Source organism: Bubalus bubalis, chromosome 5, assembly GCF_019923935.1.
Source record: "Bubalus bubalis isolate 160015118507 breed Murrah chromosome 5, NDDB_SH_1, whole genome shotgun sequence".
NCBI classification, from domain to species: domain Eukaryota; kingdom Metazoa; phylum Chordata; class Mammalia; order Artiodactyla; family Bovidae; genus Bubalus; species Bubalus bubalis.
Window position 1 is genome coordinate 40,646,426 of NC_059161.1, and position 72,089 is coordinate 40,718,514.

Sequence of the window (72,089 nt, forward strand, 5' to 3'; positions counted from 1 at the left end):
CTTAAAGAAATAAGTTCCCATTAAATGGAAAATTCACTGAAAAGGGAATACTTCATTTCCAATAACACCAAAAGACTGAAACATAAAGCATAAAGACTAAAACATAAAGGATAAATGACTCCCTTTATCTAGATATTTATAGAAGTAAAATAGGTAGGCCAGGTTTCTCCTTCTGCCTGGGGATCTCCTTGAGAGAGACACAAGGAGTTTTTCTTTCACTATATACTCAGGGCTTTGCAGGATGTTGTTTGATCTTGTTTGTGACTTCAAAAAGTGGCTGACAATGTGCGAGTGGCTCTAAGAATTTCCCACAAGAAATGCAATGTTTTCTCTTACCTAAAAATAAAGGAAGCCTTGGTTTTCTTGTAGATAGACTTCAGTTTCTTAGAGAAGAGATGAAAATTGTCAGGTTTATTTTCTTTTTCTCACAATGCTAGGTAACTCTCCCTTGGCCTTACAGCTTTGGTAGTTGGAGACCTAATCAACACAGACAAGAGAGATTAAAGGAGAACAGTAAAAGAATTTTCATCATTTTACACAATTGCTTCATGAGTCATGCTTTTCTATGATTTGATGCTGAATACTCCCTTAGGATATTAGAGCCTAGTTAAATACTTGAAGTATTCCACTCAATCAGGGATGAAAGGGACAAGCATGACCTCAAGACCTTTTCACATTAAGTACTGTAGGTCCAGCCCCAGAAGAGTATTTGGAGAGAACTATCAGTGGAAAAAAAAAATTGTTAATAATTCCTTCTAGCTCAAAAAAATATTATTTTTTCTGGAAGACTGTATTGGCTTATAATATTATCACTGAAAAGGCTGAATATGAGAAGAAGGAGAAATGTGGAAGGTGAAAACTAAAATTTAGTGTTGATAAAGACTTGTTATTTTTTGAAAAACATCATTCTGAATCCTGGAAGTCACTGATCTTTTAATCAGTTTTCTATTCCTTGCTAGCACAGAAATAGTGTCTCCTGTGTTTCCTCCATTACAGGTAGATTCTTCACCTGCTGAGCCATCAGGGAGGCCCAAAATCTCAATATAAGACACTTTTTTTCTGCCATGGTGATTTGGGCCTATGCATATTTCTTATTACACTTTGCCCTGAAAAAAAAAAAATGAAAAATGTAACAAACAGCTTTTTGTCAATATTAACAAAACATAACATTTTTCAATAATCAACATGATTCAGTCTTTTTGTCATTAATATATTTAATGTTGGACAGGGAGCAATTCATTTGGCATTATGTGAGGTGGGAAGAGTACCTAAAATAAACTGTAGATCTTAAAAAGACTATATTATTTAGTTACTGGGTGGGGGATAACCTCTACCTATAACACAAGACATGACTCTACATATGGGCATCACCAAATGGTCAATACAAAATCAGACTGATTATATTCTTTGCAGCCAAAGATGGAGAAACTCTATACAGTAAGCAAAAACAGGACCAGGAGCTGACTGGCTCAGATCATGAACTCCTTATTGCCAAATTCAGATTTAAGTTGAAGAAAGTAGGGAAAATTAGTAGGCCATACAGGTATGACCTAAACCAAACCCTTATGATTATAAAGTGAAAATGACAGATAGATTGAAGGGATTAGATTTGATAGACAGTGCCTGAAGAGCTATGGACACAGGTTTGTAATATTGTACAGGAGGTAGTGATCAAGACCACTCCAAGAAAAGAAATGCCAGAAGGTAAAAGTTGTCTGAGGAGGCCTTACAAATAGCTGAGAAAAGGAGAGAAACAAGAGGCAAAGGAGAAAGGGAAAGATATACCCAATTGAATACAGAGTTCCAAAGAATAGCAAGGAGAAAGAAGAAAGTCTTCAATGAAGGACAGAAATGTTAAGAACCTAACAGAAGCAGAAGAGATTAGGAGGAGGTGGCAAGAATACACAGAACTGTACAAAAAAAGGTTTAATGACCTGGATAACCATGATGGTGTGATCACTCATCTAGAGCCAGACATTCTGGAGTGTGAAGTCAAGTAGGTCTTGAAGTGAAGTTGCTCAGTTGTGTCCAACTCTTTGCAACCCCATAGACTGTAATCTACCACGCTCCTATATCCATGGGATTTTCCAGCCAAGAGTACTGGAGTGGGCTGCCATTTCCTTCTCCAGAGGATCTTCCCAACCCAGAGATTGAACCCAGGTCTCCCGCATTGTAGGCAGATGCTTTACCATCTGAGCCACCAGGGAAGTTCAAGTAGGTCTTAGGAAGCATTATTACCAACAAAGCTAGTGGAGATGATGGAATTCCAGCTAAGCTACTCAAAATCCTTAAAGGTGATATTTTAAAGTGTTCCACTCAACATGCCAGCAAATTTGGAAAATTCAGCTGTGGCCACAGGACTGGAAAAATGTCAGTTTTCATTCCAATCCCAAAGAAAGGCAATGCCAAAGAATGTTCAACATACAATTGCTTTCGTTTCATATGCTAGCAAGAGTATGCTCAAAATCCTTCAAGGTAGGCTTCAGCAGTACATGAACTGAGAACTTCCAGATGTACAAGCTGGATTTAGAAAAGGCAGAGGAACCAGAGATCAAATTGCCAATATCCCTTGGATCATAGAAAAAAACAAGGGAATTCCAGAAAAATATCTACTTTTGTGTTATTGACTATGCTAAAATCTGTGACTGTATGGATGACAAAAAACTGTGGAAAATTCTGAAAGAGATGGGAATACCAGACCACCTGACCTGCCTTCTGAGAAACCTGTATGTAGGTCAAGAAGAAATAGTTAGAACTGGACATGGAACAACGGACTGGTTCCAAATTGGGAAAGGAGTATGTCAAGGCTGTATACTGTTATCCTGCTTATCTAACTTACATGCACAGTATATCATGCAAAATGCCAGGCTGGATGAATCACAAGCTGGAATCAAGATTGCCAGGAGAAACATCAATAATTTCAGATATACAGATGACACCACCCTTATGGCAGTAAGCAAAGAGGACCTAAAGTGCCTCTTGAGGAAGGTGAAAGAAGCGAGTGAGTAAACTGGCTTAAAACTCAACACTCAAAAACTAAGATTGTGGCATCTGGTCCCATAACTTCATGGCAAATAAATGGGGGAAAAATGGAAACAGTGACAGGTCTTCTTTTCTTGGGCTCCAAAAACAGAACAGCCATGAAATTAAAAGATGCTTGCTTCATGGAAGAAAGCTATTACAAACCTAGACATCATATTAAAAAGCATAGACATCACTTTGCTGACAAAGGTACCTGTAGTCAAAGCTATGGCTTTTCCAGTGGTCACGTACAGATATGAGAATTGGGCCATAAAAAGGCTGAACACTGAAGAACTGATGCTTTCAAACCATGGTACTGGACAAGCTTTTGAGAGTCCCTTGGACTGCAAGGAAATCAAACCAATCAATCCTAAAGGAAATCAACGCTGAATATTCATTGGAAGGACTGATGATGAAGTTGAAGCTCCAATACTTTGGCCACCTGATGGGAAGAGCTGACTATTGGAAAAGACCCTAATGCTGGGAAAGGTTGAAGGCAGGAAGAGAAGGGGTGACAGAGGACGAGATGGTTGGATAGCATCTTTAACTCAATGACCGTGAGTTTGAGCAAACTCTGGGATATAGTGAAGGGCAAGGAAGCCCGGCAGGCTGCAGTCCTTGGGGTTGCAAAGAGTCAGACTGAGCTAATGAACAACAGCAATAATACCCGATAGATGCTATTTAAACAGTTACTCTAATATATCACAATCATAAAAAGCCTATGACATTTGTTTTGGTTTGTTTGTTACAGTCATGTCTCTACCCCTACACAGCCATTACTTTATTCTATGATCATTGCAGGTAGAACTAGTGTCTCTGCCTTTCTTTTTTTTCTTGTAGCCATGGAGTTCTGTTCCTAAAATACATCTTTTATTATGTCATGTGCTGCAAGGGCACAGGAGGGCCGAGAGGAGCTACTCCCCGATCAAGGTCAGGAGGGGCATCGGTGAGGAGATACGCATATCAATAACCTCAGATATGTAGATGACACCACCCTTACGGCAGAAAGTGAAGAGGAACTAAAGAGCCTCTTGATGAAAGTGAAAGAGGAGAGTGAAAAAGTTGGCTTAAAGCTCAACATTCAGAAAACTAAGATTATGTCATCTGGTCCCATCATTTCATGGGAAGATGGGGAAACAGTGGAAACAGTGTCAGACTTTATTTTTTTGGGCTCCAAAATCACTGCAGATGGTGACTGCAGCCATGAAATTAAAAGACGCTTACTCCTTGGAAGGAAAATTATGACCAACCTAGATAGCATATTCAAAAGCAGAGAGATTACTTTGCCAACAAAGCTCCGTCTAATCAAGGCTATGGTTTTTCCTGTGGTCATGTATGGATGTGAGAGTTGGACTGTGAATAAAGATGAGCACCAAAGAAATGATGCTTTTGAACTGTGGTGTTGGAGAAGACTCTTGAGAGTCCCTTGGACTGCAAGGAGATCCAACCAATCCATTCTAAAGGAGATCAGCCCTGGGTGTTCTTTGGAAGGAATGATGCTAAAGCTGAAACTCCAGTACTTTGGCCACCTCATGCAAAGAGTTGACTCATTGGAAAAGACTCTGATGCTGGGAGGGATTGGGGGCAGGAGGAGAAGGGGACGACAGAGGATGAGATGGCTGGATGGCATCACTGACTCGATGGACGTGAGTCTGAGTGAACTCCGAGAGTTGGTGATGGACAGGGAGGCCTGGCGTGCTGTGATTCATGGGGTCGCAAAGAGTTGGACACGACTGAGCGAATGAACTGAACTGATGTCATGTGCTAAGTTACTTCAGTCATGTCCAACTCTGTGATCCCATGGACTATAGCCCACCAAGCTTGTCTCTCCATGGGATTCTCCAGGCAAGAATACTGGAATGGGTTGCCATGCCCTCCTCTTATTATGTCATAGATCTGCTCAAAAACACATAGTGGGTCAAGGAAGAGGAATTATTTAAGATGAGTCTCAAAGAATAATCCAGAGAATAGCAGCCTGGAAGGTCAGGAAATAGGCATTCCAAGCAGAAAAAGCACCCTACATTACGATACCAAATGGCTAGCTACTTTCAGGAGCTTCTAAGTAACTGGCTGTGTCTGAGGCACATGTGTTAGGAGGGATGGAAAGGAGGCTGTGCAGTTAACCAAGGATCAAATCACAATGAGTCTGGTGAATCATGGCAGGAATTTTTGACTTTATCATGTGGTATAGGGGTCGCAAAGAGTCGGACACGACTGAGTGACTGAACTGATATGGTAGTTTAAGCAGGAAATTAATATGATGTGGCTTTCCTTCTAGAATATATATTTAGAACTTTCTGTTCCATATAATCATTTAAAGGGTAGCCATTCCCTTCTCCAGGGGATCTTCCTGACCTGTGGATCAAACCTGGGTCTCCTGCATTGCAGGAAGATTCTTTACTGTCTGAGCCATCAGAGAAGCCCCTAAAGGCTTCCAGGTGACCTATATTACTTATTATGGAAAACCACATAAACAAAGCACCTGTGCTCCACCTTGCAACTCATCCATTATACCCACCACACACTTCAAAATTCTCCAAAGATTTCCAGGATTCTTTGCCCCATTTGGTTCCATGGTCCATCCTCTGAGTCTCACCATTCATTTCTGCCTTACATTAATGACATTGATTTAGACCTTCTACCCTCTGGACATAATATTGATATTCATGAGTTATCATGATATATTGCAATTTGGGGTAAGACGCTCTTCCTTACACACTACCACTCTGCTCCACCTTGGCTTCTTGAACATAGCTTTTCCCTTTGATTTACCTGACTGGAATAGGAACCAAATAACAGTAGTAGAAAGCTCAAGGTTAAAAGCAGGTTAGAAAGCAGACAAGAAAGACAATGGTGGAACTATTGCAATGACTATGGATAAGATGAACCAAGAGAAGGAATGTATGAAAGAGTGTGAAGAAAGTCAAATAAGAACAACTTTATGGGGATAAGGAGCAGAAGAATGACTTCCAGATGACTAAGTCTCACATGCATGCAGATAAAACAGGAAGCAGATTTGATGAGAAAGACTATGATTCTGGTTATGGATCTGTTGAGTCTATAGTGCCTAACAGAAATTTTGATGAAGAAATCCATGGGCAGCAGGACATTTAGATTTGGAACTCAGGAGCATCTACACTGGAGACAGTGATTTGCATGCAGTGAAGGAAATAGGCAGGAATGAGGTCACCCAGAGAAAGTGTTCACCGTGAGAAGAGGATGAAAGATGAAACCCTGTGGAACAAACACAAATAATGAACAAGTAAAAACAACAATATCTGGGGAAAAAACAAGTAGGAGTGTCCAGAGAGATAGAAATTAGACCCAGAGAGAGTTCCTTAGCTGTCTTCCAGTTAAATAGATTTGGTGTTTAGAAGTGTTTTGGTGACCTTGGAGACAGCAGTTTCAGGGAAGTGATTGTAATACATTATTTTTACTGGAAAAGAAAGAGCTGAGGAATTGTTTACAGAAAATATGGTAACTTTAAAAAACTTGATAACCAATGAAAAGAATGAAATAAAACGTTAGCTAGTTTCAGAGACTTTGTTCCTTTGTTTTGCCTTTTTTTTAAAGCTGGATTTAGAAAAGGCAGAGGAACCAGTGGTCAAATTGCCACATCTGTTGGGTTATAGAAAAAGCAAGAGAATTCCAGAAAAAACATCTACTTCTGCTTCACTGACTTCACTAAAGCATTTGACTGTGTGGATAACACACTCTGTGGAAAATTCTTCAAGAGATGAGACTACCAAACCACCTTACTTGCCTCCTGAGATACCTGTATGCAGGTCAAGAAGCAACAGTTAGAACCAGACATGAAACAACAGAGTGGTTCTAAACTGAGAAAGGAGTATGCCAAGGCTATATATTGTCACCTTGGTTATTTAACTTATATGGAGAAATGCCAGGCTGGATGAATCACAGCTGGAATCAAGATTGTCAGGAGAAATATCAATAACCTCAGATATGCAGATGACACCACCCTTATGACAGAAAGTGAGAGGAACTAAAGATCCTCTTGATGAAGGTGAAAGAAGAGAGTGGAAAAAGCTGGCTTAAAATTCAACATTCAAAAAAACAAAGATAACGGCATCCAGTCCCATCACTTCATGGCAAATAGATGGAGAAACAATGAAAACAGTGACAGACTTCATTTTCTTGGGCTACAAAATCACTGCAGATAGTGACTTCAGCCATGAAATTAAAAGATGCTTGCTCCTTGGAAGAAAAGTTATTACCAACCTGCTGCTGCTAAGTCACTTCAGTAGTGTCCGACTCTGTGTGACACCATAGACGGCAGCCCACCAGGCTCTCCCGTCCCTGGGATTCCCCAGGCAAGAACACTGTAGTGGGTTGCCATTTCCTTCTCCAATGCATGAAAGTGAAAAGTGAAAGTGAAGTCACTCAGTAGTGTCCGACTCTTCGCGACCCCATGGACTGCAGCCTACCAGGCTCCCCCGTCCATGGGATTTTCCAGGCAAGATACTGGAGTGGGGTGCCATTGCCTTCTCCGTTTACCAACCTAGACAGCCTATTAAAAAGCAGAGACATTACTTAGCCAACAAAGGTCCGTATAGTCAAAACTATGATTTTCCCAATAGTCATGTATAGATATGAGTTGGACCATAATAAAACTGAGCAATGAAGAACCGATGCTTTGAATTGTGGAGTTGGAGAAGACTCTTGAGAGTCCCTTGGACAGGAAGGAGAACAACCAGTCAATCCTAAAGGAAATCAGTCCTGAATATTCACTAGAAGGACTGATGCTAAAGCTGAAATTCCAATACTTTGGCCACCTGAAATGAAGAACTGACTCATTTGAAAAGACCCTGATGCTTGGAGAGATTGAAGGCAGGAGGAAAAGGGGATGACAGGATGAGATGGTTGGATGGCATCACCAACTCGACGGACAGGAGTTTGAGCAAGCTCCAGGAGTTGGTGATGGACAGGGAAGCTGGGCATGCTGCAGTCCATGGGGTCAACAAAGAGTCAGACATGACTGAATGACTGAACCAAACTGAACCTATGCATTAGCAGACGGATTCTCCACCAATGAGCCACCAGGGTAGACCAAGACTCCAAATGAGGCTAGAGAATATTGTATATGGATGGTACCACCATATCCTATGAAATAGAATGGAAATAGGGAAAGAATGCTACTGATAGTAAGCTTCTAGATATAGAAGTGAGAAACTGAGGAGATTAATATTTGTGCACTTTGATTTTGCCTTTGACTTAGGGGACCTGTTCAGCTATGGAGAGTGAGAATAAATGTTTTAAGTGTGGTGAACAACTGGGATTGTGCTTAAAAATCATCTGGAGGGTTTATTCAAAAGCACATTGCTGAACCCTATTCCCAAAGTTTCTGTTTCAATAGACCTAGAGTAAAGCCAAGAAATTTGCTTTTCTAGTCAATTTCCAGGTTTGGGGACCATTCTTTCAGAACCATTACTCTGGAAGCTCTGTAATGAGAATTTGATAGAGATGAATTTGTTGAATAGAGAGGAATATGCAGCCTCCATAAGACAGGATGGACAAGACAGAAACAGAGGTTAAATTGAGAATTGCATTTTTCTGTTTGTTTGTTTCAATAAAGGGAATAAGGAATAAGGGAATTCATTAAAGTAAATGAGGGCTAGAAGAAACTAGTCTCATCACTTGGAGTTCCAGACATTCTAGGAATCAGAGAACTAAACTGGACTGGAATGGGTGAACTTAACTCAGATGACCATTATATCTACTACTGTGGGCAGGAATCCCTTAGAAGAAATGGAGTAGCCATCACGGTCAACAAGAGAGTCTGAAATGCAGTACTTGGATGCAATCTCAAAAACGACAAAATGATCTCTGTTCATTTCCAAGGCAAACCATTCAATATCACAGTAATCCAAGCCTATGCCCCAACCAGTAATGCTGAAGTTGAATGGTTCTGTGAAGACCTACAAGAGCTTTTAGAACTAACACCCAAAAAAGATGTCCTTTTCATTATAGGGGACTAGAATGCAAAAGTAGGAAGTCAAGAAACACCTGGGGTAACAGGCAAATTTTGCCTTTCAATATGGAATGAAGCAGGGCAAAGGCTAATAGAGTTTTGTCAAGAGAATGCACTGGTCATAGCAAACACCCTCTTCCAACAACACAAGAGAAGACTCTACACATGGACATCACCAGATGGTCAATACCGAAATCAGATTAATTATATTCTTTGCAACCAAAGATGGAGAAGCTCTATACAGTTAGCAAAAACAAGACCAGGAGCTGACTGTGGCTCAGATCATGAACTGCTTATTGCCAAATTCAGACTGAAATTGAAGAAAGTAGGGAAAACCACTAGACCATTCAGGTATGACCTAAATCAAATTCCTTATGATTACACAGTAGAAGTGAGAAATAGATTTAAGGGACTAGATCTGATAGATAGAGTGCCTGATGAACTATGGATGGAGGTTCATGACATTGTACAAGGAGACAGGGATCAAGGCCATCCCCATGGAAAAGAAATGCAAAAAAAGCAAAAGGGCTGTCTGGAGAGGGCTTACAAATAGCTGTGAAAAGAAGAGAAGCAAAAAGCAAAGGAGAAAAGAAAAGATATAAGCATCTGAATGCAGAGCTCCAAAGAATAGCAAGGAGAGATAAGAAAGCCTTCCTCAGTGATCAATCCAAAGAAATAGAGGAAAACAACAGAATAGGAAAGACTAGAGATCTCTTCAAGAAAATTAGAGATACCAAGGGAACATTTCATGCAAAGATGGGCTCGATAAAGGAGAGAAATGGTATGGACCTAACAGAAGCAGAAGATATTAAGTAGAGGTGGCAAGAATACACAGAAGAACTGTACAAAAAAGATCTTCATGACCCAGATAATCACGATGGTGTGATCACTGACCTAGAGCCAGACATCCTGGAATGTGAAGTCAACTGGGCCTTAGAAAGCATAACTATGAACAAAGCTAGTGGAGGTGATGGAATTCCAGTTGAACTATATCAAGTCCTGGAAGATGATGCTGTGAAAGTGCTGCACTCAATATGCTAGCAAATTTGGAAAACTCAGCAGTGGCCACAGGACTGGAAAAGGTCAGTTTTCATTCCAATCCCAAAGAAAGGCAATGCCAAAGAATGCTCAAACTACCGCACAGTTGCACTCATCTCACACACTAACAAAATAATGATCAAAATTCTCCAAGCCATGCTTCAACAAAACATGAATCGTGAACTTCCATATGTTCAAGCTGGTTTTAGAAAAGGCAGAGGAACCAGAGATCAAATATCCAACATCTGCTGGATCATCAAAAAAGGAAGAGAGTTCCAGAAAAACATCTATTTCTGCTTTATTGACTATGCCAAAGCCTTTGACTGTATGGATCACAATAAACTGTGGAAAATTCTGAAAGAGATGGGCATACCAGACTACCTGACCTGCCTCTTGAGAAACCTGTATGCAGGTCAGGAAGCAACAGTTAGAATTGGACATGCAACAACAGACTGGCTCCAAATAGGAAGAGGAGTACATCAAGGCTGTATATTGTCACCCTGCTTATTTAACTTACATGCAGAGTACATCATGAGAAATGCTGGGCTGGAAGAAGCACAAGCTGGAATCAAGATCGGCAGGAGAAATATCAATAAACTCAGATATGAAGCTGACACTACCCTTATGGCAGAAAGTGAAGAGGAACTAAAAAGCCTCTTGATAAAAGTGAAAGAGGAGAATGAACAAGTTGGCTTAAAGCTCAACATTCAGAAAACTCATATCATGGTATCTGGTCCCCTCTCTTCATGGGAAATAGATGTGGAAACAGTGGAAACAGTGTCAGACTTTATTTTGGGGGGCTCCAAAATCACTGCAGATGGTAATTGCAGCCATGAAATTAAAAGACACTTACTCCTTGGCAGGAAAGTTATGACCAACCTAGATAGCATATTCAAAAGCAGAGACATTACTTTGCCAACAAAGGTCTGTCTAGTCAAGGCTATGGTTTTTCCAGTTGTCATGTATAGATGTGAGAGTTGGACTGTGAAGAAAGCTGAGCGCTGAAGAATTGATGCTTTTGAACTGTGGTGTTGGAGAAGACTCTTGAGAGTCCCTTGGACAGCAAGGAGATCCAACCAGTCCATTCTAAAGGAGATCAGCCCTGGAATTTCTTTGGAAAGACTGATGCTAAAGCTGAAACTCCAATCCTTTGGACACCTCATGGGAAGAGTTGACTCATTGGGAAAGACTCTGATGTTAGGAGGGACTGGGGGCAGGAGGAGAAGGGGACGACAGAGGATGAGATGGCTGGATGGCATCACCGACTCTATGGACATGAGTTTGGGTGAACTCCGGGAGTTGGTGATGGATAGGGAGGCCTGGTGTGTTGCAATTCATGGAGTCACAAAGAGTCCGGACACTACTGAGTGACTGAACTGAAAACTGAAAGGAAGTGGTGAAATAGTTTGGAGGAAAGTCAGGTAAGAGTTGGTTGAGGCTCTAGGGAAAATGCATAGGCCTTTAGAAAAATAAAGAAATCTGAGAGGCTTTAAGTTACGGAAATAAATGAAGGAATTGTATAGGTTGTGAAGCCCTGTGTTAGCAAAGGCTCAGATGCAAATAGTGCAAAGTAAACCTGCAGCTGGGCCACCACCTGTCAACTTTGTTGCTGTTGAAAGTCTAATGAAGTCTTTCCATAGTGAAACCACTGAGATATGGGGAGTGTCCTGAACTTCTCTGTCTATGTGGTTGATCAGCTCATAATCTCTTTATTGGAACATTAGGAAAGCAGAAGATGGAAACTCCTAGGGGAATTTTCTCCTGATTCAGCAATGGCCAAGGGTGTTGGCCTTTAGTGACATAGTCCCATGTGTAATATGAAGATTTGGGCAGATATCTAGAGATGGCCAGCTTGTCTGGAGAGTACCTGGGTTTTAGATATTAACTAACCTGCAGCCATGAAATTAAAAGACGCTTACTCCTTGGAAGGAAAGTTATGACCAACCTAGATAGCATATTCAAAAGCAGAGACATTACTTTGCCAACAAAGGTCCGTCTAGTCAAGGCTATGGTTTTTCCTGTGGTCATGTATGGATGTGAGAGTTGGACTGTGAAGAAGGCTAAGCGCTGAAGAATTGATGCTTTTGAACTGTGGTGTTGGAGAAGACTCTTGAGAGTCCCTTGGACTGCAAGGAGAGCCAACCAGTCCATTCTGAAGGAGATCAACCCTGGGATTTCTTTGGAAGGAATGATGCTAAAGCTGAAACTCCAGTACTTTGGCCACCTCATGCGAAGAGTTGACTTATTGGAAAAGACTCTGATGCTGGGAGGGATTGGGGGCAGGAGGAGAAGGGGACGACAGAGAATGAGATGGCTGGATGGCATCACTGACTCGATGGACGTGAGTCTGAGTGAACTCCAGAAGTTGGTGATGGACAGGGAGGCCTGGCGTGCTGCGATTCATGGGGTCGCGAAGAGTTGGACACGACTGAGCGACTGAACTGAACTGAACTGAACCTGTACAAAAATACAAGTTCTTTAAAAATGTAAAATTCTGTTGAATATTGATAGTTTCTAAATGCTGCCTGTGAAGTATATGAACATTTCAAGTGTTATCACTGATAACATTGGAGATCTTATTTTTTAAATTTTTTCAGGCAGACCAAAAAATTTATTCAAAGTCACACAATAACTATATTAGGTAGGGATTAGTGTATCTTCATTTTATAGATATGGAAGTTGAGGGTTAGTCACACAGCTAGTAAATATTAGAATCAAAATTTGGAAACAGACATTCTAGCTTCAGCTAGAATGGTGGGTCACGCTTAGTCGCTCAGTTGTGTCCGACTCTTTGCGACCCCATGGACTGTAGCTCGCCAGGCTCCTCTGTCCATGGGAATTCTCCAGGCAAGAATACTGGAGTGGGTAACCATGTCCTCCTCCAGGGGAATCTTCCCAACCCAGGGATAGAACCCAGGTCTCCTGCATTTCAGGCAGATTCTTTATCGTCTGAACCACCAGGGAAGCCCCAAAATTATCCCTCCTTCAGGGAATCTTCCCAACCCCGGAATCAAACCCGGGTCCTGCATCGCAGGCAATTTCTTTATCAGCTGAACTACCAGGGAAGCCCTCTAGCTTCAGAGCCCATGCTTTTAACCACTATTCCATGTATTGCCTCCACAGATGGATCATAATTTACTGAACCATCTCTCCTTTTACTGAATAATAAGTTTTTTCAACTTTCAGTGTCAGAATGAACATCATGTACACATATCCTTGACACAGACAACTATATCCATAGGATACATTCCTAAAAGTGAAAGGTCTGTTTAATATCCAATGCCATGCAAAATCAGAGAAACAACAAATCAGAAATTAATAAACCTATTTAACATGACCTAGAATAAGGCATCCGGAGAAGGCAATGGCACCCCACTCCAGTACTCTTGCCTGGAAAATCCCATGGATGGAGGAACCCGGTAGGCTGCAGTCCATGGGGTTGCAAAGAGTCGGACACGACTGAGCGACTTCACTTTCACTTTTCACTTTCATGCACTGGAGGAGGAAATGGCAACCCACTCCAGTGTTCTTGCCTGGAGAATCCCAGGGACGGGAGAGCCTGGCGGGCTGCCGTCTCTGGGGTCGCACAGAGTCGGACACGACTGAAGTGACTTAGCAGCAGCAGCAGAGCAAGGCATCAGGGCCAGAGAGGAGAGAGCTCCATATGTATTTTTTTTAAATGAACTTGGATATGCAAATTAGCAGTAGGTCTGTGTTCCCAGCTCCTACTTCTACCTCACAAATTTAGACTCTGTTTTTCTGGTATTACCTTGAGGTTAGAACAAGAGTATGAAAAAAAAATTGGAGGAAACATGATAGACCCTCCCAGACCTCTGGTTGCTTGCCTGGGTTCTCCTCCAGCTCCTCTCACCCTAAGCAGCTTCTTCGTTCTTACAGAAGACAGAGCAGCTTCCTCCTCTAGTACCCCAAGAGAAGTGAGAAGGGAGGTCCCAAGAAAACCCCCAGTTGGTTTGGAAGACTGTATTTAGGAAAGGGAAACAGGTGTATAAATCCTTGACTGGATGCTCACAGAATGGCAGAATTAATGATGCTGCCATCAAATTTTGAGGCAAGCTTGTCATAATCTCATGTTCCTAAAGATATGTGCCTTCATTTTGCCTTGAAATACCTGATTGTGAGAGGCTTGCCATGGTAACCTGAGCTAGTGAGGTAATAGGGAGCAATGGAAATGTGATGGTTAATTTTATGCCAATTTGCCTACTCACAAGATGCCCAGATAACTGATGAAATGTTATTTCTAGGTGTGTGAGGGAGGGTGCTTCCAGAAGAGATTAGCATTAGAATAACTAGGCTGAGTAAAGTCCATTGTGTTTTCCAGTGTGAGTGGGCATCATTAGATCTGATGAGGGCCTGAAAAGAATAAAAAGGCAGAAAAAGGAGACTTCATGCTGTCTGACTACTTGAGTTTTGGCATTGGTCATCTCCTGCCCTTATACTGGGACTTACATCATTGGAACTCCTGTTCTCAAGCCTTCAGACTTTCACTAGAACTATACACCAGCTTTCCTGGTGTATAGTTCAGCTTGCAAATTGCAGATTGTGGGATTTCTCAGTCTTTATAACTATATGAGTCAGTTACTCACAATAAACCTCTTGAGATAGATAAGATGTATACTGTTAACTTTTTCCCCAGCCTTCCGCAAAGGGATATATGGCCTTTTACCAGAGTTACTGTGCACTGGAGAAAAGGAAATAATCAGACCTTTCATGGAATATTGGACACTGACTCTGAACTAACACAAATTCCAGGAGACCCAAAACATCACTGTGGTCCACCAGGCAGAGCAGAGGCTTATAAAGTTTAGGTAAAGAGGTGGAGTTTTAGCTCAGATCCATCTCAGAGAGGGAGTGGTGGGACACCAAACCTATTCTGTGGCTATTTCTTCTTTTTTTTTTCCATGTGGCATGTAGGATCTTAGTTCCCTGATCAAGGATTGAACCTGTACCCCCTACATGGAAGCATGGAGTCTTAACCACTGGACTGCCAGGGAAGTCCCTTCTGTGGCTGTCTCTCTATTTCAAGAATACATGCTCAGCAATTGGTAGAATCTCCTTAGTGCCCTGACTTGTAGAGTGAGGGCTATAATCATAGGAAAGGCAAAGTGGAAGCCACTAGAACTGCCTCTTCCTAGGAAAATAGGAAACCAAAGTTACTACCACACTGTTGGAGGGATTGCAAAGATTATGTCACCACGAAGGACTTGAGGGATGCAGGAGCAGTGCGTCAGTACATCCCCACTCGATTCTCCTGTGTGGCCTGTGCCCACTAGGCTCCTCTGTCCGTGGGATTTCCCAGGCAAGAATACTGGAGTGGGTTGCCATTTCCTTCTTCAGGGGATCTTCCCAGCCCAGGGACTGAACCTGTGTATCCTGCATTGGCAGGAGGTTTCTTTATCACTGAGCCATCAGGGAAGACTTCCTTTTTAGTATTGTCATTTAATTTGAAAAGGATTATAATTTCTGTTTCCCCCATTATTACTTAAGATGTGGCTGAGTTTTATTTATTAAGATGGGCAAACAATACTGGGTTTCTGGCCTAAAAGTAATCCTTAGTGGTTCATGGCTCCAACCACTGAGTTTGAGGCTTTTCCCTCTGACCTTGAGGTTCTGCCTTTGGGGTTTCCTTCCTTTTTCATGAAGTATATGTGTTTGAAGATAAATACTTTCATCAACCTACTTCTCGCCTGTAGAATTTTGGAAGGTCAACTATCATTTTATTCTCTATCTATTCATTTCAGTCCAAGCGGACAGTGTTTCTGTTGGTAGAAAACCTTCTAGAAACTTGTGGGTCTCCTTTGTATGTAAGGGGATTTACTCCATGAAACAAGAGACCGCTCCATAGATCTTCCCTAGATAATGTTATTTTTAGTTTTGGCTTCTGCTGAGATGGCTGAGGGGCTTCATGAGTCACGCATCTAATTTCTTCAGTGACCCCTGTATGACTGAATACAGTGGTATTTGATTCCTTTCAAGGCAATAACAAAAGATTGTCTAGCCACACCCTTGGCTTTCTCATCAGAGTGTTTTCCTGGCAGTGACTCTTCTAACTTTGGCATATTTGTAAGTTTGGACAGACTGAGGATTTCCCAAATCATCAAGCCTTATTCTCTTGTTAACAGTTCTTTCCTTAATTTATCTCTATCCTCACCCATTTTACTGTAAAGAAGAAGAAGGAGAAAACATGCTGTACCTTCAACACTGCTTGGAAATCTCCTCAGCTAAATTTCCAAGTTCATCACTTACAAGTTCTGCTTCCCACATAACCAGAAGGACACAATTCAGCTAAGTTTTCTGTTAGTATATAACAAGCAGCCTTTTTTTTCACACTTTCAATAGCCTGTTCCTCATTTTCACCTGAGCCCTCACCAGTAGCTTTTGTAATATGCATATTTCTAAAAAGTCTGCTCTTGATGATTAAGGTATTCTCCAAGACAATATGTTTTGTTTTGTTTTACCACATTCCTCACTTCTGAGTTCTCGCTAGCAGTCATTAACATGAAATGGCAACCCACTCTAGTATTCTTGGCTGGGAAATTCTATGGACAGAGGAGCCTGGAAGGCTACAGCACATTGGGTCCCAAAAGAGTTGGATACAACTTAGCAACTAAACAACAACAAGTTTCTAGGAAGCCATCTGTTATGTTTCTCAAAATTCTTCCAGCCTCTGCAATTGCCCAATATCAAGGCCACTTCCAGTTATAAAGGTTTACTACAACAGGATTTTGGTTTTGGCACCAAAATCTGTATTAGTTTATTACTGCTATAACAAATTATCACAAATTTAATGACTTAAATTGATTTTCTTACTCTTGTGTAGGTCAGAGGTTTCATGGGTAAAGTCAAAGTGTCAGTAGGTCTGCTTTCTTTCTGAAGGCTCTAGAGGAGACTATATTTCCTTGCCTTTTGCAGCTTCTAGAGGCTGCCTGTATTCTTTGCTCATGATTCCTTCTTCCATCTTCAAAGTCAATAGCAGTACCTTAAAGTCTCTCTCACTCTGACACTTCTGACTCTGTCTTTTAAGGAGCCTTGTGATTACATTCGGAGAAGGCACTGGCACCCCACTCCAGTACTCTTGCCTGGAGAATCCCATGGATGGAAGAGCCTGGTGGGCTGCAGTCCATGGGGTCGCTAAGAGTCGGACACGACTGAGCAACTTCACTTTCACTTTTCACTTTCCTGCATTGGAGAAGGAAATGGTAACCCACTCCAGTGTTCTTGCCTGGAGAATCCCAGGGACGGGGGAGCCTGGTGGGCTGACGTCTATGGGGTCACACAGAGTCAGACACGACTTAAGTGACTTTGCAGCAGTAGCAGCAGCAGTGATTACATTGGTACTATCAGGATAATTTCCCATCTCAATATCCTTAACTTAATCACATTTACAAAGTTACAGTTGCCATCTAAGATAACATGTTCACAGGTTCTCAGATCAGATCAGATCAGTCGCTCAGTCATGTCTGACTCTGCGACCCCATGAATCGCAGCACGCCAGGCCTCCCTGTCCATCACAAACTCTCGGAGTTCACTCAGACTCACGTCCATAGAGTCAGTGATGCCATCCAGCCATCTCATTCTCTGTTGTCCCCTTCTCCTCCTGCCCCCAATCCCTCCCAGCATCAGAGTCTTTTCCAATGAGTCAACTCTTCGCATGAGGTGCCCAAAGTACTGGAGTTTCAGCTTTAGCATCATTCCTTCCAAAGAAATCCCAGGGCTGATCTCCTTTAAAATGGACTGGTTAGATCTCCCTACAGTCCAAGGGACTCTCAAGAGTCTTCTCCAACACCACAGTTTAAAAGCATCAATTCTTCAGCGCTCAGCTTTCTTCACAGTCCAACTCTCACAGGTTCTAGGGAGCCATTATTTTCCTCAACACAAGATGAAAGCTTAGATTATTTATTTGAGATTTTTTTATCTTTTTGGTGTATTCATTTAGTACTATAAATTTTTTCTCTCAGAACTATTTTAATTGTGTCCTAAAAATGTTAATATGGTGCTATTTATGTTTCAATCACATTAGTGTACTTTTTGTAAGTTTCTTTTGAGATTTGCTTTTGACCCATGGGTTATCTAGAAACGTGATGTTTACTTGGCAAGTGTTTGAAGACTTTCCTTTTATCTCTCTGTAAGTGATTTCTTGTGATCAGAGAACATATTTTGTATGATTTAAATTTTTAAAAATTTATTGAGATTTGTTTTCTGGCTCATGATATGGTCTATCTTGGTATATATTTCTTGGGTATTTGTACTGAATGTATGTTGAGTAAATTGTTCTACACGTGCCAATTATAACTGCTTGTTGATGGTATTGAATTCTATACCTTTGCTGATTTTCTGCTTAGTTGTCATACAAATTTTTGAGAAAAGAATGTTAAAGTTTCCAACATGTTAGTCTGGATTTGTTATTTCTTCTTCCAGTTCTGTCAGTATTTGCTACACATATTTTGCAACTCTGTTATTTGGCACATATATATTTAGTGCCAATATTTTGGCAAGACACAAGATTTTATGTCTTACTGATGGATTGACTCTTTAATTACATACATTTTCTCTGGTAATTTTCTCTTCTTAGAGTCTAATGTATCCGATATTAACATAGCCACTCCTGCTTTCTTTTAATATGTGCAAGAAGTTTTTACTTTTAACTTGCTTATATCAATATATCTAAATTTCCTATATTTGAGTTTCTAATAGACAATATATAGTCAGATTATAATTTTTAATACACTCTGGGAATCACTTACTTTTAATTAATGCATGTAGATCATTTACATTTAAAATAATTGTGTATATTTAGGGCTTCACATCTGCCAGTTTGATTTTTCTGCTTTCCTCTCTGTTTTTCATTTCTCTGGTCTCCTTTTCTTATCTCCATGCAGTTTGCTTCAGAATTTTTTACATTTCCATTTTGATTGTCTATACAGTATTTTATTGTATCTTTTTGTATAACTCTTTAGTAGTTGCTCTAGATATTATATTATATGTGCATAATTTATTATAGCCCACTGGTGTAGTCATTTACTAGTTTGAATGAATGGCAGAAATGTGCTAGAGTTCTCCAGAGAAATTAGACCAATAGGATATATAGATGTAGAGATAGACATATAAGAGGAGATTTATTATAGAAATTGGCTTATGCAGTTATGAAAGCCAAGAAGTTTTGCAGTCTGCTGTGTGCAAGCTTGGGAACCAGGAAAGATGGTCAGTATGAATCTGAAGGTTTGAGAAACAGGGGGCTTACTGGTAAAAGACCTGGAGACCAAAAGCCCTAGACCCAGAGGCTCCAATGTCCACTGGTAGGCAAGGAGAGATGTTCCAGCTTAAAGAAGAAAATCTGCCCTTCCTTCACTCTTTTGTTCCATTCAAATCCTCAGAAGTTTGGGTACTTGACCACATGGGTAAGAGTGGCTCTTTCTATTCAGTCTACTAAATCAAATGCTAATCTTTGCCAGAAATACCTCGCATACCTCACAGGCATAGCCAGAAATAATGTTTTACCAGCTATCTGAGCATAACCCAGCCCAGGCAAATTGACACATGAAATTAACTCCCACAATTCTTATTTCCCTTTATCTTCCTTTATCCACTCTAGCTTATAGTCATAAACATTTTCTCTCCATACATTTAAAACCAATTAGAAAATATTATATTTTGGCTTCAATTTTCAAATATAATTTACAAAACTCAAGAGAAGAGTGAATGTCTAATGTATTTACCCATTTTTTTTTCTTACTGTGTTCTTTCTTCCTTTGTGATATTCCAAGATTCCTTTTTGTGTTGTTTCTTTTGTTTAGAAAACTTCATTTGGCCTTTCTTTTTTCTTTTCTTGAAGTTTATAAAATAATCTTTAAAATATTTTTTTCTAGCTATACTGAAGTACAGTTGACAAATATAATTGGAACACAGTTAAAGTGTACAATGTAATAATCTGCTATATATTAACAGTCATGTCCAACTCTTTGTAACTTATGGACTGTAGCCTTCCAGCCTCCTCTGTCCATGGGATTTCCCAGGGAAGAATACTAGAGTGGGTTGCCATTTCCTTCTTCAGGAGATCTTCCTGACCCAGGGATCAAACCCATGTCTCCTGCAAGCTTCCTACATTGCAGGCAGTTTCTTTACTGCTGAGTTATCAGGAGGCCCATATATTAACAAATATATAACAAATTGTATATACTGTGAAATGTTTTCCTAGGCTTTCTTGTACAATAGATCTACTGGAAAGAAATTCTCTTAGTTTTCCTTCATCTAAGAATATATTAATTATCTTCTAATTCCTGAAGAATATTTTCACTAGATATAGGATAACAGGTTAATAGTAGTTTCCTATCACCATTTGAAAAATGTATCACTTCTAGCTTATATGGTTTCTGATGAGAACCTGTCATCATTCAAACTGTTCTTCCTCAAAAGCTAAGATGTTGCTTCTTTCTTCTTGCTTTAAAACTTTTTCTTTGTCTTTAGTTTTCATAAAACTTCCCATGTGGCTCAGTTAGTAAAGAATCTGCCTGCAATGTGGGAGACCTGGGTTCTGTTCCTGGATTGGGAAGATTCCCTGGAGAAGGGAACAGCTACCCACTCCAGTTTTCTGGCATGAGAATTTCCATGGGGGTCATAGAGTTGGACATGACCAAGCGACTTTAACTTAGTTTTCATAAGCTATACTATAATGTGTATTGATGTGAAGTTTTAGAGAGTTCATGCTGTTTGGTGCCCCCTTAAGTTCTTGAATCTGTAATCTTTCTTCTCCTAGGACTCTAACGATAACATGAATGTTATATATTTTGTTATAGCCCTACACGTATGTAAGGTTTTGCTTGATTGTTTTTGTTTTGTTTTGTTTTAATTTTTTTCAGCTTTTTTCTTTTTTTCCAGATTTGGGTGATTTCTACTGTTTTATCCTCAAATTCACTGATTCTTTCCTCTGTTTCTTACATTATGTTACTGAACTCATCCATTGAGTTTTCTTATTTTGGCTAATGCATTTTAAATTCTAAAGTTTCCATTTGGTTCTTATGTTTTCTAATTCTTTGTTGAACACTTTTTTCTTTTTTTTTGCTAAAGCTCTTTTTTTTCATTTGATTAAGCGTGTTTATAACTGCTCATTGAAGCATTTTTATAATGTGTTTTAAAATTTTTGTCAGATAATTCTAATATCTCTGTCATCTCAGTGTTTGTATCTATTGATTTTTTTTCATTCAGTTAGGTGTCTTCCTGGTTCTTGTTATAATGAGGGATTATTGATAAACATGGCCATTTGGGTACTTGCTGCTGCTAAGTCACTTCAGTCGTGTCTGACTCTGTGTGACCCCATAGACGTCAGCCCACCAGGCTCTCCTGCCCCTGGGATTCTCCAGGCCAGAACACTGGAGTGGGTTGCCATTTCCTTCTCCAATGCATGAAAGTGAAAAAGTGCAAGTGAAGTTGCTCAGTCGTGTCTGACTCTTAGCGACCCCATGGACTGCAGCCCACCAGGCTCCTCCATCCATGGGATTTTCCAGGCAAGAGTACTGGAGCGGGGTGCCATTGCCTTCTCCACAAATTGGGTACTTATAAGACTCTAAATTATATTTAAACTGGTGTAGCTTGCTTCCAATGATACTGGGAAGAGGAATATACCACCTTAACATTGCCAGGTGGGTATATTAATAAAAGTTCATGTGGTTCACATGGCCTCTGTTGACACCCAACAAGGGAACTCCTCATTACTGAAGGGAGGACTAGGAGTCCTGCTCTGTAGGGGCTTCCACGGATATTTCCCTGGCCAGAAGAGGTAAAGTACCTTATTACAGCTTTTTTTGTGGCCTCTACTGACACCATAGAGGAGAATGTAGCCTTACTTCTGCTTGGTAAAGACAAAAAGTCTTGGCTTCCTACTCAGTATTCCTACTATGCCTACTATTCAACCTCCCTACTGCACTTAACGAATCCCTAATATACCTACTACTCAGTCTCCTTACCCCCATTCCCCAGGGAGAGGAAGGTGTGGGAGGATGATGTGATGATAGCGGTGATAAGGGAAACTTGTTACAGCCTGGTGAGGGTTTCAGTCTAATCTCCCCACTCAGCATTTTTTTTTTTTTTTTTTTTTTTTTGCTTAGGGGAAGGCCACAGTTTTTTCCGTGATATTTGGCTAGAGTAGAATAGTCATTATACCAAAGTTTTCTATATCACTAGGTGTCCCATTTTATTCCTTTGGCTAAAGATAGAAGGCTTTTTTTGGGTCTTTTTTTGTCTGTGCCCCTTTTTATTTCCAGTTTACTGCCTTCAATTTCAAATCTGGGATATATAAGATAAACAGAAACCTCTGGAAACTTACCACTGTGACCTTCCACAGTCCTGAAATTTCTACTAATCTGTCCTCATTTCTCTTTCAAATCTTTCTTGTGTTTTATTTATATATACTCCCCATGGGTTTTAGTTATACTTATAGGAAAGATAAGGGGAAATTACATCTACTCCATCTTCTCAGAAATGGAATTGCTAATAAGTAATTTTAGAGTTATTAAAAGAAACACTCCCCCCTCCAGATTAAACTTTTACTACATGGAAAGTACTATAGATGTTCTTTCATTAGTACAATTTAAATTACTGAATTTTATCAAAATTTAAAAATTTTCTCTGTGAAGAGCACTGATAAGTGAATGAAAAGATGATCCACAGTCTAGAACAGATCACTGCATGAAAAAATAATATATGAATGAAAATGTCTCCATAGAAAATTAATCCAGCTAAAAATGAAAACAATATGATATAACTAGAACATCAACATTTTACAACCTTCAGTATACTAGTGAATCTAAGTATCTGACTATTAACAGCTGCTAACCCAGGAAAGAGAGTAAAAACAAAGGTTAGTTTCCTCCTGATGAAAGAATATATAACATTATCTCTAATCTTGCGAAACTGAACAAACCTGAGTTTTATCAAACCTCTGGATCCAACTACCAAATTCAGAAAATACAAAAGAAGAGAAAATGTTGAAATACATCAGTGTGTAATCAGCAAAATCTAGTCTATAGGAAACTCTGCAAGTCAATGGCCCAAATTCTCTAACAAATACACTTTAAGAAAAAGAGAAACAGAAGATAAATCTTTAGATTAAAAGAGATTTAAATGGCATGTGAACAAGTTTTTAATAGCAAAATTAAACTAGAATATCTAGGGATGCACACGTCCATGATAAAACTATAAACACACACACATACACTTTTTAAAAGGCATATCAAAAGGACAAATATAGATGAGAGAAGAAGACCAAAATTTTGAAGCTGAAAATTAGATGAGTGAACCTTAATCTGTGGTAAACAAGAAGCTTAAACTTAAACCAGCAGTGGGCATATACTTTGCTTTCTCTTCAGATTGTATAAATCTTTCGCCTTTTAAACCAGGAGTGGGCAAACTGGTTCAGAAATTGGTGATTTTAGCTATCCCTAAAATTATGAATGAAGACAGGGCTGGAAGTAAGGGGACTGGATGAAAAAAATCTGTTTAAGAAGCAACAAAGTCCAGGTACTCTCTGCACATAGATGGGAGCTAGCTCCTTACCTCTGCTTGAAGAAAAGTAGATGTTTATTCTCGATAAAAAGTTTAGCAGAAGAGATGGATGATGGATAACAGGCACCCCTGAGGGTTCTGTGATAACTCAGATTGAGTAAAGGTCTACATCTTAAATGGTGAATCCCCATCCTGGTTTCCCATTCATCTCCCAGATGCTAGCAACCAGGCTTATATGCTCTAGGCATAAGAGGAAAAGATTCTTAACTGAATATTCAACTCAATCCTATAAAAAAGACCTAGAAATACTGACAAGTTGGTGGGTCCCTCAAACACAACCAGGTCAAGTCACCATGAAATGAAGCCCAATGGTCAACAAATCCCACTAAACTCCATAAAGCTTCTGGTCAATTTTCTAGTGTACCATTCAAATGTAAGCAGACATGCAAGAATTATCAGATATTTAAGGAAAGCCTTCAACCTTCAAAACAGACATCAGACAATTTGGAAGAAATCCAGCTTGAATCATCACTAATATTCTCTGATATATAAAAGAAAATATTACATACAAAAATATGAAAAATTTCTAATATGAAAGCATAATGGGGGAAGAGAGCTCTTGGAAATTGAAAACAATAGCAGAATAAAAAGTACAATAGAAAGTTTACAGGATAAATTAAGAAAATAGGAGAGAAAAGTTTAGAGTTGGAAGAATTGTTAAAAAAAAAAAAAACAAAACCCTGAAATCTGATTAGCTTGAATTCTTATGCAGGTAAGATAAGAAAAGAGCGAGGAGTGAGTATTATCAAAAAAATAATTCAATAAAATTTCCCAGAAAGTTACATTTTCAATTTGACCACTCCTACCAACTACTCATCAAATATTTCAGAGGAAACATTCTAAATTAAGATGGATCATCATGAAGTTTCAAACTCTGCCCATAGAAAGAACACTCTAAAACCATCCAAGGAAAAGAAAACCAAGGTCACATACAGTAATTAGACATTAAAACAACATTGCATTTCTCAACAACAAAGCTGAAAGCTAGAAGATAATGGATCAGTCATTTCAAGTTTTTGAGGGACGATGATTTGTGACCTGAAATTTTATACCCAGTACAAACAAAATTTTTAAGAATAGTACAAGCTATTGTAACAAATAAACTTCCAAATTTCAGAGGTTTAATGCAATAAAAGTTTACTTCTTATTTACTTACAAAGCAGTATGTATTCCTGTATGGAAAAATGGCCTTCTGCTTATTGATTCAGAAAAGCAGCTTCTAAAATTTTATGATTTTTCTGTCTTCATGGACTTTGCAGTCCTCTGCCTTCAGATTTGGAGAAGGCAATAGCAACCCCCTCCAGTTCTCTTGCCGGGAGAATCCCACGGATGGAGGAGCCTGGTAGGCTGCAGTCCATAGAGTCGCTAAGCGTTGGACATGACTGAGCATTTTCACTTTCACTTTTCACTTTCATGCATTGGAGGAGGAAATGGCAACCTACTCCAGTGTTCTTGCCTGGAGAATTCCAGGGACAGGGGAGCCTGGTCGACTGCTGTCTATGGGGTCGCACAGAGTTGGACACGACAAGCAACCTAGCAGCAGCAGCAGCAGCAGCCTTCAGATTAAGGATGAAAAGGAGAGTAAAGAAGGGGATGGAAGAGACAGACTTATTCAGCTCATTGACCTAGAAGTGATTCATACCACTTTTCTTCACCTACTACAGGTATGAACTAGTCATCTACCAACTCCTAGATGATGGGAGTCAAGAAAATCTAGTTTCTGGGTAGCCAAGAATTTCTACCAACAGCTCTTTACAATGAAAGGAAGAGCACAAATTTCTTGTGGACAGCCAGCCATTTTTCCCACACCTGTCAAAATATTAGTTGAACACAAAAGAATGAAAATAATTGCTTAGACGTGTAAGGTTTCAAATAACTTTTTTTCTGTATACTCTTTATCAAGAAGCTCCTTGCAGATATACTCCACCAGAATAAGGAAATGAAGACACAAATGGCAATCAGGGATTTAATACAGAAGAGAGGTGAGGAAAATCCCTGGGGTAATAGGAAAGGGAGATCCCAAGGTGGCAGGTGTGCAGTAGGCCTAGAAAAACAAGTGCAGATTTGGGCAGCCATTCAGAAAGCTCCAGAAAGAGATTTCCAAGAAAATAAAAATAGAACATCTGGTGGTTTAAAATTGTGGGGAGGATTTATATTTATGGGGGAGAATCTAAGAAAACCAAACAAACATACCAAAGAAAGACAATTGTTAACTTCAAGGAAAACAGAAACCAAAAAGTTGTACAAGAAAAGAGATATATTTAATTGTAGTTTCCTACATGGAGTGGTGTAAGCAGAAATACATTTGATCTTTGTCCCTGGTTCCTGGTACAGAGCTTCCTGAGAATTTCCTCAGTGATAGAAGTATCTTTTGTTATTCATAATAATCCATTTTTAAATATACCTGAGTTTATCCTAATAAGGTGACTATTGGTGGGTCTCTAGAAAGCTTCAGAATGGGGACTGGTAGCCAGAGGATCCAACCATTTGATTAGAAAGCTAGAATGTTCAACTCAACCTCCCAACCTCCAGGAAGGGGGGAGGGGCTAGAGGTTTCGTTGAATCACCAATGGCCAATGAATTAATCATTCGTGCTTAAATAATAAAATTTTCATAAAAATCCGTAAACAACAGGGTTCGGAAAGCTCTGGGTTGATGCACACATTGAGATGCCAGAAGGGTGGTGTTCCCAGAGTGGGCATGGGAGCTCTGCTCCTCCACCCTCCTGACAAGTGTGAGTTGCTCAGTTGTGTCTGACTCTTTGTGACCCTGTGGACTGTAGCTCACCCACTTCCTCTGTCCATGGAATTCTCCAGACAATAAAACTGGAGTGGGTAGCCATTCCCTTCTCCAGGGGATTTTGCACTATGTATTTCTCCCATTTGTTTGTTCCTAAGTGCTATCCTTTAAAATAATCTAGTAAGGGGAAGGAAACAACCATCCTAAGTTCTGTGAATTATGCTAGCAATTACTAAGTCTGAGGAGGACGCTGTTGAACCCCTGGATTTGTAGCCAAGTTGGACAGAAGTAGAGGTAACTTGAGGAACCTAATACTTGAGACTAATGTCTGAAGTGAGGTCTGTAGTCTGTGGAATCCAGCCCTAACTCCAGGAATCGGTGTCAGATTTGGCTGATGTAAGGAAGGGGAGAACATCAGACACAGTCTGGCTTTGAATAGTGTTCAAACAATTATAATAACATAAACTGAACACTGATCTTACCAAAGTTACAATATAATTATAAAAATACAATTAGGATTCAAAAATAATTGAAAGAGAATTTGTGTGTGTGTGTGTTTGATGGTGTTGGAACCTCAGTAAGAAAGCAATAAATCCTTATCTTCCATGATGGAAAGTCAATAGATAATTCCTGAAACTGAAACAAATGAGATATAATTATATATTAATGCTTTTAGAATTGTGAAGGAAATGCAAAAGGAATAGCCTACGAAATGCAGGAATGGGGTTAGATACAGGAGGCAGTGGCAGAACCTACTTTATTTTATAAGCAGTTTTCTAGAATGTTTAGTTCTTTTAAACTATGTATATGAGCAACTTTGATTAACATGAAAATAAATTTATTTTTGAAAACAATAGCACCCTACAGATATCCAGAAAGGAGAATGGATTGAAATCATAGGAGATGGAAATCAGAGGGACTAGTTAAAAGCCTATAGCAGCAGTTCAGGAAAAGGGATAATCTGTACCAAATGAATGCAGTTTCAGTGGGAATAGAGGAATGAGGACAAATATAACATGGCCACCAATCAATTAGGGAGGAAACAAATGTAAAACAGGAACATATCATAACTGCAACATTTTTGTCTTTTATAATTGCATCTATGGAAGTGCCATTCTTAGAGAGAGGAAGTATGGGAGGAAGAACAAATTAAGAAGAAAGATAATGAGATTAGTTTGGATGTCATGGATATGAGAAGCTGACTTCTAGGGCCCAGTAGAGAGATTATAGGTATGGATCTATGTTTGCCAAGAGCAGATTATAAGGGGTAAGTAATTAAAGCCAAGGTTGACACAGTAAAGATAAGCCAAGAGAGAGCTAACAGAACAAAAAGAAAGTCAACAACTCAACTCTGGTGAAAGCCAACATTCAAGAGCAAAGAAAGAAGAGACACTGCAAAAGAGAAGGAAAACAGACAGACGTGCAGATGCCAAAATACAGGGATGTCTCAGACTCCAGGAGAAGGAAGAGTGCCAACATGAGAGGAATCGGAAATGGCAGTGTGAAAGAGAAGTGGTCAAAACAAATATTAAAGAGTCTGTTATATTTGGCAGAAGTGGTTTAAAGATAACAGGAAGCTAAGAGTAACATTTTGTGGAAGAGAGCAACTAGGAAGAGAAGGCAAGAGAAGCAGTAGAACCCACATGGGGAAAAGGATCCAAGGAGGGTGGGTTGTGTGTTTACCTAATGTCTTTTTTTTTTTCTCATCACAAAAGTCAAATATGCTTTACAAAAAAAATTTGGAATATTATTCAGCCATGAGAAATGAAGCTATCCTGCCATTTGCAACAACATCGATAGGCCTTGAGTTCATTATAAGTGAGATAAGGGAAACAGAGAAAGACAAGTGCCATATGATATCACTTTTATGTGGAATCTTAAAAAACCCAGACTCATTAAAAACAGAAAGTAAATGGTGGTTACCAGGGGATGGGGGCAAGGGGACAAAATGTATGTTGTTTAAGGTTATAAACTTGCAACAAGCAATACATAAGCCACAGAGATCTAATGCACAGTATAATCAATATAGACAACAACAGTATACTATAACTATGTAATGTAATAATGTCACTACAATGGTAATCATATCACAATATACAAATGTATCAAAGCAACACATAGTACATCTTAAATTTATATGATGATATATGTTAAATTTATTCAAAAATAAAAAATTTGGAAATAAATGCAGAGATCATATTTTGATATACAAATTATCAATATATTTTTCACTTCCACTCCTTGTTAACAATTTTTTTTCTTCATTTAAACTAAAAGGCAACATACACATTTTCTCAAGAGAAGGAAAATGCTTTGGAAATAGAGAAAATTACTTAGGGTTTTAAAACCAAAGTACCTAATATTTTGAGATTCAAAAACATTTTGCCTTACAGAATTCAATGCATCTACCTTGTGTCATAACTAAAAAGATTTGGTAAAATATGTGATATATAAGAATCAGTTTTTCCCAGCCCCATCACAAATCAGCCTCCAGACTTAGACAAAGGGAAGGAAAAGTTGAAGAACTTCCGTATTGATGTATCCCTGGTGCCGCCTCTAGTTCAGAATTGAGGGAGGGGGTCATGCCTGAAAATCCAGGTGAGTATGAGAGACTCCAGAGAAGAAGAAACCTGTGCCTGGTTTTCTACGTGTGATTTGAAAAAATGGCAGGATTTTTGGAGTTTTCTGGACCTAGCTTGCTTGGAAGCAGTGGCAGAGGACTAGCTACATGGACAACTGGGATTTACACAACTTATCACGTTTCTTATGCTCTGGTTGTCATAGGAACATCCAAGAAGGCCATAGAGTTAGCCAAGAGAAAACCAGACTCAGAGAGGCCTTGCAGCAAGAAAGCAGAGAGCTGAGCTGTGTGAACCGACATCTGAAGCCAGATAGGAGATGACTTTGACCTTCTGCCAGTACAGACAGATGATGGCATAGAGCTAGCTCATTGGTTCCCAGAATCACAGACTTGGCCTGCCAAATATACCCAGAACTTAGTCACAGATCTGGAAACTCTGAATAAATTTCTACCTCCCCATTCAACTGAGGGTTTGAAATAGAACTTACACTTATTTGCAGAAAAACTAAAGAAAAAATTTTTTTCTTCCCTCTTATTATGGACCGAGAATTATGCCCATTAGCCATTAAAAAAAAAAAAAGAAAGAAAGTGAAAATAAACGTCATAAATGTCAGCACTAAGAGATATCCATCATTAACATTTGGGTGTATTTCTGTATTGTCTTTTATAAATGTATCTGTAAATATGTATTTGCAACTTGGGATTAAATCTGCTATATAGTTGTTCATACTGCTTTTGAAAATTGTTAAATATCATAAAGACAGATTCTGACTTTTAAATATTTTAGAAAATGATTTTTAAGAGTGTCACAGATTTCATTATATGGTAAATATGTGATTTTTTTTTTCTAGGATCACTTTGTGATTTCTTGTTCTAGACGATAAAGCAAGAAGAATATGTGTTAAGTTTGCTGATGAACTATGATAAGACCACAGTAGCAGTGACTGTGCCTGTTCGACTGCTCGAGTTTTACTGCCTATGCTATTAAGTAAGATAATTTTTAAAGGTGTTTTTTGATATGGACCCTTTTTAAAAGTCTATTGAATTTGTTACAATAGTACTTCCGATAATGGGGGGTTGGGGAACTTTCTTTTTTTGGTCACAAGGCATGTGTAATCTTAGCTCCCTGACCAGTGATCAAACCCACACTCCTTGAACTGGAAGGTGAAGTCTTAGCCATTGGACAATCAGGCAAGTCCCCTTAAATGAGATAACTGAATGAATAATCATTAGCTTCTTTATCATAATGAGTATGTAGATCAAGATAAAAAAATGATAAAAGCACCTCTTATTTTAATATAACAGTGTCTGGGGAGATGGGAGCAGGGAGAGGAGATGCTGCTGGTCATAAGGTTGGACTGCTAAGGTACATATCCTTCTTATTCTGCATGCAGATATGCATGAACTCTTTGATATTCTTGGGAATCCGATTTTTAATGGAGACTAAACAGGAAAGGTCACTAATACCAATGTGATATCAGTCATATCCACCCCAAAAGTTAATAACTCAAACCAGGAAACCCTCCTGCTTAGAACTAAGGAATGGGTATTTAAAAAGGTGGACTTTGGGGGCTATTTCTTCCTTCTCTGTTTTGCCACACCCATGTAGAACTCTTCCTTTTCTTACCAGCCTGTGTTCAATTTGAGATGGGCTCATGCAGATGGAAAGAGTAGACATTTGTTCATCTTTTCCTTCATGTCTCTCAAAGAATATTCTCATTTTTCTTTGGAGAATTCAGCCCTCCCCATTCTTAGTCATACTACTTAGGTAAGACTGACCTCAGTCGGGCTCCAGATGTGGGCCCTAAAATTAGCCTAAGCCAATCAGCACTCATTGGAAAAGATCATGATGCTGGGAAAGATTGAGGACAGGAAGAGAAGGGGGCAACAGAGGATGAGATGGTTGGATGGCATCACCAACTCAATGGACATGGGTTTGAGTAAACTCTGGGAGATAATGAAGGACAGTAAACTTGGCATGCTGCAATCCATGGGCTCTCGGAGTCGGACATGACTGAGTGACTGAACAATAACAAAATCAGTATTTAATTTCCTTAAGCCAAGAAATTAATTTACAATTTATGAAGTAGTTACCAGAAATAGGTTCTCCATTGGTCTCCGGTTGGGTAGTGTGAAGATGTGAAATTTGCACCCTGGGTATGCAGGATGGGGAACCAGCATGATTTTTGAGAATAAAGCTGACACCACAGAAGGCAGAACAGGAAAACAGAAAGAAACAAATTCTGTGGCGACAATTTGAGCCACTGTGTCAGGCCTCAGCTGAAATTAATCTCAGTTTTAATGTTTTTCATTATGTGAACAATATCTTTAAATTTTTAAGCATATTTAAGTTAGATTTTCTGTCCCAAAACAATGGAATAATACCTAACATCAACAATTTAGGAAGGATTTGAATGAGCCATTTTCATCTGACTTTACTTTCCTAGCTGACTGAGACTCTCCTTAAATATAGATGACTATCATTTATTAAACACATCACACAGTGGAATTTAGATTTGGAAAGAGACACAATTTTTTAAATAGTAAATTTCCCAATCCCGTCCACTGCCGGGAGCCGGCGAGAGACATTCCACTCGTGACAAAGGTCATGAGGAAGGAGGCTCGGCATACGCAAAGGCGGGATCGAGCCTCGGGAGTGCCCCCGGATATTCTCGAGCATCTACCCCCCAAAAACCAGAGTCTGCCTACTTTATTGCTTTGTGCTCTCACCTCTGACTTTACTGGGGGCTGTCCCCCACCACCATCTCGCTCTCTCTGTCAAAGAGTTAACTTACAGCTCCAATTAATAAAGTTCCTGGGCAATTAGGAGTGTTTAAATCCAAACCCCTCAGATGGCTCTCTAACTCGCCTGACAAGTTTACCCGGACACCTACAGCTATGCATACGATTGTTTACAGTCTCCCAGCCTCCAGAGGCACGGGAAGCTTAAGATATTCAAATAGCTTAGAGCCTCTCAGAGAATTAGAAACTGTCAGAATAAAACTAGTAAAAGATTTCATTGATGAGCCAATGTTTGTTGCCAAGTTCCCACATCCCCTGAATTGTATCCTTGAATGTGCATTAATTAATATAGTTGGTATGTAGAAAAAATAAGTAGTGGCCTTGGTGTTAGTAACTTTAGACCCTTAAGGTAGTAAATTCTTTCCTTTGTAAACCCATTACACATCCGCCCTATAGGAATGCAATTTTATCTTCGGAAGATGGCGCCAAACCTTAAAATAATTACTCTTAGAGAAAATAAGTCTTTGTTGATAAGTCCTTGTCAAGAGTCATAAAATGTTAATAGGCCTCTGGCCAGAAGATGATGTAAATCACCTAAACCATTTGTATAGGATAAATTTGCAGGAAAGAAACCCTGGTTTTTGATAAGCATCAAAGACTGCTGACTTTGCATCCCCCATTATCCTCTATGTGTAACTTAGGGTATAAAAGCCCCTGTTGAAAATAAAGCTATGGGCCTTGCTCACCAACGCTTGGTCTCCCCGTGTCATTCTTCCCTTTAACTTCCAGCTGAGTGTCCATCTGGAGCGCGGATATCCTCTGCGGCCATTTATTTGCCTGGGCTTCTAAGACCCACTCGAGAAGGTGTCTAAGGTGGGGCACCTTCTGCTATTCGAGAGGGCGCCTGCGGCCTCCGTGGTCAGAGCTAACCTGGTGTCACGGGTTGTATTGATTTTCCGTGTAAACCAAGCCACTCAGCTTCTTTTCTCCACTGAATTTTCCTACTGAGCTATCCTCATTCTATTACTCTTTATTATCTCTAATTAACATTTGAATAGGTCGCCTAGCCGTCTCTCCTTCGAATACCCTGGATCAGCCGGGGCTGGACCTTGGCACTCCACCAAGTTATATTTATAGGTAGAGAAAAGTTGGTAGCTAAAAGAATCAATATTTTATGAATGTTTACATATTATCAAATTACCTTCCAGGAAGGTGGCCCCCACAGCCATTTATGAGCAGGAGTTTCAATTCAGTGAGAGTGAGCTGGTTATGGTTGTGGCTGTAGTTGTTGCTAAATGCTGGAGAGATATGAACATGTTTGTAGGCTTTAAAGATTTAACTCACAGAGGAGAGGCTGAAAATGCATAATGGGGATGATGTGACTGTTGAATAAAAGATCCAAGTCCTAGAGGAGAAGAGGGAATTTAGAGTATAGCACCAAAATTACCATTAGGCAAATTTTTAGACAGATACCTCCTCCTCAGAGTAGGAGAAGTTAAATATGTAGAAATGGAGTTAGGAGGAGTTAGGAGGAATGGAGTAAAGGATGTAATTTAATTCATTATATCTACTACTGTGGGCAACAATCCCTTAGAAGAAATGGAGTAGCCCTCACAGTCAACAAAAGAGTCTGAAATGCAATACTTGGGTGCAATCTCAAAAATAACAGAATGATCTCAATTTGTTTCCAAGGCAAATCATTTAACATCACAGTAATCCAAGTCTATGCCCCAACCACTTATGTTGAAGAAGCTGAAGTTGAATGGTTCTATGAAGAACTACAAGATCTTCTAGAACTAACACCAAAAAAAAAAGAGAGAGAGAGAGAGAGAGATCCTTTTTATCATAGGGGATTAGAACACCAAAGTAAAAAGTCAAGAGATACGTGGAGTAACAGGCAAGTTTGGCCTTGGAGTACAAAATGAAGCAGGGGGTAGGCTAACAGAGTTTTGCCAGGAAAACACACTGGTCATAGCAAACACCCTCTTCCAACAGGAGTTGGTGATGGACAGGGAGGCCTGGAGTGCTGCGATTCATGGGGTTGCAAAGAGTTGGACAGGACTGAGCAACTGAACTGAACTGAACTGAATGAAGTTTCAAAGTAAGGGATAATAAAAATTGAATAAATCTCAAATTATTACTTGACTGAAGCTATGAAATTAAAAGATGCTTGCTCCTTGGAAGAAAAGCTAGGACCAACCTAGACAGCATATTAAAAAGTAGAGACATTACTTTACCAACAGAGGTCCATCTAGTCAAAGCTATGGTTTCTCCAGTAGTCATGTATAGATGTGAGAGTTGGACTATAAAGAAAGCTGAGCATTGAAGAATTGATGCTTTTGAACTGTGGTGTTGGAAAAGACTCTTGAGAGTCCCTTGGACTGCAAGGAGATCCAACCAGTTCATCCTAAAGGAAATCAGTCCTGAATATTCATTGGAAGGACTGATGCTGAAGCTGAAACTCCAATACTTCGGCCACCTGATGTGAAGAACCAAGTCATTGGAAAAGACCCTGATTATGGGAAACATTGAAGGCAGGAGAAGAAGGGGACAACAGAGGATGAGATGGTTGGATGGCATCACCGACGAGATGGACATGAGTTTGAATAGGCTCCGGGAGTTGGTGATGGATGGGGAAGCCAGGCGTGCTGCAGTCCATGGGGTTGCAAAGAGCCAGACACGACTGAGCAACTGATTGAACTGATAGGCAAGGATATCTGCTCTAAATAAGAATAATGAGTGAGGGTTAAGAAGTTTAAATGAAAAAGATATGAAATAAAATCCTCTAGAGCAATACAAAGAAAGAGGGGATCAAGTGCACATAAAGGATTGCTATGCCACACTCAGTTCAGTCCAAAGAACATGAGTTGTGATTTTTCTCCAGCTAAATGAAATAGCCCAGAGGAAAGTGAGAAAAAGTGTGTTGGATAGATCCAATGTCAAGGAATTTGGGGAAAGAATGGAAGAAGGACAGGGTAATGAGGATAATGAGTTTTCTGGCAAGAGAGCAACTGAAGTGATGCATCCTGGTGTGTGGGTCAAGGAGACGGGAGATAGAATTTGAGAACAGGTATTCATAAGGGCCTGAATGCTGGAATCTCTGAAAGTTTAGAGACATGGAATGAAAGGGGAAGTGGTAAACAACAAAGGAAAGAAAATCCAGAGCTACAAAAAAAATGCAGAGAGCAGCCAGGGGCAGATCCAGAAAGAAACAAAGTCATAGAAAAAGAATCAATGAGAAAGGAAGTGCCAGAAGTCAAAGGAAAAGAGAATGGTTAACAGTTTGAAGAGTGAAAATGGAACCCTGGATTTGGCAGTCTGGTTGTTAGTAATTGAAGGAATGGCACTTTCAGCAACACTAGAGAGTAGCAGTCAGATCAACAAGGGTTCAGTGAACAGGAACAATCAGTGGAACAAGTAGTTTAAGAATGTTCCTGGTGAAAAGTGAAAGAATGAAAGTGTCAAAATTGAAAGGTGAAATGGAAACCCACTCCAGTATTCTTGCCTGGAGAATCCCGTGGACAGAGAAGCCTGGAGAGCTACAGTCCATGGGGTCACAAAAGAGTCTGACATGACTTAGAGATAAACAACAACAACACAGAGACTCTATCAAGGGCGGGGCAGAAACTGACAGTCTGGTATGAAGACTCTAGTGAAGATGAACAGACCAAAGATATAGGAGGCAATGGGGCTTGATGAATGAGCAAGGTTTCAGCAGAAACAGGACATATGATGTGTACTCATAGATGGGAGGTCAGCCTTAGAGAAGATACAACTTTTCCTGAGAGGAGAAAAAAGGACTCTTTAGACAAGTTTGGAGGTAGAAGAAAAGGAAGTTGAGGGAGTCCTGATTTATTCCTACAGGAAAATGACTCACATGAGGTGCTAAATAAAACCCATATTGAATTTTTGAGTTAAGAGTTTCTTAAGTATCTCTTTAAAATAATGGTCTATTACATTTATTAATATTCTTCTGGGAGGTGGCATTAATCTCAGAAACCTTGTATTAGAGTAAAACAAATTTGTCTTCTCTTTGGCTAATTACTACATAATTACTTTGATATCTCCTCTTAAATCATGTAAACATAAATGCTTTATTATAACTTACATGTCAAGCAGAATAACAAAATACATAAACTGATATATTGCAAATGTCTCTCATTCAATCATACCTAGCAGTAACTATTAGTTTCCCAGTTTTTTACAGAAAAGTTTAAAAAAATCCATACACTTGTGTCTGAGTGGTTTGCCAAAATAATCTCTCAAGTTTGCCACTTTATAGAAAAGGAAAAATATTACCATATATACTAAAAGAACAAATTCAAGACTTTCACAATAATTAAATTTCTCTCATCAAAATATCTTAATAGAATCAAAATTAATTTTTCATATTTGTAGCTGGATTGCTGGGAGAAATATCAATAATCTCAGATATGCAGATGACACCACCCTTATGCCAGAAAGTGAAGAGGAACTAAAAAGCCTCTTGATGAAAGTGAAGGAGGAGAGTGAAAAAGTTGGCTTAAAGCTCAACATCCAGAAAACTAAGATCATGGCATCTGGTCCCATCACTTCATGGGAAATAGATGAGTAAACAGTGGAAACAGTGTCAGACTTTAGTTTGGGGGGCTCCAAAACCACTGCAGATGGTGATTGCAGCCATGAAATTAAAAGACGCTTACTCCTTGGAAGGAAAGTTATGACCAACCTGGATAGCATATTAAAAAGCAGAGAGATTACTTTGCCAACAAAGGTCCATCTAGTCAAGGCTATGGTTTTTCCAGTGGTCATGTATGGATGTGAGAGTTGGACTGTGACGAAAGCTGAGTGCCAAAGAATTGATGCTTTTGAAGTGTGGTGTTGGAGGATTCTTGGAAATCCCTTGGACTGCAAGGAGATCCAACCAGTCCATTCTAAAGGAGATCAGTCCTGGGTATTCTTTGGAAGGAATGATGCTGAAGCTGAAACTCCAATACTTTGGCCACCTCATGCGAAGAGTTGACTCATTGGAAAAGACTCTGATGCTGGGAGGGATTTGGGGCAGGAGAAGGGGACAACAGAGGCTGAGATGGCTGGATGGCATCACTGACTCGATGCACATGAGTTTGGGTAAACTCCAGGAGCTGGTGATGGACAGGGAGGCCTGGTGTGCCGCGATTCATGGGGTCACAAAGAGTCGGACATGACTGAGCGACTGAACTGAACTGAACTGAAAGACATCATAATGGTGAGACTGAAAACTTTGAGCAACAGTTTTTGACCTTCTAAAGCCATCAGCAAGCATTATCTATAAAGGTGCAAGTAGTAAATATTTTAGTCTTAAAGGGCAGTGGGTAGGCCGTAAAGTTTCTGTCTGACTGCTCAACTTCACAATTCTAAACAGCCATAAATAATACTAAATAAGTGGGCTTGGCTGTGTTCCATCAAATCTTTATTTACAAAATAGGAAGCATGCCAGACCAACCTCTGTTCTAAGCAAGAACATTTTCCACAATCACTTCACTTTTTTTTTCATGCTGATGCAACCCTGGAGTCAAACAATGTGGAAATTAGCTTAAATGTACAGCCTTAATATTTGACATTATTGCATAACGTCCTGTGCAACTAATGATTCCTTTGGCATATGCTCTATGATAACAGAGTCATTTTATAGTCTTTTACAGAAGAAATTTTAAAATAAGTTTCTTCATCGAAGCCCTGGGAGCTATACCTCTGACAACAAACTTGTGTCTCCTTAATTGAATATTGACATAATGTCAGATATCCTGCTTTAAATATAGTTTATCACATTGGATTTTTAAAGTTTTAAGTGGGTTTGTATTTTTTAAAGTGTGTTTTTCAATATTTGGTTATATTTTGTTTATACACTCATTTTGATAAATAAAATTATATAACTAGCTATTTCAAAATTAAAATATTCAAGTATAATGAAAACAGCATTATCATCAGCAACTGTGGCAATCCATCCAACTGTTGCAGTTGCCAGAACTCTTCTTTGGAGTCCAAGAATTAGAAAAGCAGTATGTGGTACATAACAACAGACATAGAAGCCAGGAATGGGAAAATGAGGTTTTGAAAGCTCTGTATATTCAGGTTGGCTTCCCTCAAGAGGTGTGCAGAGTTATTTTGGGGAAGAAAACTTTTTTGTTTAGAAAAGCATCTTAATAAGCCCTTACTTACGTAAAAATAGACCCCATGTTTAGTCTGAAAGAGAAAGATGGCTCAAAGTTAAGCTACATTTCTCCATTTAATAGACAAACAGAATTTTGGCATGCTCTCCTGGTTAGACATGGGAAAGGAGATTAAAACAGAACTTGGGGGAAGAAGGGGCTGGGCAGACCTGAAATTGCAGTGAGTACCTGAGGCCTAAACTAGAGGTAAAGAACCTGCCTGACAATGCAGAAGACATAAAAGACACGGGTTCTATCCCTGGGTCGGGAAGATCCCCTATCGGGGGCCACAGCAACCCAACCCAGTACTCTTGTCTGGAGAATTCCTCGGACAGAGGAGTCTGGTGGGCTACAGTCCATAGGGTCGCAAAGAGTCAGACACAACTGAAGCAACTTAGCACAGCATAGCACAGCAAACAAGAAATAGGGCCAGTGAGAAGTCTGCTCTGCTGCAGATTGCTAAGAAATATTAAGAAAAGAAAATATGGATAAACTGGGAATTTGAGATTAACAGATACACACCAGTATATATAAAACAGATAAACAAGGACCTATTATATAGCACATGGAACTATATTCATTATCTTATAATAACCTATAATGGAAAATAATCTGAGAAAGAATAGATATATACACATACACATACGTATAACTGGATCACTTTGTTGTACACCTGAAATTAATACATTATGAATTAACTATACTTCAATTTAAAAATGATTAAAAAATAAGAATAAATTTTAAAACTGAATCACTTTGATGTACACCTGAAATACTGTAAATCAACTATATTTTTAAAAGAAAGAAAAAAAAATTAACACTGATTTATACCTCATTTCTGCATGGGCTGTAATCCCACTATGTTAGTCCCAAACACATAATCTATGTCAGTTAAACACACTAGTTTCTAGACAGCGAAGGGGATGCCTCCATGCCTGTGGGGAGAGAGAAAATTAGCCAAGATTGCGTGTTCAGGCTCTCTTGCCCCACCTTTTGTAGATAATGACTATGTAACAGCTGAGATCACTTACAGCACTGTGCATCCACATCAGGAGGTACTTGCTTGGTCACGGGCTACCTTGTGCTATGCACACGTATCAGTTCAGTTCAGTTCAGTCGCTCAGTCATGTCCGACTCTTTGCGACCCCATGAATCGCAGCATGCCAGTCCTTTCTGTCCATCACCAACTCCCAGAGTTCACTCAAACTCACGTCCATTGAGTCGGTGATGCCATCCAGCCATCTCATCCTCTGTCGTCCCTTCTTCCTCCTGCCCCCAATCCCTCCCAGCATCAGAGTCTTTTCCAATGAGTCAACTCTTTGCATGAGGTGCCCAAAGTACTAGAGTTCCAGCTTTAGCATCATTCCTTCCAAAGAACACCCAGGGCTGGTCTCCTTAAGAATGGACTGGTTGGATCTCCTTGCAGTCCAAGGGACTCTCAAGAGTTCTCTCCAACACATGTATAACCTCCACCTAAAAAGGGGAGGCATATTACTGTTGCATCATGGCTGTGTTTGTTGGGTCAGCCGGGAGAGGAGAGGATATAGTGTGTCTGCTGTTACAGGTACTGTACCATCCAGGAGAGAATAAATGCATGTGTAGTTCCTACAGCAACTTGAGTTTCATTCCAGTCTTCCAGTTCATGCATTGCCTACCCCAGGTTCAATGAACAGTACACACAGTGAGATACAGCAAGACAATTGGCATCACAAATAGGATGATCAGAAATACAATGCCCATCCATGGAATGAAGTAGTGGAGAGGAGAGTGGCCAGAGGAGGGGAGATGAGAGAGAGCCAGAACCAGGGGGATTGGGAGCAGAGATACAGACTATGTGGTGTCCAAGAGGACTGGTTCTCCACTGACCACACCTTCTCAGGCTGTTGTGCTGGCTCCTCCTCATTTCCTAAACACCAAACTTTTCCCTGGGCACCATGACTCAATCCTCAAACCTCTTTTCTTCTCTGCTTTTATTCATATCTTAAGTCAAGGCTTTTCAAAATGTGGGCTGCCACCCATTAGTGGATGGGTGAGGTTAAGTTGGAGGGCAATTACCAGTTATTTTTAATGAAATAAAAGAAATATCACTGAAAATGTCAGAGTACGACATCTGCGGTAAGGATCAGTTTTGTTTCATCCATTTTGAATCAGCATGCGTGTGCCTGTGTACCACATTGTAGCATGATACGCATTTCTCACTATAGCTGTGGTCCAAAAGTGAAAAGCACTGTTTTAGGTGATCTGATCTGGCGTCATAGTTTTAAATACCATCTCTATGCTAATACTTCAGAAATGCAAACTTGTATCTTCTATGGAACTTGACTGCTGAACTCCAGACTCATTTATTCAGTTACTTACTTGATATCTCAATTTGGATGTCTACCATCCAAACTTGTAAATCAATCTATTGCAAACTAATCTCATCAAATCCGAAAACCTGGTTCCACCCCAACGCTCTCTGTATGTACTGCCTGCTTCTCTTGTAGACTTCCCATCTCAAAATAAGGCAATTTATTTTCTGGCTCCTAAGATCAAAATTTTTTCAGTCATCCTCAACTTCTCTTTCTCTCTCATACCCCCCATTTACTGCATCATCAAATTCCGTCAACTCACACTTCTATATCTATCAAGAATCTTACCACTTCTCACCACCTTCATGGCCTCCACCCTAGCCCAACTGCACCCTCATATTTTGTCCAGATTATTGGACTAGCTTCCTTCTTCTTCCCCTTCCCCTTCTCTAGTACACTCTCAAAAGAGAACCAAAGTGATCCTATACAAGTATAAAGGGGAACATATCCCTTCACTAACTTAGAAGCCCTTAGGACTTCTCAATTTTATGAAAATAAAATCCAGTGTTATTAAAATGACTATAAGGCCATACATGAATATCTATACCCCACCACTCCTCCCTGATGTTATTGAATACTCTTCTTTTTACTGTTTTGCCCCTTCAGCCACTGTCTCCTTAAAGTCTGAACTTATCAGACATGCTCCTATCTCAGGGCTTTGGTACATGCTATTCAAGTTATCTCAAAGGTTCTTACACCAAAAATATACGAGGCTGCATCTTTCATTGTATTCAGGCCACTATTTAAATGTCAGTTTGCAGATAGGCCCTCCCTCTACTCACAATCACTGTTTTCCTATTTTATTCTTCTCTGTAATACATATAACTATACATATCAGAAGGTTTAGATTTTTAAGGCTTGTATTTATCAAAAAGGAATGAAAAATGAAATTTCAGTATACAATTTGCAGGATGTTCCAAAGATGTTCTACACCTTATAGAAAAGAGAAAATAAATGAATGAGAATAAAGGAAAGAAAAATAAAAACCTCAAAGTCTTACAAAAATGGTTAAAATTTAACATGAGAACAAGTATTAAATTTTGAAAATAAACAAAATTCTGAACCTGCAAACAAAATAAATGCAACAAAAATAGCTATAAGAATTAAATTTGAGAGATAGTACCAAAGAAATCTTCTTACTAAAGATCCTATAAGTTGACTTAAAAAAATAAAATCTGGATCTTTTAAATAAATAAGAAGCCAAAGCTTAAATAGATAAGAAGCTTAAAATAATAAAGGAAAAGATAAAAGATTATGTCTAAAGATATTTCATCAATGATATAAAATATTTGAAAGGTTAAAAAATCAGACTTACAGATTAAACAAAATAGAAGATTAACAAATGAATTAAATATGAAAAACAGGTTAGAGAAAGAAATGGAAAATAAGTAAGAACATAAAGTTTAAAGTTTAGGCAACTAGGTAAAGGAGGAAGAGGAAGCCAGATGAAAACTCTCAGGAATGAACGTCTGAGGAACATACCTGGGGCTCTTCTTCTGCTCGAGCAATGAGGATGGGGACTGGGGTCTCCCTCTAACTTATCTCCTTTCTCCAATTTATAATTTATACCACCCCTAAATAAATACTCTGAGTAAACCAGTTCCATTAAACTTTAAATTATCTACACAGAGGATCCATAGCTCAATAACTAGATATTCAAGACCCTCTGGAATCTATCTTGAGATAGGACTGTATTTCTTTTTTTTTTTCTGATTATTTTATTTTTTTTAAATTTTTATTTTTAAACTTTAAAATATTGTATTAGTTTTGCCAAATATCGAAATGAATCTGCCACAGGTATACATGTGTTCCCCATCCTGAACCCTCCTCCCTCCTCCCTCCCCATCCCATCCCTCTGGGTCGTCCCAGTGCACCAGCCCCAAGCATCCAGTATCATGCATCGAACCTGATGTATAGAACAGTCTTATGCACTCTGTGGGAGAGGGAGAGGGTAGGAAGATTTGGGAGAATGGCATTGAAACATGTATAATATCATGTATGAAACAAGTCACCAGTCCAGGACTGTATTTCTAATCTTATCTCCAGTCCTATCTTCCATGTCTTCCCAACATGAACCCACCTTTCTGTGAGGCCTTAATTTCTCATCACATTCCCACAGCTATGCCCTGCTCATATCAGCTTCCCTGCCTGGAACAGACTCTACACTCAATTTCCTGATGAACATGCTCCCTTTGCATCAAGGCATATTTTTACTAACTATACCACTGTCTTTTCTTGAGTATTCCAATGCTCTGATTTCACCATCTTTTCAACTTCTATAGTCTCAGCATCACCTGGGAACTCATTAGCATTTCAAATTCTCAAGCCCCATTTACACCTACTGAATCAATCTGTGGATGGGGCTCAGCAATCTGTGCATTAACAAATCTTTGGGGGATTTTGATGGTGATAAAATTTAGGTTTATTAAATAGAAGGGGAGGAAGTCAAGATGACAGAGTAGAAGGACTTGAATTCACTCCCTGTATCAAAAATATCAAAATTACACAAGTAACTGCTGAACAACCATCCACAAAGATTGGAACCTAACAAATAAGATATTTTGCATCAGAAGACAAAGAAGCCACAGACAGTATGAGAGGCATATTTGCAATACCGCTGGTTCCATACCCTCCAGGTGGGCAACCCACAAACTGGAAAACAATTCTATCACAGAGTTTCTCCCACAGGAGTGAGAATCCTGACCCCCACATCAGGCTCCCCAGTCTGGGGGTCTGGCATCAGGAAGAGAGGCCCCCAGAGCACTTGGCATTGAAGGCCAGCATGGCTTGATTGCAGAAATTCCACAGGATTGGAGGAATCCACTCTGCTGCTGCTGCTAAGTCGCTTCAGTCGTGTCCAACTCTGTGCAACCCCACAGATGGCAGCCCACCAGGGTCCCCCGTCCCTAGGATTCTCTAGGCAAGAACATTGGAGTGGGTTGCCATTTCCATCTCCAATGCATGAAAGTGAAAAGTGAAAGTGAAAGTGAAGTCGTGTCCAACTCTTCGCGACCCCATAGACTGCAGCCTACCAGGCTCCTCTGTCCATGGGAGTTTCCAGGCAAGAGTACTGTAGTGGGGTGCCATTGCCTTCTCCGTAATCCAATCTAGGAAGGTGCAAACAAAGTCTTGTGCCCACTGGGACCCAGTGACTTCATAGGAGACTGGGCCAGACTTATCTGTTGATCTTGGAGGGATTACTGGAGAGGCAGGGGTAGCTGTGGCTCACTGTGGGGACAAGGACACTGGTGGTAGAAGTACTGGGGAGTACTCATTGGTGTGAGTTCTCCCAGAGGCTACCACTTTGATGCTAAGATAAAGTCCCACCCAACAGCCTGTAGATTCCAGTGCTGGGATGCCTCAGGTCAAACAATGAACAGGGTGGGAACACAGCCCAACCCACCAGCTGACAGGCTGTCTAAAGTCTTCCGTGGTCCACAGTCACCTCTAAACACAGTCATTGACATGGTCTGCCCAATAGAGGGACAAGACCCACCAGTGGGCAAGCACCAGTCCCTCCCAACAAGAAGTCTGCACAGGCCTCTAGAATAGTCTCACCTTCTAGGGGGCAGACACCAGAAGCAAAAGAGCTTCAATCCTACAGCCTGCAGAACAGATACACAGACACAGAAAATTAGACAAAATGAGGCAGCAGAGGAGTATGTCCCAGATGAAGGAACAAGATAAAACCCAAGAAGAACAACTAAGTGACATGGAGATGGACAATCTACCAGGAAAAGAATTCAGAGTAATGACAGATCTTGGAAAAAGAATGGAGGCACAGAGTGAGAAGATACAAGAAATTTTTAACAAAGCTAGAAGATATAAAGAACAAACAATTGAATAATACAATAAATGAAATGAAAAATATACTAGAGGGAATTAATAGAATAAATGAGACAGGAAAATAGAGAAGTGACCTGGAAGACTGAATGGTGGAAATTTCTGCTGTGGAACAGAATAAAGAAACAAGAATGAAAAGAAATAAGGACAGATGAAGATACCTCTGGAATAATATTGAACACACCAATATTCACATTACAGGGGTCCTAGATGGGGAAGAAAGTGAGAAATGGCCTGAGAAAATACTTAAAGACATAACAGCTGAAAGCTTCCCTAACAAGAAAAGAAACAGTCACCCAAGTCCTGCTGCTGCTAAGTCGCTTCAGTCGTGTTCGACTCTGTGCAACCCCATAGATGGCAGCCCACCAGGCTCCCCTGTCCCTGGGATTCTCCAGGCAAGAACACTGAAGTGGGTTGCCATTTCCTTCTCCAATGCATGAAAGTGGAAAGTGAAAGTGAAGTCGTTCAGTCGTGTCCAACTCTTCACGACCCCATGGACTGCAGCCTACCAGGCTCCTACATCCATGGGATTTTCCAGGCAAGAGTCCAGGAAGTGCAAACAATCCTATACAGGATTAACCCAAGAAGGAACACAGAGAGACACACATTAACCAGATTGACAAAAATTAAAGACAAAGAGAAAACATTAAAAGCAACAAGGTAAAAAAGCAAATAACATGCAAGGGAATCCCCAAAAGATTATCAGAAGATTTGTCAACAGAAACTCTGCAGGTCAGAGGGTCAGTTCGGTTCAGTTCAGTTGCTCAGTCGTGTCCGACTCTGTGACCCCATGAATTGCAGCACACCCGGCCTCCGTGTCCATCACCAGCTCCCAAAGTTCACTCAGACTCTTGTCCATTGAGTTGGTGATGTCATCCAGCCATCTCATCCTCTGTCGTCCCCTTCTCCTCCTGCCCCCAATCCCTCCCAGCATCAGAGTCTTTTCCAATGAGTCAACTCTTCGCATGAGGTGGCCAAAGTACTGGAGTTTCAGCTTTAGCACCATTCCTTCCAAAGAATACCCAGGACTGATCTCCTTTAGAATGGACTGGTTGGATCTCCTTGCAGTCCAAGGGACTCTCAAGAGTCTTCTCCAACACCACAGTTCAAAAGCATCAATTCTTTGGTGCTCAGCTTTCTTCACAGTCCAACTCTCACATCCATACATGACCACTGGAAAAACCATATCCTTGACTAGATGGACCTTTGTTGGCAAAGTAATGTCTCTGCTTTTCAATATGTTGTCTAGGTTGGTCATAACCTTACTTCCAAGGAGTAAGCATCTTTTAATTTCATGGTAGTGCCACAATATATTTAAAGTTATGAAAGGGAAAACCTATAACCAAGAATACTCTATCCAGCCAGGTTCTCATTCAGAGTTGACAGAGAAATCAAAAGCTTTACAGACAAGCAAAAGCTAAAGAAAATTCAACACCACCAAACCAACATTACAAGAAATTCGAAAGGGAATTCTCTAGATGGAAAAGAAAAGGCCTTAACTAGAAACAAGAAAATTATGAATGGGAAAGCTCACTGGTAAAGGTAACATACAAAAAAGATAGGAAATCATCCACACACAAATGTGATCTCAAAACTAGCAATCATGAGAAGAAGAGAATACAAATGCAGGATATTAGGTGCATTGGAAATTAAGAGACCAGCAACTTAAAGACAACTTGTGTGTGTGTGTGTAGACTCCTGTATGAAAACCTCATGGTAACTGCAAACCAAATTTCTACACTAGATACACACATACACACAAAGAAAAAGAATTCAAGCATAATACTGAAGATAGATATCAAATCGAAAAAGAAGAGAACAAAACAGGGAAGGAAAACAAAAACAAAAACAAATCCAAAACAGTTAACAAAATGGCAGTAAGACACACATATTGATAATTACCTTAGATGTAAATGGATTAAATGCTCCAAAATATGGACTGGCTTGATAGATACAAAAATAAGACCCATATATATGCTGTCTACAAGAGACCCATTTTAGATCTAAGGACACAGAGAGACTGAAAGTGAGGGGGTGGATAAAGCTATTCCATGCAAATAAAAATCAAAATAAAGTTGGAGTAGCAATATTCATATCAGACAAAATAGTAACAGTCTTTACTTTAAAATAAAGTCTGTTACAAGAGACAAAGAAGGATACTAAATAATACTCAAGGTATCAATTCAAGAAGATATAACAATTGCAAATACATATGCACCCATCATAGGAGGACCTTAATATATAAGACAAATGCTAACAGCCATAAAAGGAAAAATTGACAGTAACACAGTAATAGTGGGGGGCTTTAACATGCCACTTATATCAATGGACAGATCTTCCAGACAGAAAATCAGTAAGGAAATACAGGCCTTAAATGACACATTAGACCTAACAGACTTAATTGATAATTATAGAGCATTCCATCTGAAAGCAGAATGCACATTCTTTTCAAGTGCACTTAGAACATTCCCCAGAACAGTTCACATGTTGGGCCACAAATCAAGCATCAGTGAATTTAAGAAAGTTGAAATCATATTAAGCATCTTTTCCAACCACAACACTATGAGATAATAAATCAACTAAAAGAAAAATAAAAGCCTGTAAAACAAACAAACATAAACACATGGAAGAGAAATGATACACTGCTAAACAATAAACAGATCATTGAAGAAGTCAAAGAGGAAATAAAAGAATACCTAGTGACAAATGACAATGAAAACACAATGACCCAAAACCTATGGGATGCAACAAAAGCAGTTCTAAGAGGGAAGTTTATGGCAATACAAGAAAAATCTCAAATAAACAACCTAAACTTACATCTAAAGCAATTAGGGAAAGAAGAATAAACAAAACTCAAAGTTAGTAGAAGGAAAGAAGTCATAAAGATCAGAGCAGAAATAAGTGATGGGAGAGGATTCAAATCAATGAAATTAGAAAATGAAAAGTTTCGGCTAATACCACAAAAAGGCAAAGGATCATAAGAGAATACTACAAGCAACTATATGCCAATAAAATGGACAAACAAGAAGAAATGAACAAATTCTTAGAAAGCTACAATCTCCCATGACGGAACCATGAAGAAACATAAAATATGAACAGACCAATCACAAGCAAAAGTCCAGCACCGGATGGCTTCATGGATAAATTCTATCAAACATTTGGAGAAGAGTTCACACCTATCCTTCTGAAACTATTCTAAAAAACTTAAGAGAAAGGAACACTTCCAAAATTTTTCTATGAGGCCACCATCGCTCTAATACCAAAACCAGACAGACAGACAACAAAGAAGGAAAATTATAGGCCAATATCACTAATAAACATAGATGCAGAAATCCTCAACAAAATCTTAGCAAACAGAATCCAGCAATTAAGGAATCCCATGCTATGATCAAGTGGGATTTATCCCAAGGATGCAAGTACTTTTTAATATCTGTAAATCAATCAATGTGATATACTACATTAACAAACTGAAGCATAAAAACCATATGATCACCTCAATAGATGCAGGAAAAGCTTTCGACATAATCCAACACCCATTGATGATAAAAACTCCTCAGAAAGTGAGCATAAAGGGGACATACTTCAACATAATAAAGGCCATATGTGACAAACCCACAGCTAACATCACACTCAACAGGGAAAACCTGAAAGCATTTCTTCTACAATCAGGAACAAGCAAGGATGTCTATTCTGGCCACTTTTATTCAAGATTGCTTTGGAAGTCCTAGACATGGCAATTAGAGAGCAAAAAGGGAATAAAAAAGAATAAAAATTGGAAAAGAGGTCAAACTGTCACTGTTTTCAGATGACATGATACTATACACAAGAAACCTTGAAGATGCTACCAGAAAACTATTACAGTTAATCAGAATTTGGTAAATTGCAGGATACAAAATTAATATGCAGAAATCGGTTGCATTTCTATATACTAACCATGAAACATGAGAAAAATAAATTAGGGAAACAATTTAATTTACCATTACATCAAAAAGAATAAAATACCTAGAAATAAACCTATCTGAGGAGAGAAAAGACCTATACTCCAAAAACTATAAGATACTGATGAAAGAAATTGAAGATGACACAGGTGGAAAAGTGTGTCATATTCTTGGATTGGAAGAATCAATAGTATCAAAATCACTATACTACCAAAGTAATCTACAAACTCAATGCAATCCCTATCAAATTACCAATACTATTTTCTGCAGATCTAGAACAAGAAATCTTAAAATCTGTGTGGAAAAACAAAAGCCCCCAAATAGTACATGCAATCTTGAGAAAGAAAAATGGAGCTGGAGAAATAAGTCTCCCTGACTTCAGACTATATTAGAAAGCTACAGAAATCAAATAGTGTAGTACTGGCACAAAGACAGACTTATAGATCAATGGAACAGGAGAAATAAACCCACACACCTATGGTCAATTAATCTGACAAAAGGAGGCAAGACAACAAAGATAGTCTCTACAATAAGTGGCACTTGAAAAACTGGACCACTACATGTAGACGAGTGAAATTAGAACATTCTCTAATACCATATACAAAAATAAACTCAGAATGGATTAAAGATCTAAATGAAAGACTGGACACTATAAAACCCTTAGAGGGAAAACATAGAACACTTTGTGACATAAATCACAGCAATAAAAATATAGTTTGGATCCACCTTCCAGGGTAATGAAAAATGAAAGCAAACAATTTGGACCTAATTAAATGTAAAGCTTTTGCACAGCAAAGGAAAGCATAAGCAAAATGAAAAGACAAGCCACAGAATGAGAAAAAAAAATTATTTGCAAACAGTACAAATGACAAGGGCAACAGGTCATGCAGCTCAATTAAAAAAAAAAAAATCCCAGTTGAAAAATGGGCAGACCTAAATGTCTTAAATGTACATTTCTCCAAAGCATATAGATGGTCAAAAAGCACATGAAAAGATGCTCAACATTGCTAATTATTAGAGAAACGCAAATCAGAACTGCAATGAGGTCCCACCTCACATCAGTTAGAAATGGCTATCATCAAGAAGTCTACAAACATAAATGCTGCAGAGAGCTTGGAGAAAAGGCAACCCTACTACACTGTAGGAAATGTAAGCTGGAATGCAGGGACTGTAAATTGGAACAGCCACCATGGACAACAATATGGAAGTTCCTGAAAAAACTGAATATAGAACTACCATATGACCCAGAAATCCCACTCCTGGGCATATACCTGAAGAAATTCATAATTCAAAAAGATTCATGCACCCCAATGCTCATTGCAGCCACTATTTACAACAGGACATGGAAGCAATCTAAATGTCCAACAGATGAATGTATTTAGATGTGGTACATATATACAATTGGATATTCAGTTCAGTTCAGTTTAGTCGCTCAGTCGTGTCCAACTTTTTGCGACCCCATGAATCGCAGCACACCAGGCCTCCCTGTCCATCACCAACTCCCGGAGTTCACTCAGACTCATGTCCACTGAGTCAGTGATGCCATCCAGCCATCTCATCTTCTGTCATCCCCTTCTCCTCCTGCCACCAATCCCTCCCAGCATCAGAGTCTTTTCCAATGAGTCAACACTTCACATGAGGTAGCCAAAGTACTGGAGTTTCAGCTTCAGCATCATTCCTCCAAAGAAATCCCAGGGCTGATCTCTTTCAGAATGGACTGGTTGGATCTCCTTGCAGTCCAAGGGACTCTCAAGAGTCTTCTCCAACACCACACTTCAAAAGCATCAATTCTTCGGCGCTCAGCCTTCTTCATAGTCCAACTCTCACATCCATACATGACCACTGGAAAAACCATAGCCTTGACTAGACGGACCTTTGTTCAGCCATAAAAAAAAAATGAAACGCCATTTGCAGCAACATAGATGAAACTAGAAATTATCATATAAAGTCAGACAGAGAAAGACAAATATATGATATCACTTATATGTGGAACCTACAAAAATTGTATTCAGTGTAGAAAAGTGTTTGTACAAAAGAGAAACAGTCTCACAGACTTAGATAGCAAACTTATGATTAACAAAGGGGAAAGGTGGAGGGGGGTTGGAGGGATAAATTTGAAGTTTGTGATTACCATATATACACTACTATATACAAAATAATCAACAAGGATCTACTGTACAGCACAAAGAACTCTACTCAGTGTTCTGTAATAACGTATATGGGAAAGAATCTGAAAAAGAATAGATATATGTGTATGTACAACTGAATCACTTAACTGTACACCTGAAACTAACACAACATTGTAAAGCAACTATACTCCATGTCAGTTACAAATGAAAATAAAAGAACTTTAAAAATTAAACATAAAGTTTATGAGTGACTAAAGTTTAACGTTTACAATTATCTGTGTTATTTCATTTTCAGTTCATCAAACATGCTAGAATGTAGGCTCTAGAGTCAGGTTACCTAGGTCTGAATCCCATCTTGTCCTTTCTATGACCTTGAAAACTGCTCCTTTTCCTCTCCATACCTTAGTTTCCTCATTTGTTAGAGAGACACAGCATCCTAGTTCCTAGATCCCCTGCCTTCTGACTCTTCCCTATCTACCTCTTTAAAAAATTGTTTTAATTGGAGTATGTTTGACTTACAGCATTGTGCCAGTTTCAGGTATACAGCACAGTGAGTCCAGTATTTATATATATCTATCCATGGTCGCTCAGACAGTAAAGAATCTGCCTGCAAAGCAGGAGACCCAGATTCAGTCCTTGGGTTGTGAATCCTCTACTGAAGGGAATGGCTACACACTCCAGTATTCTTGCCCAGAGAATTCCTTGGATAGAGGAGCCTGGTGGGCTACAGTCAGTGGGGTCTCAAAGAGTTGGACATGACTGAGTGACTTAACACATTTTTTCCCATTCTTTTTCAAGTTCCTTTCCTATATAAGTTTTACAGAATACTTAGTAGAGTTCCCTGTGCTATACAAAGGCAGTAGATTTAGATTTCTTAAATGAATTTCTGGATGTACTTTACTGACTCTCCTGTGCTTCCGAAACACAAACTCTCAGTCATGGCATTCAAGTCAAGTCCCTCATGACTAATCAGCACATTTCCTACCATTCCCCACCTTGTTGCTTATACACCAGCAGAACTAAATTCCTTGCAGCACTCCCATTGCCCAGGAGAGCCATATGACTTCATATTGTTATCTTTCAGATATAAAGCTCGCTCTGGAACCCTACTCCACAACCCTGAACATGATCTGCAACCCCTCCCAGACTCACCTCTTCAGTGAAGCCCACCCCACACCCTTCTCCTCTCTCTGACCCGCTCAGTAAATGGTCACTTCTTTCTTTGAATTATCATTCTATCTGACACATAAAGCAGTTGTAAAGCTGCAGCTCCTCGAGGGGAAGTGGTACTCATGTGGGATTCTAACATGAAACACAGTATCTGACACATGGAAACATGTGCTCATGAAGATTTTCCTAAGCGGGGGGCAGGGAGGATGATGAGCGGGATGCCAGTGTACTTGCCTGAATCTCCCACTAGACTATAAACTCTGAGAGCAGTGACATTGCCTAGCACATTTCATCAACGTATCTCCAGTCCTACCCGTGCCTCCCCTGTACTCAGTGCTCAAGTGCTTGCTGGATAAATGAATGAATAGAAAGCTAACAATCACAGACAAATAGAGTAATTTCATCATAAAAAGGTAGAAAATAGAAATAGAAGAGAAATATTACCTGTTAGATATCAAGCACTCTCTGAAAGTAACTCGTTGAACCTTACAATATGTGAAATTTGAAATGTATCATCCCTCTGTGTGTGTGTGTGTTTGTGTATGTATGTGTGTGTGTGTGTGTGTGCATAAAGTCACTCAGTTGTGTCTGACTCTTTGCAACCCCACAGACTGTAGCCTGTCAGGCTCCTCTGTCCATAGGATTTCCCAGGCAAGAATACTGAAGTGGGTTGCCATTTCCTTCTCCAGGGGATCTTCCTGACCCAGGGATCTAACTCATGTCTCTTATGTCTCCTGTATTGATAGGCGGGTTCTTTACCACTGCACCACCTAGGAAGCCCCATCATCCTTCTTTAAGAGAAGATAAAGCTGAGACTCAAATCAGTTGAAGTAACTCACCCAAGGTCGAACAACTAGGGTCAAAAGTCAGATTTGAACTAAGATTGGTCTGATATCAAATATTCCACTAAATGACTTGGATTCTTTTTTCCTTAAGAAGCTTGCTACTTAAATAACATTAACAGAAGTAAGGGACAGTAACTGGATGCCAGAGGAAAGATGTCACAGTGATTACAGAAGGAAGAAAGGCAGGGGAGATCAGGGTGTTTGGGGGAGGGTAGTATAGGGCAAAGGAGACAGAAATGGAATGTGGAAAGTCATAGCATGCTGATGAGAAACACTGAGAAAGAGAACTGTGAATAACCAAAATGAATAATAAGGAATAATGGGATGAAGCCCAGGAAGGACAGGCAATGACCACAAAAAAAGAAAAAAAAAAAAAGAGTTCAAGGAGACTATTAACAAGGGCAGGAAATGCTAACAGTTTTGGAAACATTATCAAAAGCAAACCCACAGGGCCTTTCTGCATCTTCAGCACCTCTGGCTGCTAAGCAAGTTACAGTAAAATCCAGAAGTAGGGCAGAGCAGCTCTGCGTGGGAGTTCAAACCACGTCAGCTCCAGGCCGGGGGGGATTGCCCCGGGGCATGGCCAGGGACCTCTCCAAGGTCTGAGAGTTTTATCAGAAGTGGGCAGGGACAGGGTCCCTGCCTGGTGATCTGCTGGAGCTGCTGGCCATCTTTACTGGAAAAGTCTGGAGGGGCTCACAGGAAATCTTAAAACTTTTAAGAGGAAAAACAGAAAGTCAAGACAATATAGAGGCAGCAGCTTTACGATTCTTTGGCTTCAAATACAACTTTTGCAAAGCTTTGAAGGGTAGGAAGGATGTAGGTGAGCAGAGAGGGAAGGATAGGGTATTTTAGGAGGGGAAACTCCCTGAGCAAAGATTCTCAGGCAGGAATTAGCGTGTGATCATATGTGTGTGTGTGTGTGTGTGTGTGTGTTTGATCATGTGTGTGTGTGCCCATTTGTGCAAGGGATGGGGAAAGTCCAAAAAAGGGACACTCCTGCTTGTACTGGATATGTAAATTTTTTTCTCTAGTGAAGTTTGGACTGAAGTTCTTCTTGGAATATATCTTTCAGATCACAGCATCATCTTAAGACCAAATGGAACCTCAGAGAATCTCCTCCCAGACCCCTCCAGTAAAATGGAGCCAGTGGGTTTATGTGACTTGATCGAGAAAATATGAAAAAAAAAATTACAGTACATTTTATGTTGTTAAATGATAAATAAATTCAAGGATAATGTAATTACTAGGACATTTTTGAGAAGGACAAGGCCTCCCTCCATCCCTCCCTTGTTTCCTTCTTCTTTCTCTCCATTACTATTTATTAAGTACCAACTACATGACAAGCACAGTGTAAATGAAAAGACTGACATGCTCCTTGCTTTCATGAAGCTTACATTCTCTGGGGAGAGAAGAGAGGGTGGCATTTGGGGAGAGGGAAGAGGTGAGGCTGCCGTCTTCTAGTTCGGTCAACTGGGCCTGATTTTTTAGTCCCATGTTAAAAAAAAAAAAAATCAAGTAGATTGTATTCAGTTTCCATTTCTACTTCCTGAGTATATTTCTAACTTTTCATAAAGATAGCCAAGTTTAACAAGAATTAAGATGATGTGAGTAATTTATAGATTAGTAAACATGGTGACAAAACGTGGGGAAGTTTCAACCTTTACAATAATTAAAGAATATAATTTAAAACAAGTGTAAGCCACTACTTTACATTCAGTAAATTGATGTAAAAATACATTTATATTTCATAAAATAATGAAGTTGTCCAATCACTTTGGAGGGTCATCTGGCAGTTTATAATAAGTGCTAATAGGATTTGTCCTATCTTATGATAGTCTCATTTTGACCAACATATTTCAAGAAAAGAGTCTAGAGAAATATGTATTGAAAATGTCATCACATGTAAACCTGTGGCGGATTCATTTTGATATTTGGCAAATCTAATACAGTTATGTAAAGTTTAAAAATAAAATAAAATTAAAAAAAAAAAAAAAAATAAGTGAGGCGAACACAAGGTCTTCAATGTGTTGGTCATAGTCTATTTCTAGAATGGGGTATGGGAATACAAGGATCCTCAGTTATTACTCTTTTTACTTCATTATAAATATAATTTCAGAAATATTTGATAATTAATAAAACCATTAAAAATCAAAACAGAATAACACCACAATGAAAAGAAAGAAAAAATATTAAATTGTACTCCAATTTAGCAAATGACTAGACTAAAATTTCATATATAAACAAATTCTTCTCAAAAAGCTAATAGATCTTGGCCATTTTCTTGAGGGGTATAAAACTTGTATGTAATCACAAATTTTCTGAAAATTGCCATGCAACTTTCTTGCCTCATGTTCTATTAATAACATACTAATTAAATATTAATAAAAGAAAAAAAAAAAAGAAAATGTCATCAGATATAATATTCAAAGTCCTTTTAAATGATTGACAAGGTAAAGAGAAAACAGAATTTTAAGATCCTATAAAGGGGCTCTTTATCCTGTTATAACAGGAAAAGCTCATGATGAGTCACCAAAGCCCATGGACATGGGTAAATAAACCCTGAACCCATATTTTCCCTGAGGCTGTTATGCAGATAATAGGTCTGGGAAATATTAACAGGTGTCCCTTGGGGAAAGAGTTTGGGGGTCAAGTGTGTCTTAAGAAAGCTGAGAAGTACAAACAAAAAAAAAGGATTTATCCCTTAGGACTTTATGTTCTGTGTATTTCTGAGGGGAATTTCTACAGAAGTCATTCATACACTAATTTGGTAAAAAGATGCTGATTGCTAGAAGCATCTGGAGAGTTAATTTTGTATAGAGGATCTGTCATGGAATACTGAGGTTTATATTTACCCAATTTTGAAAGAAAAGGATTCAATAAAATTTAAACAAAAGCCAATTGCATTATTCAGTTCTGTAAAATATCCTGAATATCTTACATAAATAAAGTCATTGTATTCATATTATTTTATATGAGTATATCCTACTTACTTCACATTGTCTCACATTTCCAATAATTGACATAGTTGACATAATCTTATAATATAATTATATATATCTATAACTTTGAAATACCATGAAGCACATGACCATTCTCAATTGAATTAAACAAATATGCAATATTATTGTTTAGGATCTGGGTTCTCATCATTTTTCTTATGCAAAAACATCTCAGGAATAACATAGGTTCTCATCAGTAATCATGGCTCATTTTGATGATTGTCTCAGAATCTTCCAGGAGAGGGAGGTTGAGGTGGGAAAGGTTGTACTTGCGAGGAAACTCATAGATGACTTTTGTTGGCCCTTCCCACCTCTGTCCTGTTTGGAAATCATTGTCTTAGACCCTGTAAATTAGGCAAAGTTCTAACCCTTAAGAGGCTTACAAAAAATCATCAGTTACATGTTCACACCCACACATACATCCCTTCTCCTCCTGCCTTCAGTCTTTCCTAGCATCAGGGTCTTTTCCAATGAGTTGGCTCTCTGCATTAGGTGGCAAAGTATTGGAGCTTCAGCTTCAGCATCAATCCTTTCAATGAATATTCAGGGTTGGTTTCCTTTAGGATTGACTGGTTTGATCACTTTCTGTCCAAGAGACTCTCAAGAGTCTTCTCCAAGATGGCAGAGGAGTAGGTGGATGTGGAATACATCTCTCTCCATGGATACATCAGGAATACACCTTCAGACAAAGAAGTGCATGCAGAACACCAGCTCAGAGTGGACAGGAGTACCTGGCCAGAGGAAAAGAATATACAGAACCACACAAGACTCAGTAGGATGAAGGAACTAGGGGAAAAAACAGGAGTGTTAGCAGGACTGAACATGCCCTTGGCAGGTGGGGAAACTGAAGCAGGGGTCCGATCCCCACATCTGGGCAATTGTCTGAGTCAGAGGAGAAACATTTAAGATTGAGAGTGAAACAGCTGATTGTGGCAGCCTAAATGGAATGAGAATCAGACAGGCCTTGCCACAGCCATACATACCCTGGACAGGGAATGCAGGTCCCCTAGAAGGCACAGCAGCTTGGAGCTGGAGTTTAGGGATTGTGGAGAAATCCCAGTACGAGGGCTGCTGTTGACTGCAGAGAGACGGGATAGAGGGGATGTGAGGGAAGAGACTGTAGTGGGAAATGTCTGTGGAGGAAAGACAGGCATCCATGGAAGAAGGTGATACTGCTGAGTAACATGTAGTGGGTGGAGCCATCACCATAGCCTCTCTCTCCCCACACTCCAGCATCCAGAGCTGAACAACAGAGAGGCTGGCCCATCATACGCCTGATGCACTGAACTACAGAGTAGGACCCTACCCAGGGTGCCCCTTTAAGTGCCTGACATGCCGATCTACAGAGTAGGACTGCAGCCAGCAGGTCCCCTCTATATGCCTGATGTGCCGAACAACAGAGAAGGATCCCAGGTAAGGGAGCCCTCTAAGTGTCTGAATAGGGAGAGCTATGGAGAAAAACTGGCCAAAGAGGCCTTCTGATCAGCTGCTACAAGAGGCTCAAAAAAAAAAAAAAAAAAAAAAAGACTCTGATAGGGCCATAACTCCTGTGGCAGAGACAGTCCGTGTCCCTGCACACTTGGTGCTGCCAGGGTCCCTGTAAGCCAAGCAGCTGTGCTACCTTCATGCTCAACCTCACTGGGGCAGAACTGTCACAGGCAAAAAAGTTTTGAATCCATGCATTCAGGGTCACTTCAATCATATCCAGCTCTTTATGACCCTGTGGACTGTAGCATGCCAGGCTTCTCTGTCAAGGGGCTTCTCCAGGCAAGAATGTTGGAGTGTATTGGCCAATACTGGTTGCCATACCCTTCTAGAGCACTATATTTCCTGCAGCCCTAGCTACCAACTCCCCTTAGTGGCTGGTGCTGCCAGAATCCCTGTAACCCAAGCAACTGCACAACCTCCACACCTGGCACTCAATGTGGCAGACCCAAATCCTCCAAGGCAGCCTCAGGAGCAAACCCCAGTGGATGACCCACATGCAAAGGTGGAAATAAAACCACTCTTGAAACCCAGAGGCAGTGTGGCTAAGGAAGAAGACTCAAAACCTTCCCACAAGCTATACAAGCTGAAGATTAAATCCAAATGACCAGCTAGGCAGACTCTGTGTCTATGGCATACATAAAAGGACATTGAGAGTTCCCAAAAAGAAAACGCACTAGTTCTGATAGCTGTGGACATTGGAGGCAAGAACACACAGGAGTAGGACTAGATTAGCATTGGAGCTGCCCCCACAGCAGGTGCAGAGATCAGCACAGTGTTGGAGGGCATCCTAGGGAGGTGAGGTGGACTGTGACTCCCAGTGAGGGAAAGGGCACTGACAGCAGTGACCCAAGAAAAACATTTATTATTTTTTTGTTTTTACTTGTTCTGTAGATTCTTTCAGATTTTTCCCCCTCCCCCACCCTGCCCCATTGCAGTTATTGATTTCATTGGCACTATGAAATCTAATTAAGCTTTTGAGTTTTTGTTTTTTTGTTTTTTCTCAGTTACATTTTTATTGTTGTTATAAACCTCTGCCTCTACACTGGGCTTCTGCAGTTCTGTGGAGTTTTCCTTTTTCTTTTCCTCTTCTTCTTCCTTTTTTTTTTTTCCCTCTCTTTTAATTTTATTTTTTTAAAACCTGTTATTATTTTTTCTACATTTATTTCTTATTTGCTTCTCTTACTGCTCTTTTCCCTTGAACTTAATTTTTAATGTATATAAATCCTCTTTATCTACATCTATTTAACTTTGGGTATCTGTTCTTTCTTTCTTTTTTCTTTCTTTTCCTCTCAATATATTTGTTAGTTTTGTTTTGATTGCTTTATTGCCCAGTTGGCACCTTGCTTTAGTTTTGTTTTCCAGTTTGTGCTTTAGTTAGTTTTGTTCTTAACTGGTAGGTATAATTTTTTATTTTCTTTCTTTGCCAGGTCAATCTATTGTACTTTATATTTGCTGGATTGCTTTGATTTTACGTATAGGTATATATGTATATGTGTGCATTCCATTATTTAGTATTTGCCTGATTTTGTAACTGCCATCTGGGGTTCATCTTTGGTTACTTGTTTTTGGGTATTTGTTTTAATCTCACTTAATGCCATAATAAACCACCTGTGGGATCTTCATTCCTGACCAGAGATCAAACCGTGAGCCTGTGGAGTGGGAGTGCTGACTCCAAGACCCTAGACTACCAGAGAACTAACCCTAGGGAGTATCAAATAGTGAAAACTCACACAAAGGAAACCACTTGAATACAAGACCTGGCATCACCCAACCACCAGTAGCACCCTGTGCATGATATCTCATCTAAACAACAAAACAAAAATACAAACCTACTCATCAGCAGACAGGATTACCACCTCACTCAATCTTGCCCATCAGAGGAAAAACAAACAAACAGACAAACAAAACTCAGCAAAAATCTCACCCAATACAAAGCTTACACAACCCACTGGACCAACCTTAGGAGGGCAGAAACTAAAAGGAAGAAAGAATTCAACCTTGAAGCCTGGGAAAAGGAGACCTCAAACACAATAAGTTAAAAAAAAAAATGAAAAGGCAGAGAAATACTACACAAATGAAGGAAAAAACTAGAAACACAGAAGTTCAAATAAATGAAGAGGAAATAGGCAAACTACCTGAAAATGAATTCAGAATAATGATAGTAAAGATGATCACAAACCTCGAAAACAGAATGGAGAAAATGCAAGAATCAATTGACAAAGACCTAGAAGAATTAAAGGATAAACATACAGAGACAAACAACACAATTACTGAAATTAAAAATACTCTAGAAGGAATCAGTAGCAGACTCTCTGAAGCAGAAGAATGAATCAGTGAGTTGGAAGATAAAATGCTCTGAAGAGAAGAATAAAGTAAAAAGAATGAAAAGAACTAAGGATAGTCTCAGAAATCTCTGGGACAGTATCAAATGCATGACCATTCCAATTTTAGGGGTCCCAGAAGAAGAAGAGAAAAATAAAGGATATGAGAAAATTTTTGAAGAGATTATAGTTGTAAATTTACCCAACATGGAAAAAGAAACAGTCAGTCAAGTTCAAGAGGTACAAAGAGTTCCATACAGGATAAACCCAAGGAGAAACATGGCAAGACACATACTAATCAAACTAACAAAGACTAAACACAAAGAAAGAATATTAAAAGCAGCAAGGGAAAAGCAACAAGTAACATACAAGGGAAACCCCATAAGTTTAACAGCTGATCTTTCAGAAGACACTCTGCAGGTCAGAAGGGAATGGCAGAATATATTTAAAGTACTGAAAGGGAAATATTTACAATCAATATTACTGCACCCAGCAAAAATCTCATTCAAAATTGATAGAGAAATAAAAAGCTTTTCAGACAAGCGAAAGTTGAGAGAATTCAGTACCACCAAACCAGCTTTACAACAAATGTTAAAGGGACTTATATAGTCAAGAAATACAAGAGAAGAAAACAGATCTACAAAATCAACCCCAAACAGTTAAGAAAATGGCAATAGGAACATATATATCAATGATTACTCTAAATGTAAATGGACTAAATACTCCAAACAAAAGACACAAACTGGGTGGATAGATACAAAAACAAGACCCATATATATGCTGTCTACAAGAAAACCACTTTAGACCTAAAGACACATATGACTGAAAGTGAGAGGATGGAAAAATATATTACATGCAAATGAGAAGCAAAAGAAAGCTGGAGTAGCAATCCTCATATCAGACAAAATAGGCCTTAAAATAAAGAAGATTACAAGAGATAAGGAAGGACACTACGTAATGATCAAGGAATCAATCCAAGAAGAAGATATAATAATTGTAAACATCTATGCACCCAACATAGGAGCTCCTCAATACATAAGACAAACACTAACAGACATAAAAGGAGAAACTGACAATAACACAATAATAGTAAGAGACTTTAACACCCCACTCACACCAATGGACAGATCATCAAAACAGAAAATTAATAGGGAAACACAAGTCTTAAATGATACATTAGATGAGATGGCTCTCATTGATATCTTCAGGACATTCCATCCAAATGCAGAATACATCATCTTCTCAAGTGCACATGGAACATTCTCCAGGGTAGACCAGGTTTGATTTGGGTCACAAATCAAACCTCAGTACATTTAAGAAAATTGTATCAAGCATCTTCTCCACTACAGCTCTATGAGACTAGATATCAATTACAAGAAAAAAAACCTATAAAAAACAAAAGCACATAGAATTAAACAACACGTTTTGAAATAACCAATGGGTTACTGAAGAAATCAAAAGGGAAATAAAAAAATTTCTAGAAACAAATGACAATGAAAACATGACAACTCAAAACCTATGGGATGCAGCAAAGCAGTTCTAAGAGGGAAGTTCATAGCAATACAATCCTACCTCAAGAAACAAGAGAAATATCGAATAGACAACCACACTTTACAACTAAAACAACTGGAAAAAGAAGAACCAAAAAAAAGCCCCCCAAATTAGTTGAAGGAAATAAATCATAAATATCAGAGCAGAAATAAATGAAAAGGAAATGAAAGAACCAATAGTAAAGATTAATAAAACTAAAAGCTGGTTCTTTGAGAAGATAAACAAAATTGACAAACCTTTAGCCAGACTCAGAAGGAAAAATAAAGAAGAGTCAAATCAACAAAATTAAAAATAGAAAAGAAGAGGTTAAAATAGACAATGAAGAAATACAAAGGATTATAAGAGACTATCATGAACAACTGTATGGCAATAAAATGGATAACCTGGAAGAAATGGATAGGATCTTAGAAAAGTTCAATCTTCCAAGACTGAACCAGGAAGAAATAGAAATTATGAACAACCCAATTGCAAGCATTGAAATTGAAGCTGTGATCAAAAATCTTCCAGAAAACAAAAGCCCAGAACAAGATGGCTTCACAGGAGCATTCTATCAAACATGTAGAGAAGAGCTAATGCCTAGCCTTCTAAAAATCTTTCAAAAATTTGCAGAGAAACAAACACTTCCAAACTCATTCTATGAGGCCACCATCACCCTGATACCAAAACCAGACAACAACAACAGACAAGAAAGAAAACTACAGGCCAATATCACTGATGAACATAGATTCAAAAATCCTCAACAAAATTTTAGCAAAGAGAATTCAGCAACACATCAAAAAGCTCATACACCTTGATCAAGCTGGGTTTATTCCAGGAATGCAAGCATTCTTCAATGTATGCAAATCAAGCAATGTGATACACCATATTAACAAATTGAAAGATAAAACCATACGATAATCTCAATAGATGCATAAAAAGCCTTTGACAAAATTCAGCACCCATTTATGATTAAAACTCTTTAAAATATGGGCATAGAAGGAACCTACCTTAACAGAGTAAAGGCCATATATGATAAGCCTACAGCAAACATTATTCTCAATGGTGAAAAACTGAAAGCATTCTCCCCAAGACCTGGAACAAGACAAGGGTGTCCACTTTCACCACTATTATTCAACATAGTTCTGGAAGTCCTAGCTACAGCAATCAGAGAAGAAAAAGAAATAAAAGAAATCCAGATTGTAAAAGAACAAGTAAAGCTCTCACTCTTTGCAGATGACATGATAGTGTACATTGAAATCCCTAAAGACAGTATCAGAAAATTGCTAGAGCTAATCAGTGAATTTAGCCAAGCTGCAGGAAACAAAATCAATACACAGAAATCACTTGCATTTCTATATACTAACAATGAAAAATCAGAAAGAGAAATTAAGAAATCAATGCCATTCACCACTGTAACAAAAAGAAATAAATATTTAGGAATAAACTTACCAATGAGATGGCTGAATGGCATCACTGACTTGATGCACATGAGTCTGAGTGAACTCCGGGAGTTGGTGATGGACAGGGAGGCCTGGCGTGCTGCGATTTATGGGGTTGCAAAGAGTCAGACACGACTGAGCGACTGAACTGAACTGAACTGACCACTCCAGTACTTTGGCCACCTCATGCGAAGAGTTGACTCCTTGGAAAAGACTCTGATGCTGGGAGGGATTGGGGGCAGGAGGAAAAGGGGATGACAGAGGATGAAATGGCTGGATGGCATCACTGACTCGATGGACGTGAGTCTGAGTGAACTCCGGGTGTTGGTGATGGACAGGGAGGCCTGGCATGCTGCAATTCATGGGGTTGCAAAGAGTCAGACACAACTGAGTGACTGAACTGAACTGAAGGCAACAAAAGAACTGTACACAGAAAATTATAAGATGCTAATGAAAGAAATCAAAGATTACATAAACAAATGGAGCGAGATTTCATGTTCCTGGGTAGGAAGAATCAATACTGTGAAAATGACTATACTACCAAATGCAATCTACAGATTCAATGTGATCCCTATCAAATTACCAATGGCATCTTTCACAAAACTAGAACAAAAAAATTAACAACTAATATGGAAACACAAAATACCCCAAATAGCCAAAGCAGTCTTGAGAAAGAAGAATGGAACTGGAGGAATCAACCTTCCTGAGTTCAGATTATACTACAAAGCTACCGCCATAAAGACAGTATGGTACTGGCACAAAAACAGAAATATAGACCAATGGAACAAGGTAGGAAACCCAGAAGTAAATCCATGCACCTATGGGTACCTTGTTTTTGACAAAGGAGGCAATAATACATAATGGGGAAAAGACAGCCTCTTCAATAAGTTGTGCTGGGAAAACTGGACAGCTACATGTAAAAGAATGAAATTAGAACACTTCTTAACACTATCAGTTCAGTTTAGTTCAGTTGCTACTCATGTCCGATTCTTTGAGACCCCATGAATTGCAGCACACCAGGCCTCCCTGTCCATCACCAACTCCCGGAGTCTACCCAAACTCATGTCCATTGAGTTGGCGATGCCATTCAAGCATCTCATCCTCTGTCATCCCTTTCTCCTCCTGCCCTCAATCTTTCCCAGCATCAGAGTCCTTAACACCATACACAAAGATAAATTCAAAATGGATTAAAGACCTAAATGTAAGGCCAGAAATTGTAAAATTCTTAGAGGAAAAATAGGCAGAAAACTCGATGACATAAATCAAAGCAAGATCCTCTATGACCCATGGTTCCTACAGTAATGGAAATAAAAACAAAAGTAAACAAGTGAGACCTGATTAAGCTTAAAAGCTTTTGCACAGCAAAGGAAACTATAAGCAAGGTGAAAATACAACCCTCAGAATGGGAAAAAATAATAGCAAATGAAACAACTGACAAAGGGTTAATTTCCAATATATACAAGCAACTCATAAAACTCAATGCCAGAAAAACAAACAATCCAATCAAGAAGTGAGAAAAGACCTAAACAGACATTTCTCCAGTGAAGACATACAGTTGGCTAACAAACACATGAAAAGATGCTCAACACTGCTCATTATTAGAGAAATGCACATCAAAACTACAATGAGATATCACCTCACACTGGTCATAATGGCCATCGACAGGTCTGAAAATGAAAGTCAAATTGTTAGTTGCTCAGTTGTGTCCAACTCTTTGCCATCCCATGGACTATACCCCACCATGATCCTCTGTCCATGGGATTCTCCAGGCAAGAATATAGGAGTGGGTTGCCATTTCCTTCTCCAGGGGATCTTCCCAACCCTGGAATTGAACCTGGGTCTCCTGCATTGCAGACAGATTCTTTACCATCTGGGCCACCAAGGAAGCCCATCATCAGGTCTACAAACAATAAATGCTGGAGAGGGTGTGGAGAAAAGGGAACGCTCTTGCGCTGTTGGTGGGAATGTAAATTGATACAGCCACTATGGAAGATGGTATGGAGAGTCCTTTAAAAACTAGGAATAAAACCACCATGCTGCTGCTGCTAAGTCGCTTCAGTCGTGTCTGACTGTGCGACCCCATAGACTGTAGCCCACCAGGCTCCTCTGTCCCTGGGATTCTCCAGGCAAGATTACTGGAATGGGTTGTCATTTCCTTCTCCAATACATGTGTGCATGCATGCTAAGTCGTTCAGTTGTGTTCGACTGTGTGCAACCCTGTGGACAGCAGCCCACCAGGCTCCTCTGTCCACAGGATTCTCTTGACAAGAACACTGGAGTGGGTTGCCACCATATGACCCAGCATTCCCACTCCTAGGCATATAGCCTGAGGAAACAAAAATTGAAAAAGACACATGTACCCCATTGTTCATTGCAGCACTATTTACAATAGCTAAAACATGGAAGCAGCCTAGATGTCCATCGACAGATGAATGTTTAAGGAACGTTCATTGTGATATATACACACAAGGGAATACTACTCAGCCATAAAAAGGAACGCATTTGAGTCAGTTCTAGTGAAGTGGATGAACCTAGAACCTATTATACAGAGTGAAGTGAGTCAGAAGGAGAAAGATCAATATCATATTCTAACACATATATATGGAATCTAGAAAAATGGTACTGAAAAATTTATTTACAGGGCAGCAAGGGAGAAACAGACATAGAGAATAGACTTATGGACATGGCAAGAGGGGAGGAGAGGGTGAGATGTATGGAAAGAGTAACATATAAACGTACATTACTATATGTAAAATAGATAACCAACAGGAATTTGCTGTATGGCTCAGGAAACTCTAACAGGGGCTCTGTATCAAGCTAGAGGGGTGGGATGGGGAGGAAGATGGAAGGGAGGTTCAAACAGGAGGGGATATATGTATATCTATGGCTGATTCATGTTGAGGTTTTCAGAAAACAACAAAATTCTGTAAAGCAATTATCCTTCCACTAAAAAATAAATAAATTTAAAAAAATAATTTAAAGAGTCTTCTCCAACACCACAGTTTGAAAACATCAATTCTTCGGCATTCAGCCTTCTTTATGGTACAACTCTCATTCATTCTATACATGACTACCGGAAAAACCATAGCTTTGACTAGACATATCTTTGTCAGCAAAGTGATGTCCCTGCTTTTTAACACACTCTCTAGGTTTGTCATAGCTTTTCTTCCAAGGGGCAAGTGTCTTTTAATTTCATGAATGCAGTCACCATCCATAATGATTTTGGAGCCCAAGAAAATAAAATTTATCACTGTTTCCATTTTTTTCCTTTTCCTATCTATTTGCTATGAAGTGATGGGACCAGATGCCATGATCCTAGTTTTCTAAATGTTGTTTTAAGCCAGCTATTTCACTCTCCTCTTTCACCTTCTTCAAGAGGCTCTTTAGTTCTTTGCTTTCTGGCATTAAAGTGGTATTATCTGCATATCTGAGGTTGTTGATATTTCTTCTGGCAATCTTGAGTCCAGCTTGTAAGTCATCCAGCCCAGCATCTCTATTTTTCCTCGAATCTGTTCCCTTTTCTCTGAGGACTTCCGCAGTGGCCTCCTAAATGCTCTTCTCTCATTTTCACTTTCTCTGTTTGTAAATCCATTCTCTCTACATCATTCTGAATAATCTTTCTCAAATATAAACCAGGCCTGTCTCTCATTATTGTTTAGTCGTTAAGTCATGTCTGACTCTTTTGCAATCCCATGGATGGTAGCCTACCAGGCTGTCCATGGGATTTCCCAGGCAAGAATATTGGAGCAGGTAGCCATTTCCTTCCCCAGGGGATCTTCCTGATCCAGGGATCATACCTGTGTCTTCTGTATTGGAGGGGAATTCTTTACCACCGAGCCACCAGGGAAGCCTTGCTTCCTTCTCACTTAGAGTAAAACCCAAAGTTCCTGTCAAGACGGAGTAAACAAAGCCCTGAATCATAAGGTCCCTACTCAGCTTCCCCCACCCCACCCCACCCTCATCTCACAGTAGGATGTAGGCACTCTGTCTCCCTTTTTCTTCTAGAACTTTCCTCCCTCAGGAACTTTGCACTTGCTCCTCTTTGCTTGGAGTAACATCCCCAGACAAAACAGTTAGGCTGAGGCCTGGAGGACAAAAGGGAGCCTATTTCTAACATTAGAGATACCAAGGGAACATTTCATGCAACGATGGGCACAATAAAGAACAGAAACGGTAGGGACCTAATAGAAGCAGAAGATATTAAGAAGAGATGGCAACAATACACAGAAGAACTGTATAAAAAAATATCTTCAGGACCCAGATAACCATGATGGTGTGATCACTCACCTACAGCCAGACATCCTGAAATGCATAGTCAAGTGGGCCTTAGAAAGCATTACTATGAACAAAGCTAGTGGAGGTGATAGAATTCCAGTTGAGCTCTTTCAAATCATTAAAGATGATGCTATGAAAGTGCTGCACTCAATATGCCAGCAAATTTGGAAAACTCAGCAGTGGCCACAGAACTGGAAAAGGTTAATTTTCATTCCAATCCCAAAGAAAGACAATGCCAAAGAATGTTCAAACTATTGTGCACTTGCACTCATCTCACACGCTAGTAAAGTAATGCCCCAAATCCTCCAAGCCAGGCTTCAACAGTATGAACTGAGAACTTCCAGGTGTTCAACCTGGATTTAGAAAAGGCAGAGGAACCAAAGATCAAATTGCCAACATCTGTTGGATCATCAAAGAAGCAAGAGAGTTCCAGAAAAACATCTACTTCTACTTTATTGACTACGCCAAAGCTTTTAACTGGGTGGATCATGACAATCTGTGGGAAATTCTTTAACAGATGGGAATACCAGACCATCTTACTCGCCTCCTGAGAAATCTGTATGCAGATCAAGAAGCAACAATTAGAACCAGACACAGAACAATGGACTGGTTCCAAATTGGAAAAGGAGTACATCAAGGCTGTATACTGTCACCCTGCTTATTTAACTTCTATGCAGACTACATCATATGAAATGTCAGGCTGGATGAAGCACAAGCTGGAATCAGGTTGCAGGGAGATATATCAATAACCTCAGATACGCAGATGACACCACCCTTATGGCAGAAAGTGAAAAAGAACTAAAGAGCTTCTTGATGAAAGTGAAAGAGGAGAGTGAAAAAGTTGGCTTAAAACCCATCATTTAAAACGAAGATCATGGCATCTGGTCCCATCACTTCATGGCAAATAGATGGGGACACAATGGAAACCGTGACAGACTTTATCTTTTTGGGCTCCAAAATCACTGCAGATGGTGACTGCAGCCATGAAATTAAAAGATGCTTGCTCCTTGGAAGAAAGGCTATGACCAACCTAGACAGCTTATTATAAAGCAGAGACATTACTTTGCCGACAAAGGTCCATCTAGTCAAAGCTATGGTTTTTCCAGTAGTTATGTATGGATGTGAGAGTTCAACCATAAAGAAAGCTGAGCACTGAAGATTGATGCTTTTGAATTGTGGCATTGGAGAAGGCTCTTGAGAGTCTCTTGGACTGCAAGGTGATCAAACCAGTCAATCCTAAAGGATATCAGCCCTGAATATTCATTGAAAGGACTGATGCTTAAGCTGAAACTCCAATGCTTTGGCCACCTGATGTGAAGAACTGACCCTGATGCTGGGAAATATTGAAGACAGGAGAAGAGGATGACAGAGGATGAGATGGTTGGATGACATCACCAATTTGATGAACATGAGTATGTGCAAGCTCTGGTAGTTAGTGATGGACAGGGAAGCCTGGCATGCTACAGTCCATGGGGTCATAGAAAAGCCAGACGCAACTGAATTGAACTTATCGCCAATATAGTTGCTCCCTGACCTCCCTGTCTGCCATGCTTCTCTCTGTGTTTCAGTCTCACAATAACATTTATTTCCTGCATAGCACTTTTCTTTGAAAGATAATTATCTGTTTACTTATTAATAAATTGCTCCCACAAAACTAAGCACCCTGATAGCAAGATGCTTGTCTGCTAATTCATTCCTGTTTTCCCAGGAACTCACACAGCTCCTGCCACAGTTTTCGTGTTCAGAAAACATTTGTTAAGTGAATTAATGAATGAAGAGTATAAACCCATAAGTAATATGCCAAATTGAAATCTCATGGCTCAAGGGGGTGGTGACTATCTCAAGTTAATATACTGTGCTGAAGTTAATGTTCATCACTGTCATGTCTGTTTGTGACCCCATGGACTGTAGCCCACCAGGCTCCTCTGTCCATGGAATTCTCCAAGCAAGAATATTGGAGTGGGTAGTCATTCCCTTCTCTAGGGGATCTTCCTTACTCAGGGATTGAACCCAGGTCTCCTGTATTGCAGGCAGATTCTTTACCATCTGAGCCACCAATATGCTAAATTGAAATCTCATGGTCCCAAGAGGCCTGTGACTATCTCTGATTAATATAATATACTATACTATAACATATGACACTATAGTATACTATACTATAATGTATAATGGGCTTCCCTAGTGGCTCAGCTGGTAAAGCACCTGCATGTCAATGCAGGAGATGCTAGAGACATAGAAGCTCAGGCTCTAGAAAGTTGGAAGAAGCTTTCTGTTGTCTTAAAGGCTAGGGCTGAGTTGACATGACATCACTTCCAAACTACTCTGTTGGTTAAAGCAGTCACAGCCCAGCCCAGATTCAAGGGAAGGAGAAATAGTCACCAGATGTTGATGGGGAAAGTAGCCAAGAATTTGTAGTCATCTTCCATCTGATGCACTAATCCTATCAGGAAAGGGTACAGTCATCTCCAAACTTTAGTTAAGACTATTGAGGCACAGAGAGTTGGTAGAGCCAGACAGGCCTTTGCCTTAATTTCTACACTGGTTAGGCTGAAATAGTTAATACATTTTCTAACAATATTTTACAGAGTAAAATACTAAATGAAAATTGAGTAGCAATCATGTACAAAACACTGTACTCACCATAATAGAGGAAATAAGAGGAATAAAAGCCTCTTGTTTTTTTGTTTCTTGTTCTACATGTGAAAATCATTTGAAGATAAAAATCTATAAAGTACATTGATGAATGAATGAAGAAAATGTATATGTGTATATATACACATATATAATTGAATATTAGTCCTCCTTAAAAAAGAAGGAAATCCTGCCATATACAGACACATGGATGAACCTGGGGAACATTGCACTGAGTTAAATAGGGCAAATACTGCATGAACCCACTTATCTGAAGGATCTAAAATAGTCAAACTCATAGAAGCAGAGAGTAGAATGGTAGTTGCCGGGTGCTGGGGGAAGAGGGAAATGAAGAGTTGCTGTTCAACGGGTAGAAAGTTTCAGTTCTATAATATGAAGAAGTTCTAGAGATCTGCTGTTCCTCACAGTGACTATATTTAGCCATAGCGTACTATGTACTTACACATTTGTTAATGAGGTAGATCTCATTTTAAGTGTTCTTACCATAATAAAAAGAGACATTTCCAAAAAAAAGGGAAGAAGAAAAAGAGCTAAATAAGTAATAACAAATAGGTACTGTATAATACTGCTGCTGCTGCTGCTAAGTCGCTTCAGTCGTGTCCAACTCTGTGTGACTCCAGAGACGGCAGCCCACCAGGCTCCCCCGTCCCTGGGATTCTCCAGGCAAGAACACTGGAGTGGGTTGTCATTACCTTCTCCAGTGCATGAAAGTGAAAAGTGAAAGTGAAGCCACTCAATCGTGTCCGACTCGCAGCGACCCCAAGGACTGCAGCCTAAGGGGCTCCTCTGTCCATGGGATTTTCCAGGCAAGAGTACTGGAGTGGGTTGCCATTGCCTTCTCCACTGTATAATACTAAGTGTCTTTAAAATATTATATGATGATGGTGGAAGTAGCACAACAACATGAATACACTTAGTACCACTGAACCGTACAGTTAAATATGGTTAAAATAGTATGTTTTATATTATGTGACTTTTACCAGAATAAAAAAATTTTTAAGATATTATAAATTCGTGTAAGTATATACCATACATGGTATTTCAAATTCTTCTTCTTGTTGTTGTTTAGTTGCTAAGTCATGTCTGACTCTTTCAGACCCCACTGCCTATAGCCTGCCAGGCTCCTCTGTCCATGGAATTATCCCAGCAAGAATACTGAAATTCTATCTCCAGGGAATTGAACCCATGTCTCTTGTATTGGCAGGTCAATTCTTTGCTGCTGAGCCATCAGGGAAGCCCTATTTCAAATTCTTAAATAAAAGCAAACCTATGCTAGATAGATAGACAGACAGACAGGTATTAATAGATAGAGATATGAGGAATTGTTACCTGATGTATTCTAAGTAACCCCATGGGGGCAACACCAGATTTAGCTGCAGGAGATCAAGGTGCTAAAAGTGATTGTTAATGACTATGGGACCAGGAGAAATCACCAACTTTCTTGGGTCTCTTCATCTATTACACTAGATGACCGCTAGGTTTCCTCCTCAATTTGACTATCTATGATTCAAGATTTAAGAAGTACTTTTGTGATACTATTTACCAGTGCTACAGGATAGCTCCCTTTACCTAAAATAGCTACGTGATCCTGGTTCTAGTAAAGAAGTCTTATTGGCTATTTTAGGATGGAGCCACCCTTATGGGAGGAAAAGTACTCTGATTTCCCCTTTGTAATAGGTACACTTCATTCAGTACAAGGTGTCTGTCTTGGTCAGCTCAGCTGGTGGTGGGTTATCTCAGCATAGGAGGTGTGAGGTGAGAAGAGGGATAATATGGTTATACCAGTACCAGAGTCAGAAAGTAATACTGTTTGTTGTTGTTCAGTTGGTAAGTCATGTCCGACTCTGCAACCCCATGGACTGCAGCACGCCAAGCTTCCCTATCCTGTATTTCCCAGAGTTTGCTCAAACTCATGTCCATTAATCTAGTGATGCCAACCAACCATCTCATCTTCTATCACCCCTTTTCCTTTTGTCCTCAATCTTTCCCAGCATCAAAATCTTTTCCAATGAGTTGGCTCTTTACATTCTATTTACTATGAATCTATATATCCTGGGGAATTTAAATGCCAAAGCAGTTTATTCACAAAGAGCAAACATCATCTTCAGCATCTGCTATAAGAACGTATCATAGGCTGTGAGGCTTACACTGCAGACATTTATTTCTCACAGTTCCAGAGGTTGAAAAGTCCAAGGTCAAGGTAATAGTGGTGAAAGCCCTCAGTTCTTGGTGAAGGCCCTCTTCCTGGCTTGCAGACAACCTCCTTCTCACTCTGTGCTCACATAGCCTGTCCTGGGTACATAGAGAGAGTGCTCTCTTCCTCTTCTTAAAAAGACAGTAATCCTATAATGAGGATCCCACCCTCACAACTTCATCTAAACCTTATTCAGTTCCAAAGGTCCGCCTTCTAATAACATCACATCAAGGCTTAGAGCTTCAAATATGAATTTTGGAGGGACGCGAACATTTAACCCATAGCAGTGTTTTTGTTCAATGACACCAAATGTCAAAACATTCACAAGAGCTATGGAATCCCCATTCTTTCAGGAAACATGCACTACACCAAATTCTGTTTCCTGCTTTTTCTCCTCTCTCAGGAGTATAACATTGGAAGATCAAAATAATTATCACAGAAAAACAACATCAAACTTTCATTTTCCAAGCTAGTCACCACAACAAACACACATTCTTGGCTTGGGCTTTGAAGAGCTCCCTTCATTTCCTCTGTTACTGGCTATCAGTGGGTTTGGGTATGACACACCTTCTTTCTCACTTGCAGCCATAAAGGTAAAGGGTACAGAGAGAGAGAGTAAGACTCACGAAGCCATGACTCATTTTTGCATCTTTTGGTTTTTGATCAAATGCCAACAGATGGCAAGAGATAAATAAATGAGTCTTCAATAATGGGCTATATGGAAACCAGTAACATTATGGGTGATTATTCAAGTTTCATTATTAATTTTCTTCCTCCTTAAATTGTAAATAAATGTCATACAATAGACAAAGGATACATTCCTAACACTTTCTGGGAGGAGAGAGAAGTTGCACTTTTCAGCTACATGTGTGACCTACTCACAGACATGCGAGTAAGAGATGAGGTAATAACTGTTCACCATAAACCTGTGGTGTTTCAGATCACCATGGAAAATCTGCATTATTTATGCAACAAACTATAAAATATATATTTATTTCAAAACACATTCATTTTCTTGCCTCAATAGCAGTACAAAGGGGGAAATGCTTTCTAAGAT

At 39.5% G+C, this 72,089-nt stretch overlaps 1 long non-coding RNA gene across 1 annotated transcript; it reads right to left on the reverse strand.

Annotated features, from left to right (window-relative positions):
• Positions 1-425: 425 nt before the first annotated feature.
• On the reverse strand, positions 426-24,975 carry LOC123465793. Its single transcript, XR_006641091.1, has 2 exons — positions 24,780-24,975; positions 426-477 (listed from the first exon to the last, which is right to left on the reverse strand). It is a non-coding gene; the product is annotated as an uncharacterized LOC123465793 (long non-coding RNA).
• Positions 24,976-72,089: the final 47,114 nt, after the last annotated feature.